The sequence below is a fragment of the Poecile atricapillus genome, chromosome 4 (assembly GCF_030490865.1).
Source record: "Poecile atricapillus isolate bPoeAtr1 chromosome 4, bPoeAtr1.hap1, whole genome shotgun sequence".
Taxonomy (NCBI): domain Eukaryota; kingdom Metazoa; phylum Chordata; class Aves; order Passeriformes; family Paridae; genus Poecile; species Poecile atricapillus.
In genome coordinates this window covers 51,458,053-51,530,141 of record NC_081252.1, presented here as the reverse complement: position 1 = coordinate 51,530,141, position 72,089 = coordinate 51,458,053, and the positions used below count along the sequence as shown (strand labels likewise).

The 72,089-nt window shown below is 37.4% G+C and overlaps 1 protein-coding gene across 1 annotated transcript; it reads right to left on the bottom strand.

The window, feature by feature from the left end:
• Positions 1 to 14,587: 14,587 nt before the first annotated feature.
• On the bottom strand, positions 14,588 to 68,478 carry GABRG1 (gamma-aminobutyric acid type A receptor subunit gamma1). Its single transcript, XM_058838038.1, has 9 exons — positions 68,387 to 68,478; positions 51,613 to 51,761; positions 44,312 to 44,379; positions 27,606 to 27,826; positions 24,747 to 24,829; positions 23,380 to 23,517; positions 23,106 to 23,258; positions 19,786 to 19,997; positions 14,588 to 14,866 (listed from the first exon to the last, which is right to left on the bottom strand). Exons 1-9 carry the CDS (start codon positions 68,476 to 68,478, stop codon positions 14,588 to 14,590), a joined length of 1,395 nt encoding a protein of 464 aa, XP_058694021.1.
• Between the last annotated feature and the right edge of the window lie 3,611 nt (positions 68,479 to 72,089).

Sequence of the window (72,089 nt, the reverse complement as noted above, 5' to 3'; positions counted from 1 at the left end):
TATTCTCTAAACAGTGCTTGTAACAGAATAAACATGTCTTTACTACAGAGTCATTGGGCAAATATGCATTCAACATTAGCAAACATATCTTCTAACCTGAAGGAGTTAGCTAAGGATATTTCTGTTGTGGGTTATCTCCACTACAATTAAATCCTAGAATCACAGGACAGTTAAGGGTAGAAGGGACCTTAAAGGTCCCTCTTGGTGATCAGAGAGGTTTCAGCCTTCTGCCACAGGCAGGAACTCTAACCAGACCAGGCTGCTCAGGGCCCCAGCCAGCTGCTTTTGCCCCTTCCATGGGGCATCCACAACCTCCCTGAGCAGCCTATTCCAGTACCTCATCACCCTCTGAACAAAGAATTTAATCCTAACATCCAATCTAAATCTGCCCTCTTTCAGTTTAAAACCATTGTCCCTTACCCTGTTACCATTTATCCATTCAAGAAACTGTTCTTCCTCTTTTCATTAAGCTCTTTTTAAGCACTGGGACGTTGCAATAAGTGGAAATTACACCAATGTTCTTCATCAAGTTCTTGCAAAGTGGCTCCTGCCCTGTTTCTTAAGGCAGCAATAGGTCGGTACTGCCTCTGCGCTAAACAGAGATATTAAGAGGTTTGTTCCTGGAGAGGAGAAAACTCAAAGGCTTCAGACTGAAGCAAACTGAACTGCAAACTAAAGCACATATAAACAACCTCACAGAGGGAAAAAAATAAAATGTGCAATTAAAGCAAATGCCCAAAACTAAGAAACACAGAGTGGGTCACCAACAGAGACACTGCAACGTAATTTAACAGGTCAGAGGTTTGGAGTACCCATCAGGGATATTGTTACCACATGGACAAGAACAATGACCCAAGACATGTGCACACACACACTCACACACACGCACAGAAGCCTCTCATTCCAGGGTTCCAGGAAGATCTGGTAGCTTTGCCCAAAGGGCTGAGGGATCACTCAGTTATATGCAGTAGAGAGCAGTGATTTGCTCAGGAAGGGGCACAGGAAGAAAGGGGTAGGGGAAGCCTCTGTGGGTGCCCAGAGTCACCTTCCCCTCACGGGGGTCCTCCTTTAAGGGACGTGACAGCACACGAGCTTGAGGTGGGACCCGTGGCCATACATGGCAATGGTCCAGGAACACAAGTTCTAACATCTGCACAGCTTCAAAGTTTTTGCAAGTTTCTAACTGCTGCCTTTGTTACAGGACACTGCTTCTGACAGTGAGGGCACCAGCCATGGCTGCCTGCACTCTTCTGGCCCTGCTGCCCAATTATTGACCACTAATCCCCGGCAGTCTGTAGGACACGTCAGCTTTGATGTATCACTTCCCTTAATGTGTTTTTTGGAATGCTGTGGCGATAACACACTCACATTTATCTTCATTGTTGCTGCTGGGAAATGTGAAGGTTGTCTCTAACAGGATTTTCCCATTTAGTTAAATAATTATGTTAGAATTTTAAAGCACTCTGGGTTATCAGAAGGCAGCAAAAAATCTCTAGCCTAACAAATGCTACATGGTGAAAAAATTTTAGTAAATTATATTTCAAAGCCCTTTTGCATGTTACTGTAGAAATTCCAAATATAGAGAATCAAAATAATTTCTCAGCAGAGATGACTCTGTTGTAAAGCCACAAATGTATGTACTCAGTGCAACTGACTGCATGGAATAAGTAGTTCTGATGGGAACAGTGCTGGATGCTCACCGATGAGTCTTAATGATGACCATGTGATCTCACTGTGACTTTACTATGTGCTGAGAAGGCTGTAATTCTAAACCAAATGCTTTGATGCAAAACACTGGTTATACTTCTCAGTCACATCAGAACACACAGATCTTATTTATAAAATAATTTTGGTCTCGCAGCTGCAGCTGTAAATCAGTTCTATTGATTGCAGAGGAGCAATGCTGTCTTACACTGAGACTCTGGTCCTGTCAACTTTTAAATAAAATTAGATCAGCAATCTCACTACAGCAACTAAACTTTGCTATTAACTTTATTTATTGGCTGACAGGATTTTTTTTTTCCCCACTCATTCAAATCTCAGGCAGTGATGAACTCTACTTGTGACTACAGCTTAATTTACTGCAACATGAAGGTTTTAGAGTCTTCCAATACTGCCTATAGGACAAACTACAAATAAGCCCATTATTAAGATAGCATGCTTTGTTATCAGCAACAAACCCAAAACAGGCAACAGATAAGCAGGATAAAATTGCTCTTGTATATTATCATTAATAACAGAAAGATATCAGAGTTCTTAGCTTCACACCTCTTTCCAAAGAGTCTTCAGATTCAGAATTTACTAGTTAGATAGTTGTGCTGCTCATTACTTCCTGAGGGGAACCCTGACTGAAAAATTCTGAGGCTTTTTCTTCATTAATTACTGATTTATTTACCTTAGGAAAATTCCAGGCACAGAAATATCATCCATCTGCTTAATCAGTATACTTCTGGCTAAGGGGATGCATCTTTCTCCAAATTTAAGTTCAAAAACATAATTTATTCTAGTTTTCTGACAAATCCCTTACAAAAAAACTGAGTACTTTACACTCATTAAGTCAGTGTTCATTTTAACAGCTTTATTATTAGCTTTATTGACAGCTTATAAACAGATATAAACTGAGAAACACCAACTTATTTATCTCAAATAAAACAGAAAATATTTGAGTCTTGAAGATTTAGTGTAAGTATAGGAAAAGGACAACTTTGAATTCCAGATTTTAAGGCTCATATCTAACCTTTGATTTATGCTCCGAGCACAGCCCCTAGGGCTTCTTCTAGGGATCTCTACGGAAAATAAGAGTTAGGAGCAGGGAAATAAGGTCACTGCTGATGTAATGGTGCTCCCTTTATTCAGGTACTGTTGGCAGGAAGCTTACAAAAGTATCTGAACTTCTGATAGGTTATCCACCCAAACATGTCCTAAGGAATCCCCAGCACTCAGGAACCCAACCACCTTTGAAGGCTCGGCTGCTGACACTGACTTCAACAGTAGGACCATGTAATAATCAACCTAAAAAAAATCATTCTTAAGTATGTTTGGTCCTTTTTGTCTTATGACATCCTTAGGATGGTGAATGTGAAGAAAGATCTACTGCTTATTTTCTATTTATCAGATGACTTATGCCAGACAAAAGTCTCTGAGGTGTTCTTCAAGCAGGAAGCTTATATACTGCATTGTCTGACTGCTGGTGGTGTGTGAAGAAATGTCTCGTTTCTTATGCCAGCATCGCTTTCACAGTGGTCATCTCTCACCCTCCACAATTCTCGCTGTGAATGTGTGAATTAACACAGCAATAACAGAAAATGAGAAAACAAAGGTGAAGAAAATGGTAAAAGGATGGACAGTACAGTGGGAGTTTAGAAAACACCAGTGATTTATAATGCAAGGAAAAGAACTGAGAACCAGATTTGCTGAGGAAAGTTATGAGAAGATGGTAGCCAAAGCTCCAAACGAGGAGAAGGGATGAAGAAACCTGAAGTGTTTCTCAGGGGATGGAACACATGAGAAAACAGAAGAGTAGTGCCTGACTTGACACAATCCATGTGGGACTGGCACTGATCAAGAAACGTTCAGTTGCCAGTATGTGCCTAACATTAGCTGGTCAGGTCTGAAAACTGTTACCATATTCTGCCTGCTCGCTGACCTGTGTGGAATGACTTCAATGCTCACAGTCCCCTTCCCAAAAGAGAAGTGAGAGCACAACAGATGTTACCCTTACCCTTAAGAGAAGCTCTGCTGGCAATCTCAGGGCATGCAGGCTGGGTTACTCCCTCACAAAAAAACACTGTTTAGGACCTTAGGGCATGAGAGGGAATGCAGAGGCACCTTTACCTACTACTTTGAAAAGCAGCAGTCATTTCTTTTGACTAGGACTTTTCAATATCCACAGGTTTCATTTACACACTTTGAGTTCCTAATATACACTTTAGAAGACATCTAATTTCTACTGCAGATATTATTAGCAAATAATAAAATTGGATATTGCTAAGAAATATTTATTTATTATGACATTTGTTTGGTAATTCTTCCAAATTTAAAGGTTATTTTAGAAATTAATAAGATGAAGTAGCTGCAAACTCTCAAAATTGACTTTGTTTTTCTGGCTCTACACTGATGTGTAGCAATTTCAGTCAGCAAGGCTTTTGTCACCCAAGCCACTAGCTGTCACCCAACTACTAGTCTCAGTTTGGTAGGAAATAATAAACTTCGGTTTTTTCCATGAGAAATTAAGTCATTTTAGCTCCTTACAGGCACCTCTAGCTGAAATTCACCAAAATAATACTGAAAAATGTTTACATTAGAAATACAGATGACAGATTTTGCTTTGAAGTCTGTACCTAACAGCTTTGCCTAATTCCTTCATTCATCAACAGTACTGTGGTTAGAAGCTAGAGGTTTGATTCTTTTGACCTAAAAAGCCATTCAAAACATTTTGCACTCAGAGGTTTGTTGTTACGAAATACCACAGTTCTTGTCACTGTATGTATGTACAATGGACAGGACATCAACAATCTTAAAGAAAAAGATATTAATAATTTAAGTAACAACTGTCAAGACATGATATTGGAGGTAGTTACCAGGGAAAAAAGAACATAAAATGCTAAAGGAAATGTAGGGATTCCTAAATTTAATCTGAAAAGAATATGTAAGAGGCTGCAGAAATCTGTGGCATTTTCCAGAGACTTGAAAAATCTTTGACCCCCTTCCCAGAGTTTTTACATTGACTGAATTCCTCTTTCATCACCTTTCCACAGTCACTTTAGAATGCGTTAAAAGTATTTTCTGGGACTGACTACATGAGGAAGATAACACTTACAGGCAAGTCTTCTGGCAGGACAGTCAGGTCAGAGAACAAAATGTATTTGAGGAAAATAAGGAGTGATTTTCCCCTGGATATTTGCTTCAGCATGAACCCTGCTCCTTGACCTGAAGCACATCTAATAGAGTATTACAACTTTTCCTAAAATGACAAAACAAAGAAGAGGGAGCCACACATCATGGCCATGAGTGATTCTGGAATGGGAAAGAGAATGGTATTAGCCACCAGTGCTGGAGGAAGTGAAAGGGTTGTGTGGGAGAGCAGGACCACTCCTCTTGGAAGTTACAAGCAGGACATACTCATTAGCTATAAAACTGGTCCCAAACAAAATGGCTCATAAAAGTGGAATTTTAGGTCCAGAGCTTTATTTCTTTTATGGCATAACTGGTATTGTTTTTACATTATTATCAAAGGAAGAAAAGAGGAGGGGAAAGGAAGGAGGGGAAGGAAAAAAATTAAAGAAAATAAAGGATTGATGTATATCAGAGCAGTGTATAAAATTAATTCCACCAGAATGGCCATTGTCAAGAAAAGACAGAGAAAGACATTGTCAGAGAAAAGAATGTATAGCACACAGAAAATAAATAGCATAAGAAAGGAAGTAGCCAGGCACTATTTATTTTTTCACAGTGTAACTAATCAACTTCACAGCAGATACAGTAAAAACAATGCATTACAACTGCTTTACAAAATTCAGTGTTGAATTGATTCTTATCAATTTAAGAGACATCAGTGCACAAACATCTAATCTATTCATTTTGCACAGAACACATGTTATTCAATGGTGGGGTATAAATTTAATTTTTTTAAGACTATGGCTTTCAGAGTTTTACATTTAGAAGATTACAGATTACATTTTAGTAACATCTGTATGAACCATGCACCAGGGTGCAAGCACATTTCCTTTCAATGCACGAGGACTAGTGCAACATTTATATGAAAATTCAATAGATGTTAATATTCACAGTAGAGTTATGAACTGTAAAACCTATCCTTCAAACCACTGTTAGTCTTCTGGCAAAAGGTTTCTGAGATTTTTTTCTCTAGAGGTCCTTATAATCCAACTCTTTCTCATAATCTCACTTCAGAATTTCTGTTTCCAAAGCTTTGTGACATCAAGTCCCTTCTCATAATGAGGGCCACATCTCCTTCCTGAGCCTGTTACTAGTATTCCTGTTACCAGTCTCCAGGTCTCATTTGCACTTCAACAAAATCAGCTTTTAGCAGCTGATATGCTATTCTGCATGAGCTATGCTGCTGAAAACAAAACAAAACCAACCAACCATAGGATGAAATCCCTCTCTTTGCTTTCACATCTCCCCAGATGTCAAGAAAATAAAAAAAAAAAAAAAAAAAAAAAAGAAAGAAAAAAGGAAAATTCCCCCAAAGGCTACAAAATTCTAGCCTTGAACCGTAATTGAACTTTCTGCACCATTCTATAGCAATCTTATTTAAAACACTCAGAGATGCCTAGTTACTTTTTTTACATACTTGACACTGAATGCTCAAGGGATAATTTTTAAAAAAGGCTAAACTTATGAAAAGCTGATTTTTGTTTTTCTTTCATGTCTTAAACTGCACATCAGAAAATGAGGCATCCAAAACTAAGAGTATACTAAAAAATGCAAAACTCTGAGTCAATCTTTTACCATCATACCAACAGTTCTGAAAATGGTGAGCATTTTCATCTATACTGCAAATACAGATGCACCTACAGATATATATGAAAATCTACTATTCACATAGATGGTATTTCCATATTTTTCTTTAGTGATATCATTGCCTATCTCTTGTCTCTTTTTTCTTCAGTAAAAAGGAGTAAAACTGAAAATTAATCCACAAGACCCATCAGACACAGCCATAATTACTTTAAGCTTTTGAACCACTCCTACATTCTAAATGTACAAATCTAAGTGGGTTTTTTAAAGACCTTTTTGGTCACATTTAGAACATAAGTTTTATTGGCAGAAGGAATCTTGTTAAAATGACAATCAGAAACTGATGTATAAGTTCTCATATCTTGCTTACCAGTCTACATATAGATTTATATATATGTTGTTGCCATTGCCATTATAATTTCTATAACATCCATAAAGTTGTAGCTGTACATGGGATTTAGCCAAGAGCATCATCTGTTTATCATCTCTGAAGTCTTCTGGTTCAGCCATGCTCATTAATAAGGTTGTCAAATATAAAAATGAGGATATCAGTGTTTCGTTATAACCCTACAGACAGACTTTTTCAAGCAAGTAAAACTCAATTTAATACCTGAAAATGCTTTAGTTTTGGCATTGCACACAAAAGATTATGGCATTTTACGAGATGCTGAAGTCATGGCTTAATCACATTAAAAGACTGTGAGGATACCTTGATGTTTCCAGGTGACTGAATATAATAATGGATGAATACATTCCAAGACTTTTGGAAAAGTACCAAATAACTAAGTAGAATTGTAAATATCAGAATAATATCAATATTAATAATAGTAACACAAGTGAGGATGTTTTTGGAAGGAAAACTGAAATGGAAGAATAAATTTGCTTCAGTATCATGAACTTTATATATAAACTTTAGAAGCAGCACAGAGAGTTACAACATTTATCTTATGTTCCATATTTCTTACAGTAAGTTATCCACAAGGGCATTAATAAATAACTTTAAAAGGATCACTGATGCATAATATTGCAACATTGTCCATTGGTGCCAAAATTCAATCAAATTAAATGCATAGTAGGTAAAAATATCATCATTTTTTTTAACAATTAATAAAAAACAAGGATGTACTAGTAAGGCGCCAAGTCTGAGTAACTGAAACATTATGTGAACTACAGATGCCAAGACAGACATTTGGATTAAGGGTGCATTTGAATACTGAACCCTCAATATAATAAATCCTGAGACACATAAATCAGCAAGTGTTATTTTATAAAGATATTTCTGTAAATTTACGGTTTAGACCATAAATTGCAATTGTCTACAAAACTTTAATGTAGGAAAATATAAATTATAGCGGTATTGCTTGCTTAAGTAAATCAAACAAAAAATATTTTATTTTTAAAATAAAGGAATCACTATGAGATTACCAGATTCTGAAGTATATCCTATAGTAATTTAAACAGTAATTAGAAGTATCATAACACAACTCTTCATGTTCAGACAAAGAGTCCAAGTGTTTGTAGTGAACAACAGCAGTAAATACAAAAGATACTGTGAAGGTGCACAAACCATTAAGATTTTCATCAGTGACTGAAGTATGAACACAGATGGTATATTAATACTGGGTCTATGAATATGCAAATTTCCACATTTATCTTGGAAAATCTGAACTATAGGCAAGAGCTTTCATTTCTACTGCTCTTAGGCCATCATTGGGCAGATGAACTAACATGACTTTACTGTTTAAAGTGACCATCACCTCTTATCTGAGTATTTCACAAGCCAAAAAACTCCTTTATACCATCCTCCTAAGGAAGAAAAACACTTCAAGGGGATATATATATATATATCTGTAGTAAATTGATGACTCATCCTCATTTTCCACACAGGGTAACATTTTTGGATTTTGTTTTTAAATATCAAATTGGCAAAAGTAATACATCCTCTGTGGAGGCAGTACTTGTCATTGCTTTTAACAGCCTTCAGCATTCTCAGGTCTGAACGACATAGGAATCCTAATGCCACCCTAGGGAGCCAGTCTGTCTCCTCAGCAGGATCAACTGAAAATCACTTTTCCATTTTTTGGCAGAAGACATGTCCACCTGCAATGCCTGGACAAGGAAACTTCAAGATGAAACCTTTCCTTTTTAATTTAATTTTAATTTAATTTTAATTTAATTTAAGGCTTAAACCCTGATGATAAAGACATTGCATGAAGCCAGAAATGCACAAAATAATTACTTCCAACCTGAAAAATATTTTTAATCTCAGGTAGGCCTGCAGTGATGTATGGAAAAGTAGCTACTACAAAGAATTAAAAAAGAAAAGCCTTATTACTGTGAGCAGAGTCCCATCCCTCTTGATCCTGTCAGTGGGACTCAGGCCATTGTCAGTATAAAAGTTGTCCTCATTTACACATGCCATACGCCTACCTTTTTGAACCTCTTTTCTTGACTAAGAAAAGAAACTAAGAACAGGGTAGAACAGTTTACAAGTCTTTTGTCTTACATCCCCCATGGCTCTCCTCACACAGCTTAAGTGAGGCTGATGTACCATAAGCAAAATCTGCAGACAAAGCAAGATTTGTCACTGGGAAGGGGAATAAGAATTTTACAGGGGTTTTTTTTCCCTTAAAATACCATGAGGCTTTCAAAGTTTTTTTTCAGAATCAATATATTACTAGTGAACAAGACTCATCTGTGGTAAAAAGGGCTTTATTATATGGTCCGCTTCAGTTTTAGCCAATCTCCTGTCTCCAAGGCCCATATTAGATTTCCACCAAAGCTTTCATTACCCCTCTGGCTTTCTCAGTGAGCTTTACTAGTAAGTAAAATCAAAAGTTTATTTACTGCCTTTTCACTAGCACCACAACATCCAAAACACAACTGTGACTGATCCCTGTGCCAGGATTTAAACATCTTGCCCAGGAGTGCCACCAAAACTCTTCCACACCACACAGGGAATAGCTCAGTACCTCATGGCAGGACAGTCAATTCAGTGAAACTGCTCTTGTGCAAAGATGAACACTAATGCAGGGATGCTTTTCCATCATCGTGGAAGTCACAGCACAGATCCATCTTCTGAGGGAAGAATGTTTCAAACTACAGTCTCAGGCAGAAATGGCCCTTTCTTTTAACCAGGAACTAACCTCCCTGGAGCACCCCAGCTACCCTAGTTCATGTCTGGCAAAATCACAATTAATCTTTCTCACTTTCTGATGGAAAGAGGGGATGATAACTGAGTCCAGTCTGAGTCAGGTTTCTCTTCCCAAATATTTTAGCCCTTGAGGGGACTAACAGCAGTTTAGACTGGGTACTAGGCCTTTTCCAGTGCCTACTGCACTTATTAATACTCAGTAATTTTAAAAATTATTTTATCTCTAATAATAAATGTAGATTTAAAAAATCATCTTTTTCTCAATCAATGTGATCTCTGTTTTCTGTATGACATTTCACCAGAATGTTTACTCAAGATAACTTTCTATTGCACATTCAGTCTGTAGTTAATGTATAGGAAATAGACAATTTCCTTTTTGTTTAAATCATTAAAAATATCTAATTATGTTACAGGGAAATCAAGGCATTATCACAAATACCAGTGAGAAACCTATGAACTAAATATAAGTCACTCAGATCCATGAAACTTGATTCTGGGATCACTGCCATTATCAATCTTTCCCTCATACCATTGTTTCCTTTCCTCCCACCAGTTTTCAGTGCAGATTCTTAACTGAATGAAAAATGCCCATCACAAGAAGCCATCCTTCAGCCTCCAGCTACAAACTCCCACCACCTGTCTTGGAGAAAAACTTGGTCATAATCTTGTGTGCTCAGTCAGATGATCCCACCCATCTGTGTGAAATACTAACTAAGAGTAAAATAAAGATAATTTTTCAAGTTCTGTTTCATCTGGCAACAGAGCATTAGAAATGCTGCTGCTGACAGAAATGAAGCAGAAACAAGAGATCACTGAAAAAGAGAGGACAGATCTATTCCTTTCTTCCATTTGAACCACTTGTGTAGCAAATCCAAGGCATGAACCAATGCAAAAGCCTTTTCTACAGTCTGGAGACTATTCTATCTCTCCCTGCGAGTCAGTCTCCCCCTCCAGCACATTCGTGAGGCATGTAGACATCCGCTGAGTTTTTTCAGGAGCAGAAGCACAGTAATTCTTTCTGATTCCTGGCTTTGTATTGTTCAGCTGTGGAATTCTACATTAGTTTCTACCTTCTGTATCTATTATAATGACTAAAAAATACAATAATATTTCGTAAACAGGAAAGATCACATTGAAGGTGTGAGAGAAATTACGATGAATTCTAAAAAATAATTATACTTACAGAAAAATGTATTTGCACTAGTTCTTATCTATTTGGAAACAGTAGACAGAAGTTACAACCGATACAATTAAATGAAACATATCTTACTTCAGGCAGATAGATATTTAAATCCAGACTCCTCCTGTTCACTTTCAATTGCAAGGTATTCACAAATTACAAAGCACAGTTCATATATTAATTTTAAACAAATGTTTTACTACCATACCAAATAAAGAACTGGAAATTATAAAAATACTGTTGGAGGTGATTCTCCTTCAAAGTCTTACACAATCCTATATCTCTGAATGACAGAAAAATGGATAAGGTTAAAGTCTTTGAAGCACATCAATGTGTGAATACAAAATACGTTACCCAGAGCTCATGCTTTGGTTGCACTGCCACTACATAAAACAGATTCATTCGGACACAAAAGACATGCACTGAAGATCAGTGAGGTACAATCATAGACAGAACCTTACCAAAAAATAACACACTGATCTCTACTCACTACTAAAACAGACAAGTGGTAAACATTAATACACAAATATCAAGGAAAAGTCTCTTTTTTGAAAAATACATTTCAAGAGATGCCAAAGATAGGTGCAGTATAAAACAATTTTCCTAGAATTTTTCCACTCTCTGTCTTTATAGCAATTTCTCCTCTTATGTCCCTCTCTTTCAATAAGAAAATCTCTTATTGAAAAGGCTCTGGCTCACATCCTTAATGTTCAATTATTTGAGCTACTGAACACTCATTATTGAAATTAGTGCAAATTAAGCATGTGTTAATGTCATCAATTCATGATAGCATCACTCTTTATGACAGTACATAAGCACTCTCTTTTCTGAATTCTGATCTAATAACAGTACTAGTTAGGAACATGTTTAAGTGTGTGCTTGTGCAGTGATGGTCAGAAAAATATGACTCCCAAAAAATGTCATCCCAACTAAGAGTAAACAAACTTTTTATCCAGGCAAGTTTTAAAAATGATTGCAACGTCTAACTCCAATTAATTATACTGTCTGTTTCTTGCTATTTTTTTAAAGTATCACTTTGATTTCTTGAAATCAAGTGTTTATATGCAGACTAGAAAGAAAATACATGGGACTAAAATAACATATTTATTACATGCCATGTTACAGTTCACTGCATTCTCATTCCTATTTGCGCTCACAGTACTATGAGAAACTAAAATTATTTCATCAGAAACAAATAAAGTACACAGAAAAGTTTGTCAACAGACAGAAGCAAGTGTATCCATAAGCCAAATACCCATAATATCCAATATTTTTAATACTCCATTACACTGTTCCATAGATACCAGAGATTAAAGACTTCTTATCCATCCCTTGCCAGTTCTGAATGTTTTCTGTTCTCCAATTCAGTCACTGGAGGCTGATTGGCAACTGACAACCACATGAACAGAAAAAGCTAACCAGATGAGCCAGAGAAGAGCAGGCTGTGAAATTGGTATTTCCTCCTGTGAAGTGTCAAGTTTCCTTTGTTTAAAAGTGAATTAATGTAACTCAGGAACTCACTAAATCTGGGCCTTGCATCATAGAGCAAGCTTTTCAAGCACATATCGTATTTTTTCTGCTCCTCAAGTACATATCCAACATACTGCTGAAGCTACCTTCACCCCTCCTACAGAGGAATGTGTTCAACGTGCTGTCAAAAAGCATCAACCTACATTATGGAATTAAAACTGACATATTTCTATTGGACTGAAGATTTTGTGAAAATGAGACTCCAAAAAACCAATAAATTATAGCAGATCACTGTTGTTAATGATACTGCACTTCTATGCTCAGTCCAACAGTCAGAAGAGCTTGGTACTCAGAAAGGTCACACCACAAATAATGCCAGCCATCCTCGTCATCTGGGCTTTCTCTCAACCACTCCTATATTTAATCAGCTAAACACTGAAATAAAGTTTACATTAAAATTGGATCTTCTGTCACACTTCCTTGCAGTACAACTGCACATTATCTCACATTCTCTATTAAACTTTGGGGCTGAACAGTGGAGTAACATTTCCTCTGAAATGTGTATTGTATATCATATATTACTATGCCTGTTACCAACTAGACTATAAATACAGTAATCCTTTATGAGAAATTCAGAGGAGGGAGCATATTCTACAGAAATATTGGGGGGAGTGGGGAGCCCTTCATGTAACATTTTCTATTCTTAGCTATTAATCATGTCTTTATCTTTAGTACTGAACATCCTTACCTACAGCCAAATGCTAATCCCATTAATCCTCTTTAAAGATCTGTAAGGTCTTCTGTGTAATGCTGACTTTTACTTAATGCATATCTTAATTTTACAGCAATTTTTGCAAGCTCACTTGAGACCAGTTTCTTTTAGAGAAAGGAGGAAAGACTGCACTTTTCCATAATGAAGACGATGGATTTAGAAATAGAAATGAAATATCAAATGCTGTCAGCCAGCAATAGTCAACACCAAAAAGACAGTCCAGAAAGACTACTACTGAAGGATTTCTGCCAAAGCTCTCACCACAGAAAGGATGGAGAACTGGTCCTACGGTTTTGGGGCGATGTAGCCCATCTTGGAGAAGGTTCTACAATGCATAAGGATTCTTTTAATTCCCCCTCCATAACACATCTTTTTCATTAGAAACAAACAAATTTCAAGAAGGTAATTACCCAGCAATCCGTACCACACATTCAATACATTAATACCACTTGGCTTTGGCTGACTGAGCAGCATTGTGCAGTAGCAAACCAAATCTACAAAACCAGGCTGTATGCAAAGTGGACCGGATCACACACTGCGCTTTTAGGACTGGGGATTTCACACAGTGATTTTGAGTACAGAGACTATAGCACTGTTACAGGCCTTCCAACTTCTGTTGATACAAATTCTTCCAAATGTAGGGTTATGACTTTTTCTCCAACACTGAGTATGTGGAGATCGTTATGCTTAATGGTCAGAACCTTGGCCAACACTAGTCTGTTTTCCATGAAATGAGCAAGCAATGGCAGCTGGATAAGAATTTCTGAAAGTTGTAGATCTCTTGGACAACTTCGGGGAACTCACAACAGTGAAGTAACAGGAAATGGAGAACAGATATAAATGTAATCTAAGATTGAAAGCCAAAAGTCTGTATCCATGGTCAGGATAAGACAAGCTCAGAATTATCCTTGGGTATTTTGCTATATCCATTCCTTGCTGCTCTAGTATCTGCATTCTGTATAAATCTGAATTGATTAATTATCATCTAATCACACTTTTTAACTTACTGGAGAGAACAAATGGCTGATTGAAAAGAGAAATGTTACATTTCAACTTTTTAAATTTAGGGATTAATAAAATCATCACCTTATGGATGAAATGGATGAGAGTAACTAATCCCATTTAATTAAGGCTTTCTTTGTAAAGGTGTAAGAGATGCTACAAAATCCTTCTGCATTATCATTTAGGATTAAAATTGAAAGCTTAGGTAGGATGGTCCAGTTAAATAGCATAGCCTGTGATTCTGCATTTTCTTAGAGCTGGAAAAAAAATGTGTGTTCAGGAAAGATAAATCTTAGGGATATTTATTTTAAAATACCAGTACAATACCTCTTCAAAATACCACTATCAGTTCTACAGTTGATCACAAGAGGGAGACTACATCATCATATTTCCTCTCTTTGTTTCAAATTTTTAAAGCACACAAACAAATTGAGTCATTTTGGACCAGCTCTAATCTTTGCTCAGTTAAATGTATTAATAACTATTCAATTAGTATTTTTCTTTTCTGAGTTTGTCAAACCTCTGAAATTTACAGATAAAGATAGCCAATCCAGTAAACAAGATTGAACAATGCAAAGGCAGTTGGAAAGAAGATTCGAGAATAGGAGTCAATTTTTGCTATACGGATGTGTATTCTTCCTTGTCGCCAAGATCCTGTGCGGCAGTCTTCAAAACAACAAAAGAAACTAGCACAGTCTTTTCCTTCTAGGCACTCATATCCATAATCATCATCACGTTCAGGAAGATGATTAATGCTATTAATTGGAATTAGTGTTGATCCAGGTCGAACAGCAATTGCAGATGGTTTCTTAAGGGAAAAAAAAAAAAGGGAAATATAGTTTTGTGTGGTTTTATTCTCACATTAAATAATTCCATAGGCTTTCCTAGCAATATAATTACCTTCAGTACAAAATACAGAAATTCTTATATTAAAGAAAACAGTTTGGGGAGCTTAGAAAATTATGAACTGCTGTATGTAATTAGCACATGCAGGCAAAAGATCATGAACGACTTTCACCTGCCACAGTGAAAATTGGGTTGTGCTGGGATTTGGGAATAGTAGATAATTAGTTACACAGACAGGGTTAGCTGATCCCATCTACACAACACAGACAAACATTTTGAAGTCAGTCACTTCTTGACAACTGGGTCACAACCAAGTCCATAAGCAGGCTATAATCATCACTAACAAAGGAATGATGGTCCTCCCATCTTTTGGAGTCTTTAGAAGGAGTCTGGATGTGTTTCTGGAAGCTACATTTTCACAAAAATAAAAAACCAAATGGGTTTAGCGCAGTATCACTGGTGAAGTTTAACAGACTGAGACATGTAAGGCCAGGCTACACCATCTAACCCTCAGATGTTAAACCCCTAAACAATACATCCCCCCTTTAAAATCCAAGACATGACTCCCTAGGAGAATGTCACTCAAGTCACTGATTAATTCAGCTCTTAATTCTTACTTTCACTTTCTGTGGGTATAAAAACCTTCTTGTATCTGATAAAAACAGAGTGTAATATAATTCTCATTGAAAAAATCTGGGTGGCTTATTGCCTAGTACATATAGTGTTTGCTATTCCCTTGTAACTTTTCTCTGTCCATCTTCCTTTTACTTACACTAACACAACCCACATTTCCCCCTTTTATTTCTTTTTTTCTCCACAGTTTTATACACATCAGCCTTGTTTTTCTAATTGTTTCAAAATATACTCTCTTTTTTTCATCTTCCTTTATCTTCTCTTTCTTAATCTCATGGCTGTTTTAAACTATTCTACAATTCTCTTTCAACTTACCCCACCTCAACCCACATTTGGCATCTCTTCTAAAATCTTCAGACCAAAGAGAAGGGTTACATTTACTATATTCTTATATTGTGTTCTCTCTCTTCTTCATATTTTGTCATATAAGGGCATAAACCAGCAGGAAAGGAAGCAGTGAGAAAATCTAACTGGATATTTAAGTTCTCTTAACCAATTATACACGATAGAAAATGAAAACACATGAAAAAAATATGGAAAGTGGGAAGCCATCACTTAGCTTCTTGTTATGCTTTAAACTACTTTTGTCCCTCTTCCTGGGAATTACTTTGGCCAGTACACAGACCTCTATACATTGTTAAGGTAACATTCTTTTGCTTCAGGGGCAGTTTACACAATATCCCAAGGGATGGTGTTAATGCAGTTCAGTATCCACCATGTTTTCAAATAGCTTTATTTAAGCAGTGTCTTTACCAGAGAAAGTTTCACACACACTGCTGTTTCAAAATTTATTATACATGTTGACCTAGGGAGCTAATTATCATCCTAACAGACCTCATTATTATTTTCAGCTATGATAAAATACTGACAATACTAAGAAACAGGAGTTGCATGCTTCTATCCTAATTTGAGGCATTGCAAAGAGGGCTTATTTTTATAAAACATGAAAAATAAGTTCAAATTTTTTGAACTTCAGAAAAAAAAAATCTTTATTCTGCTGAAGATAAACAGGGAAAGATTCCTATTTCTGATTCACACCTACTCTGGTTTTACAAACATTTTCTCACTTTCGGTTTTGCTGCCCATGTAAGATTTATGGCATGAGTTGTTTCTACTAGTGGGGTAAAACAGGAATCCTCAACACAGAAACACCATGGGAGAAGAAAAAATTACAGTACTGCTTTCCACTGTTCACATCACCAGCACAGACTGGAGGTGGCTACTGAATTACGAGTCTGAAGAGGTGGCTTGAGAGAGGCAGACACAGTCATCCTGTAGGCTTAACTACCTACAGGAAATATATAAATGTGTATAAGAGGCAATGTGAGGGAAAAGAGGAAAAAAGACCAACACCTCACAAGAAAATGTCTATATATAAATTGGCAGAAACTGAAAAAAAAACAAAAAACAAAAAACAAACCCAAACCAAAACAATGAAACACCCACAACATGTAGATATAGAAGTACATGCTGGTTTTTTTATGGATATGCCTACTGAAACTGTAGATAAAACTTCATGTATTCTGGTATCATTTATAATACACTCTGATAGGCTCAAACCCCAATTATTCTGCAATAACACTAATACAAGTACAAAAGAAAGCCATTGTCTGTGGAGATCATGGCACAGGTGATACATTCATTTCAGGTGAATTGATGATCAGAACAAGATCCACAACTAATTAAGTTTAATCTTTCTTGCCCAAACTCATTATCCTTACTAAAGCAGATTTGCATAAGCCAATTCATACTACCTTTCTTGAATGATGCCAGCACATATTTTCTAAGATAAAACTGCTGTAATCATTTGTACAATCTCACAATTTTTTTCACAAGACCATTTATTGTGGTTTATTGGCATCAGTTCCTGGAATAGTATCCATTTATTGCATTTTGCAGTAGAAATAGCAGATCTATGCAAGCCAAGATTCCCAAGGAAAAAATCACTTGTAAATGAGTTTTCAGAAGGAATTAAACTGACTTTTAAAATTAAACTGGTTTTTTGAGTTTCATATCCATAACTGCAAGACTAAAAGAATTAATAGAAGACTTAGACAAAAATAATAGGGGAAAAAGAAAAGGAAAAAAAATAAATGAAAGGATTTGTAATGGTATAACTCCCCATTAACTAATTAGATGCCTTCCTTATTTATTTGGAGCAAGAAAAGTCACGGCTTTTTATAAAACATTACCAGAAAAACTCAAATTAGAATCCTTGCATCTAAGTATATTAAATTATATATATATGTATATAATATATATAATATAAAAAATATAAAAATTATAATATGATATTATATTAAAGTATATATTAATTCTCCCTTTTTTTTTAGCATAATCTCTTATTTTTGTATGGTCTTATAGCCATAACATATATAAAGAATTTTGTGCAAAAAGATTTCTTTGTTCAACTTCTTAAAAATAAAAAGCATCATTTCAGAACACAGAAAAACACAACTGAACAGCATTTTTAGTATTATATTGCTAATTTTAATCTTTGTGCAAATTCCAGCTATTTATTCAGTAAGTTGCATAGTTTCTATCTCATCATTATTCTACATTTAAAATTTTCACATGCACTGAAAATCTCAAAGCACTTGGCAGATTATTGCACACATGGGTGACGTGTGAACAGATTCTGCAAAGTGTCATTATTTCATTCAATAGAGCATACTTGCAAACTACTTCAGTGTCTTTTGATTTGTCAGCAGCTGGTCTTTAATATCTGCCTGGTTTGAATAAAGAAGTACTTGCTGATATCTTTGCATTCTCTATGCTGTGACAAGAGTAGACCTACTCAGCTCCCTGTTCATCAAGCGTTGCTGAGACCTCGTTGCAGCAGCAACCTGAAATTGAATCTGCTGTGCTGGCGTGCGACAGCCCCACATCCTCTGTTACCTTCTACCCTCATAACTCAGCTGTGGCTCTTGCCAAAGCCTGCATCCTGCCCCTTCTGTTGTGCCCACATTTGTTTCTACCACTCCAACAGGAGACAGGTTTGAGGTTTCCATTTTCCAGTTTTCCTGGCTGTGATTCCCTGATCCTCAGGGATCCCTGAGGATTCCCTGAGGATCAGAGTGATGTCTGACCAAGGCAGCACAGGGAAGAATTAACACTTCACCACTAGCCTTGTCCTAAATACACAGCTGATCCCCTTGGACCAGCTCACCAAGTGAATCCTAAGGGATCTCATTTCTCTGGCATCAAGCCCCAGCAGCCTCAGAGTGCCCCCATAAGAGGGAGGCCCAGAGCAGTGCTGCTTAGAATGGGGGCACCAGTTCTTGCTGACGAGTTGCAGAATGGATATGGTTCAGAACACGATTTCCACACTCCATATCTGCAATTCTGTAATTTCGTATCAATTTCTGCTTCACCTCTTACAGAGCTGGTATTCAGCCTTCATCTAGAAAAGGCAACTGGTATTATGGTTCAGGTATGCTCCTGCTTCCTTTGATGAGATGATTTGGAAAGGGACTTTATAACATTTTCCTTTCTCTTATTCTCTCTCATGTTTTCTTACTTTAAATTTAACTTTAAATATTTGCAGTGACTTCCAACAATAATTTCTTCAGAAATTACAGTATTCTCACTACACAAAAAGAAAACCTCTTAAAACTGAATAATCTTGAACCTGAGATGTATGGAGGTTTACCATAAAGACATCAACTTGTAAAAGCAGAAGGTTTATTTAACCAGAAGGGAACGTAGAAGCCAATTTAGAAAAGAGTTAAGATAGAATTTCTGTAGTGGGATTCAGAATACTGGCAAATAATAAGCATTGTTTTTCCTTTGCGAAGTTTTGCAAGACTTAAATTAGGTGATGCAGACCCAAAGAAATCCTCACACCTTCATTCCATTCACATCATCTTTACTGCTACATTTCTAGCTGTGGCTCTCTGCCAGGTGCTGTTTTCAGAAGCACCATGCCCCTACAAAACCATCTCTGTGGGCACACACTTCATGGGCAGTTCTAGAAGCAGCAAGGGCATGGAATATAATATCAAACCACTCTGCACCTTAGGCTCATGTGTCCTCATTCACATATATGAAATCATCTAAACCCTTTGCTCACTAGTTGCATTTACACAATTAGTATAAGCCCCCAACGGCAAAAAAATGAAAAAAATAAATATCAGTGTTAATTATCTTTAAACATTAACTTTTCTACCTAAGAAGCAGTCTTTCAAAATTAATGCTACAATAAAACCACTCTGCATTTCTTTTTTTTCCTTGTTTGACTAAACTTACTGATGGCTTAGATTTTGCCTTCTTTTCTTTTCCTTTGTCCCCTTTTCTGTTGCTGGTAAAGTAATGTAAGGTGCCATATTCCATCAAGGCAGCAAACACAAAAATAAAGCAAACAGAAACAAAAAGGTCCATTGCTGTCACATAGGAAACCTTTGGGAGTGACTTCCTAGCAATTGTACTCAGCGTTGTCATGGTCAGCACCGTTGTGATCCCTGTTTGAGAAAGAAAGAAAGAAAAAAAGACAAAGAGGGAAATGTATAGGTAATCAATCATATTGTCACAGAAAAAAATCATCATATTAGCCCTTAATTCACTGATAAGAACTGACCCACAGGAGGGGTCAGTGGGTTCACCACTGATTACATCCACTGCACTGCTGCTAGAGCAAGAATCCACCCTTATGGATGCAGCAGCCTCCATGGGATCAAAGAGAAAGCAGCACATTTCACCCGCCCTTTAAATCCCTTCTATTTGCAACACACACCAAATAAACAATGACACTAATTTTGTGAAATTTTATAAATCTGACATATAATGTGCACATAAATACAGTAGAGAAACAGGTACAAATAAGCACAAAAATTTTATAAGCACAAGTCCCTTAGATCAAGAGATTAAAATGTTAAAAAGTATGCATTCAGAACTAAAAGGTGCATTATTTATCAATGATTTCAAACTTTTGGTAAACACAGCAAACTTGAATTATATTTCCAGTTTTCTGCTTCTGAAAAAGACATAGAAAATAAAATTTGGTGTCATTCACAGCTTTCTGGTCTCATTCTCTAAGTTACCAGACGTGCTTTCAACAGTCTTAAGTAATAGAAAATGTTTCCCTTGATTCAATTACATACAAGCTAATTAAAAGAACAAACTGGCCTTAATAGCTATGTGTTCAAAATCTCAACTATATCACCCTTCATTAGTTTAGCATTTATGAAGTGTTAACATTTTCTTCTTATATTTGATGTTTCAGGGAGATGCAAAACCTTTTACATAGTAGTCCAAAATTAAGGTGTGACCTTTCTTTTTGGATGCAGTACTTGAACACACAAATAATTTGTCATCTATATGCATAAGATTATTAAAAACAAAACAGACAAAAGCAAAAAAAAAAAATCCCAAAAACAAACAACCAAACAAAAAAAGAACTGCACCAGGCTAAAGCTGTCTATGGCTCATAAATCAAAACATGGAATCACTGGTTGATATGGACTGTTTCTGCAGCAGGAAGGCACTATTGTTTTTCCCAGAGATTTCCCAATGAAATTACATGCCTAAAAGGGCAACCATATAACCACAGAGTTCTTCAAAAATTCTTCACTCCTACCAGATACTTTTAAAGATAGATTTGGCATTTCTCTGTATAGATAAATATTTAAATATCTGAAATCACCTCAAAACTTTTGCTCTGGGAAACCACAATCTTCCAGGATCTTCCAGTACATATGAGAGAAAAAGGTCCAGCCTTTTCAGTGTACCAGACCCCACACACCCTCCGGGTGGGAAGTGGCACACACCATTCCCTGTATCGACTTCCATTCAGAGAGGACAAAAAGAGACACAAATTTTTCCAGCCTTGGAAAAATTCCTGCTATGTGAAAGGCATATGGGGCTGTCACAGGGAGCAAACCTTCAACAGCAAAACAGTTATCTGCCATAACAAACCTCACTTAGTTTTGGCTTTCTTGTATTAATTTCTCTTTCCATAAAATTGTGTCCATTTGACAGGTACTCTCTTTCTCCTTCTCCAGAACATCTGCATGCAAGAAAAGTCATCCTACAATCTGTCAAGTGATGGCTTTTGTGTGTTTACAAGAAAGGAGTTCAAAGTTACCTGCAGGGAGCTGTAAATAAGATATTACATATATTTGTATTTCATCTGGAGTAGATGAAGGCCAGTACTGCTGAAGTGAGAGCTAGGAACCTTTAGCTTAAACATGACATAAGAGTTCTAGGTTTCATGGCATATAAAAAGTACTTTGTAAAAAGAAAAAACTGGACAAAGAGCTAGAAGGATACCAACAGAACACTTTTTTCCTGTTATAACTATTGTATTGTAACTAGTCAGAATCCACAGTGATGCTCAATGATTAGTTAGTCAAAGAAATCTGGTGAGATTCATGCATCAAGCTCTAAAACTATCAAAAGTAATTTTCACTTATTTATTCAAGACTTAGACTCTCTTCACTAAATTTTTCAACGCTTTCAAATAATATAAAGTTACCATGACTTAGATTTTCTTCCCTTACCTTTTCATCAGGCTACTAAGCCATGCTCATTTTTACTTACTATCTCTGTTGTCTCATTAATGTGGCAGGCTTGCTGGTGGTCCAGTTTCAGTGGGAAAGGCAGGGAATCAAAGTGTAGACTCATGCTTCTGGTAGTAAATTATCTTGTAGGGTGGGAGTAGTGTGTTCACAGTTATCATCCATAACTGATGAGGAAAATTAACTCACATGTCTAATTTCCTAAGATACAACTCTCAGCTCTTGAGCTTTCCCCCAAAACAGATCAGGCTGCTGTCACTAGTTCTACTATGAACATCTGTCCCTGCTAGGCTCAAAGCTGTGTCCTGTGCACTCTGTGAACCTATTTATCAGGGTTTATGTGGGAACTACAACTTTTCTCCAAGGCAGCACATTAATCCTAAACATCAAACTCAGCAGACTGACACCATGCTAAACAGGTCAGCCAAGATGACACTAACACAGAATTATCTTTGTATTAGAACTTGCAACACACTTCAGTACTGTCTATAGTGAAAGCAAGTTGTTTTGTGAATTATGGGCTAAACTGCTTGAAGTGCAACTTTGGTTGCAAATTTTCTGTCCTATCCTGGGTCAAAAAGAATAATTGAATCATTCTGTTAAAAACAAACAAAAAAACCCCAAACACAACCAAACAAAAACCAACCAAAAAGCCAATGCCAACAACACAAAAACCCAACAAAAAAAAAACTAAACCAGATTTTCACCATTTTTGCTACTAATGACTTCATTTGTTCCATGATGCTAAGTGTCAGACTAATAATTGCCACATGACAGTCCCTGGAGATGATTAAAAAAACATAAAGAAGAAAAAATGTATTTATGTGAACAGAAGACCCACAAGACTTGGTTCAGGATCCCCATGCTCAGTATTGCTTCCTTAAACTCTGCAATGCAGCTACAGCAGGACTCTCCTACTCCCAATGATGCAGCTCAAGAGAGAGAATGATCATAATCTGAAGGGGAATAAATTGTGGTTAACTTCCTCCCTGCTGTACATCTGTATTCTTTGGGTGTACCAGATCCTTCAAGGATAAGAAAAGACATTCTTACCCAGGGAAGTCCTTGCAGGAACCGCATCCTTATTGATCCAAAATGACACCCATGAAAGAACAACTGTGAGTATACAAGGAATGTATGTCTGAATAGTAAAATATCCCATACGTCTGCTGAGATCAAAGAATATTGTCATAATAATATAATCACCTAAAAATTAAAAAAAATAAATATTTATTTGACATCTAATATGGCTCTCAATTGTATCTTCATTTGTTAGTCTTGATCTAAATAGATATTGCATAAAATAAAACTCAACACTTTGTCTTACCAGACAAGGTATGAGAAATTTCAGTTGTGTTTCGTAGACCTACAAATGCAAACTGATACAATCTCCAGTATTTTGGATCTGCCACTTCAACAGAGGTTTTCTTCCATTTGTATTCAATTTCATTTCTGGGATATCCATCTAGAATAAAACAAAACAAATAAAACATTCAGCCACAGAATGTACCAAAGCATGTTTTCTGATCTCTGAAGTTCCTTATACCTAAACCAGATGTGTAAATAAAGTGGATCTTAGACCATCTATAGTCTTCCTGACACTTAAAATTTAACCATAATTAAAAAAAATAAAATATATGGCCTCGATTTTAAGACTAGGTAAATATAAGATAAATCAAAAACCACATAAATACAAATGCTTAGAAGGTATCTACATGATATTCTTGAACTCCAGTAAAAAAAACTGGCTCAGAATCATCATTATTAAAATAAAGTGTCATTACATTATCATTAAATGATCAGAAAGAGCTTAAAAGTACAGACACTTATTAGTACATAATTTGATGGTTTAGCGAAGATCTCCTGAAATGAGGCTGTAAAAAGATGGGAGTTGGCCTCTTCCCCCATGCAGCCAGCAACAGGATGAGAGGACATGGCCTCATGTCTGCATCAGGGGAGGTTCAGGCTCAGTACCAGGAAGAATTTCATCACTGAAAGGTTGTGAAGCATTGGAATGGGCTGCCCAGGGAGATGGTGGAGTCATCATGCCTAGAGATGCTCAAGAACTGGACGTGGCACTTCATGCTGTGGTTTAGTTGAGAAACTGGTGTTCAGTCACAGGTTGGACTTGATGATCCTGGAGTTCTTCTCCAACCTTAATGATTCCATGATTACAATAGCACAGCTCCCTAGGATTTTTTTACTTCTTTCTAAACATAGTGTGCATCAAAAAAAAAACCAGAGCTTGAAGGTTGTGGCTTTGCTCATACAAAGTAAGTCCCACTGAAAGGAAAAGGACTTCTTATACTGATTCAGCATTTACAGAAGCAGGCTAAAGAAGACATATAGTATTTTTCCTTTTAAGTATACCATATGGAACTAATTCAAAGCTGTCAAGTCTTGCAGGCATAAGAAAACAAAGTTTATCCAGGACAATGCATTTCCATTAACTGGAGTAGGCACTGTATTAGACTCCTAAGCAATAAGACTATTTTAAAGTAGGAAAAAATGTATGCGATTCCACTTCTTCATTAGTGTGTTAAATAATGCAATAAATCTAGTCAAAACATGAATGGTCAGCTCTTTCTTTCACTGCAAGGCTTTAAAAAATAAACATTTGCTCTCCTGATGCCAAAATTTAGGTAAATTTAAAGCCTGAATGTAAAGAGGACAAAAAAGTGTTTTACCACGTACAGCTTGAAAACTCCAGAGGACAGGAGTGTTCATCCATAGGAAAATTATGAAGCTGAAGATAACATTCAGCATTAATTGTCAACCTAATTAGAAAAGGAAAGGAAAAAAAAAAAAAAAAAAGAGAAGAAAATAGGTTATACTCAAGAATTCAGACACTTTAAACTACAGAGTAAAGAACATGCACAGAAATAAATTTTGCCAATTAATGGATATTATGAATAGCCTCCTGTGTATCAGAAAAACAACATCCAGCATTAGCACCAAAGAACAAAACAAGAAATATTATTTCATGCAACTTGAGGATCTGTATTGTTTCAATTGGTATCTCAAGCCATTTCAAAGATTTCAATTGATTTGGGGGCACCTCTCAGCTCTACAAGAAATAGGGGATAAAAAGTAGGGTCTGAAGAGAGGGGAAGGAGAGGAGCTTATGATAGCACATAAAGGAAGTTTTTGTAGAACACATTAATCAAGTCAAATTGCATTTGGCATTGTATCTTGTGGCTTTACATAAGATAAAAATTGTTGGGGACATTGGACTTGCTCTATACTCATGGAAGCAGTTCTGGTGAAGACAGTATTTGGATAGAAAAAAGCAGGCAATGTTCCTACTTATTTAATGTCTAAGGCATTCAACAGTTCTCAATTTATAAACATTTAAAACTGGTTTAGGACTCATAATTGTCTGAATTAAATCACTTCCTGCTTTTAAAAATGCTATCACAGATTTCCACAGGACTTCAAAGCAGTAAGTGCAAAACCTGGTTCTGCTACCTTTCACTAGTAAGCCAAGTAAGGAGCTAGACTCCAAACTGCCTTCTTTGCATTTAAAATACCTCCTCCTTTCTTGGCAACACTGTTAGAAAGTCAGAATGTCTTCAAAAATCAACTTTAAGAATTGCCAGAATGTTCACATACTTGATTATGTACAGTACTTATATATTAGACAAGAAGGGACGGGAAAAGACTCTCAGACATGCTGCCAGATAGTCTCAGATCAAAAGTCTCTGAACAAAGTATTTATGCTACACAAACTGCTGCTACGACCTGACCAAAGGTTTATAAGGAAAAGTGTATTTCTTAGCATACACTGTGGGAGAGAGGAAAGAAGAGTCCCCACACTTTTAAGCAGAATACTTGCATCAATATGGAGATGCTTTTCAAATTTGTCAACTATGATTTATACATTTATTGCCTTTCCACTTTCAATTTTTGGATAGTTAACCACTCAAAGAAAAAGAAAAGAAGCTGTGCCTTGTGCTAAAAGCACCACAAGTAGATCTGAAATCACTGATGGTGCAATGGACAGACCATGGGCTACACTCAGAGGAGATTCAGTAAGGCTGTTGAAAATTTTCACCATGTCTTCCCCCTGAAATACCAACAAGAGTGGTGATACAGAGGAACCCACGAACCTGGAGCACTGTCAGATCATATTATTGTTCCTTTGATAAGCAAGATATGAACCTCTCAATGTTGTTTTCCCTTAGGACAAATTCAGGCCTTATCCTCGCCCATACAGATGTTTGCACGTTGCAGCGCTGGGTGAAAGCCTGTTCTGCTGTTCTGTTACCAGCTCAATGCACTTTATTTCTCATACTCTGACTCAGTAATTCTAACCTATTGCTCTGTGAGGGCTCACAGGATTGTTTTTTGCTCGTATTTATTTCCTTCTGTTACTTTGAATCTCTTTAGAAGAAATTTTGCATTGAAAATGAATGGACGATGGAAGGGTAAAGTCCAAGTACGACTCTACAATTGCTAATCAGAATAAGAAAAAAACCAACTTGGTATGTCAACAGAAGGGGGTCTCTAGAGGCTTTTATAAACAACTGGCATAATAAACCATTTAAAAAGTGCTCTTCAGAGATGTCTGTATGCTCTCAAATGATGCATACTAAGAAAAAAATTCAGTGAAGAGAATCCTTGTAAAGCATTCTAATTCTTCTTACATTCGATACAGGAGAAATTTATAAATTGTTCATCTAACATAGACTGCATATGAACATAGCATAAATGATTGATGAGAAAGCAATTAAAAGTGCCATTTTTTGTTTTAAATAGATAAATTAATAAGCTCTTAAGAGTAAAATCATATTTATGGCAACCTCTGCATAGACTACTTCTTGATCAGCTCCTGACTTATTTCAAGATCTTTTTGGTATATTTAAAAAATATGACAGAGACGACCCTAAAATACTTTCTGTAGACTATAGCCTTTCAAGAACTGTTTGAAAAGTGACTCAAAAGTCAGTACAGATAGCCTTAAGCTTAAAAGCAGCACAGGCATCTCCCATTTGCCAAGTAGAATTATCACCAATATGTTTATTTATGCCTACTTTGGATGAACAGCTCTGTCGATTTTAATAGCTTGCAAGCCTAAATACATTGTGAAGTACATGCAGGACTGGGGCCTTAGATTTAATCAAACTTCTTATAATTTTGATTATTTGAAGAATTTAATATTTTACTTACAGAATATTAGTTGGTGGAAATTAGATTATGAAGTATTTAGACCAAAAATTATTTATCTGGATATATTAGGGAGAGACCACCATGATGCTATATACTATTTAACACCCCTTTCTAAATCTTGCCTGTACCTAAATGAGATGAAAATTTGCTATCCCCTTCAGTTGTCCTTAGGCAATCATCTTTGAATTATATTTCAGTACTAGGAATTTCATCTTTTTCATGATCAAATTATCTTTTTTATTTTCTTCGTTGATCAGCTCCTTGAAAATTCCTGTAGTTTATAACAAAAGAGATACCAGGAATTTGATTTGTATTCATTATTTTCATATTCCTGGTCATAACAGGGTTTTGGTTTTTTTTTCTACCCAAATAATAAAAACCCACCTTAGAGTGTACAATACTCTTCCATCACTCCAGATTCGAAGCAAACGATTTGGAGTTGTAATCCAGTGAGCATCAGATTTCCTTGAGTTCCGGAAGAAAGTGTCTGGAATCCAAATTTTTCCAACCATATTGCTATTAAGCATAAGCACCTTCATTGAGCTGTTAAATTTTAGACGACTGTCATACCAAGTCTGGGCAAAAATTATATCTATAGTGTATTCCTAAAAACAGAGAAACAACCATATCTATGTTTACATTTACCAAAGTCTGCAAGCCAACTGTTTTTTGATTCATATATAAATCCGAAGCCACTTTCTCTATTTTCTTTGGTGTTACCATTTGCACAGCAGACAGCAGCCAGTGAACCCAGAAAGAGAGACAGAAGATGCACACGGCCTTACCTCCTCTCCCCTGACACCTGATTACTTCAGGAAGAAGATTGCACAGTGCAGTCTCCTTGGGGCGCCCTGGACAGAAACTTAAGGGCAACCTTATTAATTCAGGGTTAAACTATTTGTTTGTTAAGGGAGATATTCTACATCTTCCAAGAATCAAATAAAGCAAGCTTTCTATGTTTTCACCCACACTTTTCAACACACAATTTAACATTTTTCAAGAATTTTCAGATTATGAAGAATTCACGAATATGTGGAAATTAAACATGACAGTTTGCAGAACTATCTCTTACCATCTGCCTTGTATGCCTACCAACATACACACAAAAGTATACATAATCACAGACAGGAGGGAAATTTCCCTAAAGAAGTTCCACTTTATTATTAAAGCCTCAAGGAAACTCCTTCTGTAATAGAAATCAAATTCGTCTGTAGACTTCTGGCCAGAAGAAAGGTGAAAAACAAAATAAATAAATAAAAGGAAATCCCTATTTATTAAATAATTCTTGACACAATAGAACTTGAGAGAGATAAGCAATACAGATGCATAAAAGAATTCTGATTTTTGAAGAATCAGTCAGTTGTTTCTGCCCTTCAGACAATGAGGTAAAGCAGCAGCTCTCCATGTTGTCAGACCACACGCTGACCTTAATGGCGTTGGCCTCAGCACCCAATGGCAGACGTGATCTTTCCTGCACAGCTGCCCCATGAGGGCTTCCATGAGAAACTCAGCAGCTCCCCTGCAGGGAAAGAGCTGGAGACCAGACTGAAACACTCAGTGCTGGTTGTTCACCTCTCAGCTGTTGAATGGACTGGCAAAAGTGAGGAAGAGACAGCGTTCACACTCTTGCTTGAGCCAAAGGGGTTAGTACTAGTTTACTCGATCAATAAAAATGCATTGTGCAGTCAATCTATTCTGTTTTAAAATAAAAGCTGAAGGCTTCATTGATTGGAGTGGATTTTTTTTTCATTTTCCTTTAAAGCAACCACAGCAGCCAACTGTAAATGTTACAGATTCTTCACTAATTTCAGCAACTGATACCACCCATCTCTCAGCAAAGTTTGAGAAATTTGGCATTTCATCCTTGAGAATTACAAGGCAGATATTCTGGGACTATCTTAATCTCTCTTAATTTTCTCACCTCTCCAGATGGGAGAAGTGCAAGTTCAGGAAACAGATATACTAGAGGGAGGTTTCCTCTTGCGCTGTGATGTATGGCAGAATTATCACCTGAACTGTGGTAACTCAGTGTTTTTCAAATGTTTTGAACAACTAATGCATGAGGCAAACAGTGGAGAGACAGAGAGAACAAAAAGGACTACAAAAAATGCATTTTTAAGATGACTTTGTTCTAAAATTCTGCATATTTCTTGAGAGTCACTGCCATTAGAAAAAGATTCTGCAGGTCAAAATGAGTCCTTGATTTTTTTTTTATTTATTTTTTTTTCTGTAAACAGAATTCCAGATACCTGTGAAAACCTTGGAACTATTTAATCTTGAAATTCAGCTTTCTGTGGTCATTTGTAGTGATTACAACTGAAAATGAAACTTGCCTTGCTGTAGCATAAAGGAGAGCCCAAGGCAATGCACCAGAGAAGTGTTTTAATGGGCTTTAATGGAACAGAATGAACAAAGATTTATGCATTGCTTTTACAGTACAAATAGGAAGAAAAATAAAGAAGTGAGCGAAATCAACAGACATGACAAAATGTACAAAAAGTGAAGATTGAGTTTGAAGGTGCAACTCCAAGCAGCTACTTCGCAGTAGCAATGCCTGGTTTGAGAAGAAAAATTATCAGTTATTATAGTCAAATCCACACAAGCAAGAAAACAGAGTTTGTCATAGAATACCAACCACCCTAATAAATTAGAATAAAAAAGGAAGATTATTTTGAACACAAAAAACAAGAGAATGGCCTCAGCAGACTCAGTATTGTAGACTTGTATTCTTTTACCTTTCAGTATTAAATATGTAAGTTTGTATCCTGTTAAATCCAAACAGCAGCATTGTGCCAGCTACTAAGGAGAAAATTAGTTCTATCCCAGATGAAAGCAGCATGCCATATATTAGAGGTCCTGTTTAGAAAACTTTAGGAAAAAAAAAAAACGAAACAAAACACAAAAAAAACCTCAAGAACAATTCTTCATGGTATATTTATAACTGTTCAGTATACAATAATTTAATTATTAACCCAGTACACAAAAATTTAACACGAGAAAATTAGTAACTGCTTGTTTCCAAGTGGCTTGCTGAATATCAAATAAGATCCAAGTTCTAGCCTCTTGTAACACACCGAAGTGAGCTGTCCTCCATTTATAAGCTCACACCTCTGCACTCAGACATATCCCTCTCCCTCTCCCTCAGGAATCAGCCAACTACAGGCAAAATCCTACCATTCATCCCACCTGAAAGACATGGACTTGCAGCCTCATGGTGAGCGGCAGCAGCAGCAGCTCACCCTGCTCTTCAGCAGGGACTCAGAGACAGTGCTCTGACTTCACCCAAGAACACTTTTTCCACTTCTCCCATCAGCCTTGGTGACACTACTGCCTATTTCTTCAGCATATCTATTTATCCTACGCCTCCCTGAGACCTCTCTGTCTTTGAGGGTCCATAATACATCCTGCGGTGCCACATATCCTTCACAAAATGCATCTTACATGCGACCACATTTTTAGTTCAAAATATTTTCTACTTCCTTTTAAGAAGGGGAAATCTGGATCCCTAAAATTTGTTAAAAATTTGGTAGGAAAATCACCATATTGTCTTTTCTGAGAGTACTTTATTTCTAAAACAAGATGAATAAAAGCTCGTTCGTTTTTTCAGAGACTGTGGAAGCAAGCACAACAGCAACAAAATTCATATATTTATAAGATTATTTATAATATTCTTTTAGTGCAACAAATCTTTCTAGTCAACTATTTTGCTTTCCTTGTTTCCTTAGAAAATTTAAAATTAATACTCCTATCACTTCTACAAGTCTTTCATGAAACTCACCATTTAATGCCACTGTGCAACCATAAAAATTGGTTTACTACTCTCTCTTTCAAATTAAACTAATGACAAAACAGCCATGTAGAATAAAGTGAATCCATCTATGGCTGCATTAGTCACAGCCATAGCAGAATGCATGGTTACTCATATTTAGCCTCAGAGGGTTCAAGAACAATGGCACATATCGGCTCATATTTGGCATTTGATTTAATCGCTGAGCACTTTTTTTTCACAGCTGGCATGAAGAGCCCACCTGCCTAATTATTTACAGATAACTTCAATCCTCCTGCATCTCTTTCCTCTCTAAAAGACCTTAACAAATTCCAAAGGGTGGGAACAGTGTGACTAATCAGAGATTACCATTAAAGGGCCAGGCAAGGCACAAATTGTGACTATTGACAAACAGATTCATAGCCTGAGTGAGAGTGAAAGTCATTTAATATATAAATAAAAATATTCATATCTAATATAATATTATATATATATATTTAATAAAAATATTCAAACAAAGCAGGAACAGCAACTGAAGGGGGTTAAATAGAATCCTCAATATTTTGTCATGAAATTTTGTCATTTGTTTCATTGTTTGTCATTTTGTTTTATTGTCATGAAGAGTTCAATTACAGTCAGACTTGAAAATAGGTCAGTGGATTGCTTTTTTTTTTTTTTTACTGGAAAGCTGTGAAAGAAAGAGAGGCAGATACCTAACAAAACTGTTTCTCATTATAAACTGCATCGCACAAATTCCAATATAATATCAATAAGGACAGGAAAAAATCTAGCAAAGAAGAAAAAAAGAATTCTTGGATATTTTTCCTGACAGTCCAACAACTGATTTGATATTCCACAATAAAAAAATTGTGGAGAAGGCAAGTAACAAGTAGCTGAATTGTTGGCTAGATTACATTAAATGTGACACATTTTATTTGAGAACAGGAGAAAGTGTCCTAGTTTCATGAGGCCAAACAGAAAATCAAGGGAGAGTCCCAAAACCAAACTCAGCACTAAAAAATTGATGCAAACTACAGACCTACAATGCAGCTAATGACCAGTGAAATTCATAGAAAAATGAATAAAAACATATTCCTATCATTTCATCTTTGTTCAGAAACTCACCCCAACTGTTCTTCCAGATTCAAAATTTTGTGTGAAGGGCACCTCAAGGTTTCTGTAATGGCACATTCTGAAATCTGTTTCATATGGAGCCCCTCAAAGCAGTTCAGCTAACAAGCTGATATGACTTCACTTTTTTCAGTTATTTTATCATTCTATTCAGCATTCTAATTCCTTAAACTGGAATTGGATGTCAGTGAGGCAGGGAATTTTTCAGGAAAAAAATTAAGAAGGGGAAACTATAGAAAGCATTTCATTAGTCTATATGTTTCCACAATAAGAGATATGATTTAAAACCAAATGTCAATTTAGTATTCTGATGAATAGATTTTAAAAACAAAAAATGTAATAGACAAAATCAGTAGCCACACGCTTTCCTAAGAGGTAAGCACAAAATAAAGCATCGAACATTAGCCAATTTATCTTCATCTTCCCAGGGTGCTGCCAATAAACACTCGTAACCTTTACCTTTTCCCTCACCCAAATTTCTTTGAACATCAATAAGGGGTTATAAAGTAATTTATTAAAATACTTAACCTATCCTTGATGTATAACCTCTCTTAACAAAATGTTGAAAATGTGGTTACTCTCCCTGGTAGGTTACTTTAAAAGCCCTTTATAGAGATTTTTTTTGAGCTGCTTCAGGGCCAACGATGGTTTCAGAACTTAATCCACATGACTGAGACCAAAGCAAAAGTAAAATTTCTTGGTTTAGTAAACCATTTTAGTTTACTCTGTAAAGCAATCTGAACTTACTGACCTTAGGGTAAAACCTAATAGATCCAACAAACCACAGTGCTGATACATACCTGTAATATTACATTAATGATACTGCAGCCACAGAGGAGCTGAGGGCTACAGGAAATGCAGTGAACAGAAGTGCATAGTGTCTGCTTCCATAGTCTTTTAATCAGTCAGATTGCTATAATTGTACAGATAATCACACTGGAGAATGCTATGAGAACATACGCACAGGGTAAGTGGAAATATAAAAATCATATCTACAGAAGGTGAGGGAGTACAACATAGTCACAATTCAGAAAAAAAAATCTCACTCTTCACATCATAATTTGGCATCTGTGCTAATCTAGTCCTTATTTTGAACATGCAAATTGGCAGATGCAAACAACAATATGAATAAAAGGCAAGACTTATTTCAATGTTTTGTAGATTACAAACTATCATTAAAATCTTGCCAACAGCAAAAAGATTAGCTAGAAAAGTAACTGAAGCACTTCAAAAAAATCTATGCTTTTGTCCCATCAGCTTAGATTTTGGTCATTTGAAGAGAGCACAAGGAGAGAAAGCAGGTAAGTTATACATAAACAGGTAAGATTATACATAATCTATATACATTCTCATGGTAAAAATTATATAACAATTTTGATTTATTTTACAATAGAAAATTGAATATTTCAGCCAGTAGATCTCATGGACAAACATTAAACTCTAGAAAGAGCTAGAGAAGAGAACTCAGAACAAAACCTGAAACAAAACCCCACAACAACAGCAACCAAAAAATCCCAAAAACCTGAAACAAAAAAACCCAAGCAAACAAAAAAAACAAAAAAAACCCCCAACCACCCAACATATGTAAATGCCTATATATCAAAAACCCAGGAATAAATGGATTAAGTATTTGGCTTAGAGATTGTCAGTAGTGATTTATCAGCTCCATTGACTGTACTTTCTAAATTAAGCAGCTACATTTACCTTCCTGTAATTAGAGACACTCTAGCCGAAATTGGACTCACAGGCAACTTTAACAACAAAGCCGTACATTACTCAAGCATACACAGTTTTATAGCTTCCCTTGATTAGTGAAGGTAATACTTTGCTGTTCAGTATGGTGCAACTGTTCTCAAAGCAAGACTAACTACAGAGCTACTCTTTGGTCTTTAATGTACATGGTTCAAAATCCCAACACTGATGGCAGACAGACTTGTCTAGTTTGTACTCTGCAACTCCTGTAAAATACATCATCCTCCATGAAATACAGCATACCTATTTGGTTTTCTGGTTGATGAGGCAGAAATCAGCTCCGAACATCAATCATCTGCTATACTGTACAAGATACAGAATATATAAGAGCATGTACAGCCATCAAGAACTTCCTAAAAGGAGCCTCTACTTACTGGTCTCAAGAGCATAACCTGTTATGGGGATAAACCTCTGCAATAGAGACACTACTGTTATTCAAAAAGGCAACATCTCAATCAGCATGTACTGTATGCTGGTGAATGTCACACTTCAAAACAGCCCAAGAAAAAGTGTTTTAAACAGGCATTCTCCATGGTGGTCTAAATAAGCACCCAGACGTAAAAGACTTGGCAAAATTTAAAATAGTGCAAAGTCACAATAAAATGGAAGCCAAGATAAACAGGCAGTGAAGTTGCATTCACTTATTAGCAAAAGCATATTCCATTTCTTAACAGCTACATGGTCAGTGCAGCCACCCCTACTGCCAAGGGAGCGAGGCAACACTCTTTCCAGGGGTGGGGTTACTCTCCTGGTAAACAGCTTGGAGGTGCTGCTGCAGGACAAAGCTTTCCAGACTGTTCCCCTCTCAGCAAAGTGAAATTCTTGTAGCATGCACCAGGAGGAGAAAAACCCAGCTGTGGATGCCTGGCTTGTAAGAGAGAATGAGTTTTTGTAGTGTCAGCACAGACCCTGACGGCAGCACTTGTAGGGGCCAGTGAATTACAGCACGTTTTGTTGGTGCACAGTGGCAGAGGTGACCATGAAAGCCTCTGTGGTAAGAGCCATTGCTGAGGTCAACCTCTGTTGCAAGTTAAAGCCACCCTGTGCCTCTCTTCTCAAAAACCCAGTTCAAATCCAGGCCAGCAGAATTATTCAACAAGTATGAAGCACGATGTTATGTCCATATAAACAGACAGATAAAGAATTAATAACAAAGAACAGGTGTGTAATGTTCTTCAAAATATTTATCTTATAGCTGACACAGAGATAAGAGGTACAGACAAAAAATTAAATGGATCTTCTCTTAGCTGCAGACACAAGGGACACAACACAGATGAAGAAGACAAAGTATTTGGACAGGATATAAGGGCACAGGAAGTAATGATAAACTATACATCAGAACAGACAAGTAGTCTGTGCAGCTTTGGGGTGAGAAGAGAGAGAAAAGTGTTGTTTGGGTTAGCTTTAATACTAGTCAATACCTTTACCTACTCAATGAAATGCTATGTAATACTTACATCAATGTTAGTCTTGGTTTAGATCATCTCAGATCCCGACTGAACTATGCAGTCACTCAAAATTGCTTATAGAGGATACATAACCTCTGCAAGGAGCTCATGGCTTGAATTTAACATAAAAAGAAAGATTTGGAAAGCCAACAGGGGCATAATTACATATAGCAACTTTAGCACAACACCAGCTTAATTCTTTGTGATATTTCGTAACCTTCACAGAGGGGGAAAAAAATGGTAAATGAGTGAAAGGAAAAGTAAGTTTAAACAGAAACAGAAAAACAATGAAGTGGCTTTGCAGACATTTGTAGGAAGTTTCTTTCTAGCATAAAGGGCATCTTGGTAGAAACTGATATAAAAAGTTGAAAGTATGGGAGCAGAAACCAGCAAGATCTGAGGCAGGAAATGGCCTCTTGAGGAAAAAAAAAACCAACTAAAAATCGCTGAGGACAGGTTTTGAAGTACCTTGAAAGTGAAAGGGAACAGTTTATGTGTGAGATCCAATGAAAGAGAAGACAAAAGAAGAACTTGAGCAAGAAATAAGTCAGTAGAAAAAGTGGAAAATTCTACCTACAGGACATCTCTAGATAATATGAGTGGAGCCAAACGGCAACTGGAAAGGTTACAGACATAAATTAGCGTAACAGTGGGAATTCAGACAAGAGTTTTAATGTGATGGATTAAAAAATAAAGAAATACAAAATCCCTTTGTGTTCAGAATTTGCAAGACTAAAACCGAGACCCTACTCCTGGTTCTAAGATCCATCACATCATAGAAAATTTTTAGATTTCAGTCCTCAATGGCATAGAATAATGATTATTCACAGCAACTGAGAGTGTGTAAGAGGTGAAAAGTTGTAAGCTTCAAAGCTGTGATTCTGCCATATTGAGCTAACAAAACAACTGTGAACACATATGAGTGACACAAGACAGAATTTAGAAATTCAATTGTCAAATCTGGACAAAAGGAGACACAGAATAGCAGGCAACTGACACAGAAAGGTGGCTAATTTTGTGCATGAAACTTCCAAGAAGGAACCGAGCACAGGAGAAGAGAATGTGACCATGGAAGACATACTGTGCAGAAGCAATAAAGGAAAAGCTTTAAGAAATACATTCACATCAATACTTAAATAGATCAATTGTTAGGAATACAAGAAACTAAGAGACTTTACCACAACACACTGACAGACTGACCACAGATAAAAAGGAAGCTTTTTCAGAATTGTTGTCTAGCCCTATTCACATCCACAGCTCATCACACCTGCCATTTCTTTAACAAATTAAAGAATCACAGATTAGCCCTGTGCAAATACAGAGCACTTGCATCTGAAATCTCAGGTGCTTCAGAGACAGTTTGATTATTGCTCTGGTTGTGAATGCTATGAATCTGAGACAAAACAAATAGGATTTCTGATCAGTATGCTGGCACACTCTACTGAAATCAGGGGAGTGAAGTAAAAATAAACAGTACTTGTAGTAGTAGTACTATTACTATATTAGTTATTATCATTACTGTAGCCATGCCAACTGTGACTAAAGTGATGCAATGGTACAATTCAAAACCAGTATTTCCAAAAGCATGAACTAATCTAAAATTTTAGAACCAACCACAGCACAAAAAGACTGCAGCCTTACATAATAGCACTGATATTATATTACACATGGAAATAAGACCGTCCTATACAGCAAAGAGCATAGATTTTCCTAGTGACTTGTGTGGAACTTCAGTACCTCTCCTGGCTTCATACCTATTAAGGGACAATTGGTAAACTGCAGCTGAAAACATTAAAAAAATACTGAATGCCCTTTAAAGTCAGGACTGCAAAGATGTCTGTTCTCTGCTTTGGTTTCAGAAGGCTACAGCAACATTTGTCACTTGTACAGTAACTGCATTTTCCCTCACGCTTCACCATTCCCTTCAAATTGTTCACAGGAATTGGGACCAACAAAGGAACTGCAAACAACAAAGGAATTGCTGTCCCAGTATGGGCAGAATATTGAACATATTTGGCCAAATCTCTCTGAACAAGACAAGCTTAGAGCTATTTTCCAATAGCAGCAATGAAACTGCGAGACCCAGATTGATCAATTAAAGCTAATCTTTTTGGGCAATAAAAAAAGATCATGAAGCTGTACTAGTGAAGTATTACTCAGTTACTAGAGATGGTAACAAGAAATACAGCAGAAATATGGGGTTTGACTTTTTTAAGTATATTCCATAATAAAAACCACAATGCTCAAGGCTACTGAAAAAATATTTACTCAGCTGCTGTACATGAACAGTGTCCATCAATCTCAAACAGTCATCTGAGTAAGCCAATTAACCATGATCACTTGCAGTGCTGACAGACACCACAATGATTGGAATCTCTCTTCCCTAATTGAAATAAAAGTGTACATTGGGAAACAAAATGTAATTCTAACTTCTTTCAAAGAAGATACTGTACAATAAGGAACATAATAATATTCAAAGACCCATTGGTACTTTTTTCCTGTATTATGAATGATTTGATCACAGAATTCCTGCCATTTGAAAGAGAATTAAGCCAATTTGCACAAAGTGCATAAACTTGACTTTCAAAAATCTCCATTGCTTGCACACTGAATCCACATAACCTTTAGGAAACCTCATAAATTCTTAAATATGGGCCAAAGTGTATGCCTCACGATCTTCCTATCATCAGTCTGCATAAAGCTCATAGAGACAGTGGTTCACCTCAAAACAGTCTTCAAAAATGAAAGCAACCTCCAGGATAAGCTTCAGGTGCATTTCACAAACCATGACAAGCAGTGCTCACCCAGTCCTGAAATGCTACTATTACTGCAGCATTTGCATAGCACTGATTTATTATGTTTAGATTTCTTGTGTGGAACTGTGCTCCTTTAGACACACAGCTCTGTAACAGACAGACAAGGAGGGGGAGAGAAAGAGTTAATTTCTTTCCTTTAGACAACTCCTACTTTAGATTTTCTTCTATAGTGTTTTTTAAATCCTTAAGTCAATGTGACATGTGATGACAATGTTCACACATGTAAACTAACTAGGTATCTGCAGGAACAGGGCCTTGCTAAATACAGTGTCATTGAGTAACACAACATTTAATGTAATTCAAAACCAGAGTTTAAACTGTGTTGTTTTACAGAATAATTCACAGAAAGAGTGTGAATCTTTGTATTGTATCTCAGGGTACATTCAGATAATATATCCTCAGGTCATGATTACTTATATTCTTGTGTACTTTGTGTAAATTATATTGCATTGTAAAGTATGAGTACGGACCTTCAAACCCTTACTACAAATTTAGTGACCAGAAGAATAAGTGCAGTGACATGCCTGGCCACAAAGTATCCTCCACAAGTGCAATAATGTTGGGCAATCTGTAATAGGACACTGATCCCATTGATACGTGGATACCATGAAAAAATAAAAATAAAATAAAAAACCTGCAGCTGGTTACTGCAACTAGAGAATGAATTGGAATTTAGAAGTCAAAGGATACTTAAAATTCACCACCAGCACATTCTACATAAAGTCAGAAATAGTACAATATGACAAGAAAAATTGTATCCTACCAATATCCAGGCCATGCCATCTGCCTACCAAAGTAGCATATTGTATACTCTGTGAAGATCTGATTTGCTAAGTGCTTTAGCTCTCCTGTTAAAAATATGAGTGGTAGGCTTCAAAGTATGGCTTCAACCTGTGATCAGAGTAGCCTTCAATGGTTAATAAGCAAAGATCATGTGACAAAAGCTGAATTATCCACAGAAGAGAAATTTTGGAAAATAACAAAGAGATTGCACTGCTGTAGCAAAGTGTAGTCTCAAAAATTCATCATGGAATTTTCAGATTGGGCCTTCTAACTGCAAATTCCAATAATAAATACAAAAAGGGAATACAGAGCATCATCTTATCCACAGGAAGGGAAATAAAAATTAGTAGCACTCAAACACGCTAAAATGGCAATGACATCACAATGCTTCAAAGTGTTAAATCATGATTTAGAAACTCGTTAAAAAGCAAAGAAATTTTAAAACATAATTTTGTTTCTGTAAACCTATATATTTATATGTGTATTTAGTTTTATACAGACAGATATAGTCAGTCTGGTAGAGAACTTTCTTTTAGTATTTAGTCTATCAGTCATGATGTCTCTGCATCTTTATAGAAACAATCTGTTTCTTTCTAACTGTTTACTACATGACACTTGAGTAAATGTACATCAAATACAGGGGAAGTATGAACTTTTCGCTCGTCATTTTTGACGGAATGAACTGATTCTGCTTCTTATCACTTAAGGAGCTGCACCTGCATTCCTTCTCAAAAAATTCCTCTCATTTTATTGTCATAAGAGTTTTGATCAAACATAAATGATAAGAAAAGGTCATCTCTTAGTTAAAGGCAGGCAGAAATGTCCTGGAGGGGTGCCACACCTCTCCCAGCCAACTGATTTATGCACTTGAACAGCCTTGTCAAGCCACAAAAGCTGTGGTGCTGATGTGGTTCTCCCCTGGACAGCTTGGGGCATCAGTAGCAAAAACTTTGCATATTTATGAATATATAGTGTTTGGAGGATGAACACAGGTCTGAGAAAGCTAATGAGGCTAACAGGCAGCATGGATCAACATGCATTTTTGCACTGAGACCATATATCAGACTCTACTACTTGTATCACCACCAAACAATGGTTGCTTTTTATCTTGGCCCTAGTTTGGAAGGAAAAAGGCAGTAAAAGCCTAATATTCTATTTATAGTGTTCAACATATAGTAAGAATAGGTTCTAAATATCCACTGCTTATCTAAACTCTGTAAAGAAATCCCAAGACAACTGCAGAGCTACTGAGGATCAAGATTTTGCTCATAAAAATGCACTTGGAATCATCAAATCGTCAAGGCTGGAAGAGAGCTATAAGATCATCAAGTCTGACCACCAGCCCAGAACTGTAGCCCCTAAACCAGTAAACCACATCACTGAGCATATGATCCAGACACCTTCTAAACACCTCCAGGTGACTGCTGAAGCTGACTCCACCACCTCCCCAGGCAACTTATTCCAATGCTTGACCATCCAAATAGTGAAAAATTTTTTTCAATATCCAATCTGAATGTTAACTGTCTCAGCTTGAGGCCAGTTTCTCTTGTCCTCCCACTGTAGGCACTGTAGAACCTCACTACAACCTCCTTTCAGGGAGTTTTACAGTGATGAGACTTCCCCCTGAACCTCTCAAGAGTAAACAAAGCCAGCTCCCTCAGCTGTTCTTCCTAAGACATGTTTTCTAGATCTTCCATAAGCCTCACTGCCATTTGCTGGACATGCCCCAGCACCTCAATGTCCTTTGGAAAGTGAGGGACCCAGAACTGAAGCACGCAAGTTGTGGCCCCACCAGTGCCGAGTACAGGGGGTAAACCACTGTCCTGGTCCTTCTGGCCACACTATTGCTGATACAGGCCAGGATGGCACCTGGGCACACACCCTGGCTCATGTTCAGCTGCTGATAACCAGCACCTCCAAGTCCTTTTCTGCTGAACAGCTCTCAAGCCACTCTTCCCCCAGCCTGCAGCACTGCATGGAGTTGCTGTAACCCAAGTGCAGGACCCAGAACTTTGTCTTGCTGAACTTTCTTCAGCTGTCCTTGGCCAACTGATCAAGTTTGTCCAAGTCTCTCTGCAGGCCCTTCCTACCCTCAAGCAGATGAACACGCCCACTCAGCTTAGTGTCATCTGCAATTCACCTGATTCCCTCATCCAGATCATAAATAAAGACAGAACTTGTCCCAGTATTGAGTCCTGGGGAACACTCCTGGTAACTGGCTTCCAACTGAGCTCCATGCACCACAACTTTCCGGTTCCAGCCAGCTGTTCTGGAGTCCACCCATGGAAGCTATGAGCTGCCAGTTTTTCCAGGAGGATGCTGTGGGAGAGGGTATCAAATATTCAACCAAAGTCTAGATAGAACACAGCCTTTCCCTCGTCTACTAAGCTGGTAATATTATCATAGAAGGAGATCAGGTTAGTCAAGCTGGACTTTACTTTCACAAGTCCATGTTGGCTGGGCTTGATACCCTGCTAGTCCTGAATGTGCCATGTAAAGGCACTTAGCTTCATTTTACATGGTTGTTGCACAATGCCTAGCACAGATTAGCTCTAAGATTCAAAAATCTTTAGATGTAGTCTTATAAGGCTAAATACTCTACTGATCCAGACACCTGTTTAAAGTGTTTACTCAGGATTCAGATTCATGAAGAGATCACAAGTTCTAGGAAAATGTATCTTAATCGTGGGGTGAATTAAGAATATAGAATCTAAAATCTAAAGTTGTGTAGATCTGGGTAAATAGTAAAAGCCAAAATACAACAGCCTTCAAAAACAAGCTCCAGTGACTGTCATGCATAGACCTCAATTACGAAAGTGGGAGTTTATCAAATAGCAAGAGAAAAATAGACAATTAAAAAACCAAATGCTTCCTCTCATAGTACGTGTTCTCTAAAGCTTTCAGACAAACATACTCCTTTGATATACTATTTCAGCGTCGCTGTCAGAAAAAATACTCTCTACATCACGCCATATTGTATCCAAACTTAATAGTTAAAGGACATCATTTGCCAGAGTGAATTAATGTATGTGGCAATTTAGTAATCAAATGGGGACTGGAAATCACAGAAAATGTATTCTATTATTAAATGATCAAATTAGGGGCTAAGGACAGCCCTTGAAATGGAAGCAAATTTGGGATTATTGGTTAAAAATCTCAAACAACATTGACTCCAGGGAATGTGCCTTCTTAATGAAATCAACGGCTCACATAAAAGGAACTTACAGGGGAAAAATTGTTATTATTTATCTTGCTGAGATTGTAGTTTCCCAGAATAAAAACATTTCTTTTTTGTTTGAAAACCTTAATCAAATTATTTTCAAGTATATGGTTTTACTTATTTTTACAAAGGTTTGATCTCTGTACTGAGGTTAGATGCTCATAAAAGTCATGTTCTTGAAGTGCAAGCCCAGTGGAAGCAATTGCCCTTTCATGAAGGCCACAGTAGTTTTAGACTGTAATTTAAATTGCTAAGTAGTTTTCTGTCAATTTTTAAAAAGTATAGGATAGTTTTTAAAGTTCTATATCTTAGTAACTTTTACCTTATTACCCTTTACTGTGCTTCATCATTCTTTTTTTTTAAAGAGAAATCAGAAGGTTGGAGAGAAACATCCTTTATTAACTGTTAGGATCCTACTCTCTAGTGAAGTAATTCACCTTTTCAGTAGGATGCCAGTCCTTACCTTGGACTTTAAGCTATTATGACTGGGTTTTACTAGCAGCATGGCAAGGACATCACCACCCAGCTCTAGCACAGCTCCAGCAGAAGTGGAGAGACCTCTAAACAACTGACATGCAATAGTTCCATTGCTGATACTCCCAGACCCTGGGCTGAGTGAGCAGAAGGAAGCTGTGTGCACACAAGAGATCGTGCTTCATAGCTGAACCACAGCTGGAAGTCTTCCCAGTGGCTGCAGAGGAAAGAGGAGGGCATGGGAGATGGGGCAGGGCTATTCTGCAAAGCCAGCCATGTGCTGGCTCTTTAAAACTAGAAAACTGAAGCTGTAAGCATTTCTCATGTTCAGTTCCAGTCTGTGCAATACTGGCCACAGGCTGAAGAGCTTATGTAGGTTACTGGGAAAAGAAGTCTCTACCACTTCCTAGATCCTCCTTACACATCGTCACAGTTTGCTTCCACAGTGAGTTCCTTCAGAAGAGGATTAAACAGAGAGAAGCAAAAGAGAAAGACTGCAGAAGGGAGACAGACAAAAACAAAGACATCACTTACACTGGACATAGAAGCTGGAAAATGTTCCCTGCTCCGTCACTCTTATGCTCTATCACACATTTCATTACATACAGTCCTGGTCTTCCCTGCCACAGCCCCAGGTAATGACAACTCTAAGCTGGATAGATCACTATGCTAGAATGAGTATCTTTCTCCACAGATCTGCATCTTTTTCCATAGTATCTAAGCACCACTGTTTTTTCTTGCTTGGCTTCCGATCACTGAAGATCACCGTTCTCCATCCCACATGATGCCGTACATCTAAACCGCAAGATCCTTAATAGTAATTGAGAATTACCACACTGACAGAAAATGCTCAGAGGCCCCCTGCACTGGCATGCTCCAGCCTCTGAACAGAACTCTTCTCTGCCATGCAAATTCAATACTGCCAGCAAATCTGTAGGGAGGAAGTAGAGGAGGTAAACCCAAAGTCACCTGAGGGCAAGTCCCCATCTTAGTCCTGGGAAGAAGTCATGCCAAAAGGCCTTTCTAAAGCCTCCACCATTTCATACAACACACAGTCTAAGAGAACTAAGAAACTACCACACACCCAATTTCCTCATAAGTGCTGTTACTTCAGTGTTGGTACCAAACAGAAAGGTCAGATCTCAGCAGGTGTATCACAAACAAGGTCAGATGCATTTCTTAGCTTCTAAGAAACCAGTCATGTACACACGCACACACTGAAAAGGACACAGAAAACTAAATGGAAAAAGGGCAAAAGAGTTCATTTCAAATTTTGCTTTCTACGAATTTGAAGAAAAAACAAACAAACAATAGATCACTTCACTGAAAATAGTCTTGTTCACAACTGCTTTGTCAATTGTTATTTTTCTTAGGCTCTGAAGAGTAGCTCCAGGAAACCAGGCCAGAGATAAACCAGGTATATACAAAGATTGTGGAAACGTTTAATGCAAACTAAAACATGGACTTGATACAATGTACTCAGTGTGACCTCACTTTTTTAAAAGAAAGACTGTATTTTTAAAATTACAACAATTTCAGAGAGACTAAATGTACCTCTGCAATAACTACAATCATATACAGTAGCATAACAATACACAGTAAGAAATAAAGAAACTCATTTGAATGAGATTAGAATTATTTCATAATATTAACCCATAGAAACATGCAGATTATGTTTTCTGTCAATAATCAGAACTTACCATATTGATTGGGTCAACTGGACCGATGCTGTTAACATAGACATCTGTTTCAATTACCGTAGTTCTCACTAAACAGAACAATAACCATAATAATTACATATTTAATTATCTGCATACATTGTTGGTGCAATTTAATTTATTTAACTAAAAAAACAGCATATATGGTATTCTTTTATTAGATTCATAATAATTAAATTTCTGGTTTGTTCATTTTGTGAAGGATCATATATGACGGCTCTCTTATTGCATGACTTTTTAGAATGATCAACTTGAACTTTTTAGTTCATAATGCAATCTCCACCTGTGTTTTTTGATCAAATATAACATAGATAAAAAAGGTAAAGGAAGGAAAAACAAATAAAACCAGACCAAACCAAACCTGTCTTCCAACACAAAAATACAATCCTAAACAGAAAACAAGTTTGGAACATTTTTTCGTGCAACAAACCATGAGGTCTGGGACAAATGTGTTTATCAGCTGCAAGGGATCAATATGAAGTGTCTTCTATCAATTTCTACTGAGAATGTGTAACAGATACAAAATAACTTTTCACCACAGGTTTCTTCAATTCATGAAGCTATAGCACACCTAGAGAATACTAATATTCTCTCATCAGCTTGATTAATACACTGGTTAAAACACCAAACTGAAAGCTCTTCAATGAAAGTAATTTAAAAGCTAAACATTAACAAACTTATTTTATTGAAAAACAGGGAAAACTATGAAAAACAGGGAAACTCACTGTGAAGACACGAGACCAAAAACTTTTAAAAATATATTCCATTACAGAATATACTCTCTACTTTGTGCATTTATAGAAGGATGCAAAGTCGAACAGTGTCCAGGAAAAGCACACCTGAAGTACAGGAGGCTCTGATAGTTCTTTTTTTTCTCCTAACTGGTTCATACAGCAAAAGAAAGAGTACAAATGAAAGAGGAAAGTATGCATTTTTATTTCATAATTTTAACAAGAATTTTCTTCTAGTTTGTGCTGGAGAACCAGAATGTGGGTATAAGAGGACGTAAGTCCTTGTACCCAATGGAAAGAAGAGGGATAATAATAATAATAATAGAGCTCTGCTAGTCCTTTTATGACATGCCACAATCAAATAAACATCTCTTTTAATCTGCAGATATAAAAGTGGGAAGGTATAAACAAAAAGAGTTTTTGATTTCATAGGAGAAGGACCCTAGGTCATCAGATTTATTTTTTTATACAGCAAAGCTTCAGAGATTGCCCAAGTGTTCAACAACAAACCTAAAATCTTGAGTAAGAAGATTTTTCAAATTTCTGAAAACTCGAACAGACATACAGAAAGAAACACTGTAACACTGACATCCTTGCCAGCCACAATGACAGGCAAGATGCATTTCCTAAATATCTCAAGATACCTTTTTCCTGTCAAGCTCACCTGGGACAAAATTAGCCCTGATTCCAAATCTGGTTAACAGTGTGAACCTAAGCCTGACAGAAAGACACACTAGTGAGGCTGCACAAAGGATTTTCTGTATGACCATAGAGGACAGAGTCATTTGATCACCATCCTGTCCCCAGCATGCTTCACAGAAAGTTTCAACAAATTCTGGAAACCAATTTATTTCCTGGGGGATAAATAAGTACTTCCTGCAATGATCCTTATGGGTCTTTCCAACTCAAAATATTCTGTAATTCTGTTATTCTTTGATTCTGAGCTGCAAATGTCTCCAATTTCTGCAGAGCTCATAAAGGAATGGAGACAGCACAAGAACTCATACACACAGACTAAAACATCAGAGTGAGAAAAAAGATTATAATGTGTGTATATTGTCATATGTATAATGTAATCCTTTTAACATACATCACATTCTGCAAACAGATGTCCTCTTCCTTTAATTTGCAATCCTGTTTTTTATAACAGCAGCCCCACTGCTAGACCAGAACACAAGGAGATGGATCAAAGTATATCCTGCCTTATTCCTCAAGTAATGTTGGATACTTCATTATGAAGAATCTCTCACCTTGAAATGCTCACAGGATTCTTCCCCCTCCACCTCCTTTTTTTCCCCTCTCAAGTCCAGTTATACTGAAGGGTTACCTTAGTTCTTCTGTATGGTACAGAGAAATGTACTTCTGAATTAGAAAGATTAATTAATTAATACTTCTTGTGTTCTTGAACTAGAAGTGATTAGAGTTCATGAAAATGACAAATGCTGGAGGAAAATTCCTTCTTGATACTTTGAGAAGAACAAATTGAGAAGATTTTCCTACATTGACTACTTCTTACTTTAATTTAAAACTTGGTATTAGCCCTCAAAACACTACATGTAGGAAGAAGGCTATTTAACACATTCTGCATGAAGTGCAGAACAGCAGTGTTTTAAACAAGGGGAGAAAGGGCTTGAACACTTTAAATATTTACACTGAAAGACAGTATGATGCAGGCTAGAGTAAAGCAAGAAGGTGAGAGGACACAGAGTGCATATTCAAGTGGGAGGGGGAGACAGAGAAAGAAGAGCACAAAGGAGCAGCTGACCACAAGGTCAGCTTCTAATGTAGCTGAAGCACACAGGGAACCTGTTTGGTAAGCCCAGTCTAGAGAGATATACTCACTTTCTGATTTCCTGCTTTGACTTTTTTTCACTAGACTAAACTTATTCCAGTTCTAAAAATTTTGAAAATTGTTTATCCCTCATAAGACAAATCATAGTAATAAAAATCTATCTCAATCATTGATAAATTATTTTAGTAATTGCCCCTGACATTCAAAGTGCCTGTTTTTTAGCCTATATTTTTGTGGGCTTAGTTTTCAGCTTTTGATATTTGATATATCTCTTCTTTCTACACTTAAGAGCTCTTCTTATCAGCTATTCTCATTCTATAAATACCTATCTCCTGACAGAAGTAATTATCATTATTGTAGAAGTCCAGAACATTGCACATTTTGTTTCTTAATACTGCTATTTTCATTCCTCCAATCCATTTTTTTAATACATAAAACAGGAGCATGGCAGTCCACTTAAATTCACTTACCAGTCCCCATAGTTTACCACAATGCCCTGATTTTCTAATGAAGATTTAAGTCACATCACCTTTATTTTAATTAGTACTTATTATGCTCTTTAACTAAGACCACTTTTGTAACTTCATCCAGGCTTATTTTCTTTGAGCATGTTCTCTATAACTCCTCATTACTTGCCTAAAGAAGCATCACCTATAGCAATAAAGCAGTTATTCAGCAAATAAATGAGGTGACTACCACATTCAGAAATAAGAGTCCTTCAATTTGTAACAACTTTTAATGGAATAATACAATTCTCACAATCAGCTATCTAAGATTATTGCTTACATGGCTACTTATATTGAAAATTCAGCCCCAAGTGTCTACATCATTTTTCCAGGTCAACCTCTGAAGAATTTTTTCAAAGTGATTTTGATGAAAGCAGAACCCTGTTCTCCAAACTTTTTACCCTTTTATTTAAAAGAAATCCATCTTTGGCAGATACTCCTATCCCACCACTTTTTTTATTTCCATGATTAAATATGCAGTACACACACACAATACCTTCAACATTCCCTGAATATGTGCTTCTACATCTTGCTCTTGTATTTTGATTTTCTTCAGTTCTTGGAAAATATTCTTAAATTCAAAATACATCTCTCTCTATCTTTCCTTAGTATTTTTCTAGTTGTTTCATTACCTGGAATAAACCTCAAAACCTTTCCAAAGAATGTTAAAATGATAATGTAAATGCAAGCCTTTAATGGAAAGCTTTCATGTTGGCACGATATGGTGATATATGCACACGTGATACAGTATTTCTACAATTTTTATAAAGTTATTTAACTAGTACATATAACAAATACTGCCCAATTGGAAGAACAGTTTGCTAGGTAATTCCCTGGGGTTCTGCCCCATTGGAGCCTCCCCCCTACCCTTGATCTTTCATCCCTCCACGTTGTTGTGTCTACAACACATGGTACAAAACAAAGTGTCCTTGTCAGACTAATAAACAGAATTTCAAGAATGTATTAGTAAGAGTTTCTTAAACTATGGGAGAGGTCAGAAGTACTAGAAGTTAAAACTATGTATTCGTCCTCTGCAAAGTTACAAATATATGAAAAATATATTAAAATCTAAAAATCCTTAGGCCTCAGTTTGAGCTTATTACTTTTCTGCCTATATTTTATTTTCATTGCTGCTACACTAAAAGCACCTGTTCAGCAGAATACCTTCTGATACCTGTATTTTTTGAGAAATAGCACTTCTATTTGAAAGTCCTGTATTTTCCATGTATTCTTTATGTCTCTTAGAACATGACTATTCACATTAGTGCACTTGAGAGATGTAATTATTTACCCATGCCCTGGTTATAGGGCAATAACAACTACCCAAATTTCCCTAGGTATCCAAGTTTTCTACATCCGTGAGCAATTATCCTTAAATTCCCACCATTCTTAAAATTTTCATCAATGATTACTTGTCTTAAACTGAAGTTTACAACCAAAGTTGTAGATACTTGATGAGTGTTACCTATCTTTAATTACATTTTCAGACAGAGCAGTTGTGTTTCACCCACACACACATCACTCCTGGAAAAAATGATCCATACATTGATAGGATAATATTAATAAAACAGTGTCCCTGAGATGAGAGAGTTGAAAAATGAGCAGCCAATTCTTTCCTTTGAAAAGGAAAGTTCAAAAATAATAGCTACTTTGATGCAGGAATAGAGCTGAAACAGTGTGGTTATAAAAATCATGCAGCCAAAAGGTAATGTTACAGTGAGAGTAATACTGCTTTATCAGTATATCAACACTCCGAGGTTGTATCTCTAATTAAAGGTATTTATACCACAGATAGGAGATTTTATCTGATAACTATATTACTTCATACTGAGTAGAAGAATGCTAGAACATTTATGCTCCACACACCTCAAGCCTACTACATAAATTGAGTTAAAGACTAGTAAGATTACTGAACATAGCAAAGGGTAGAAGTTAAGTAATTATTACAACTCATGGATATGAGACAAACAGAAAATAACAGAGTGGTTTTCCCCTATTAAATTTCAGTGTTGCCTCCAAAGTTTCAATTTTCATTTGGCTCTCCTTTAGCATCTCCCTCAACTAACTGCATGTTTAACAATTAAACTCTTATCTCACTCTGAGATGCTGAAATTCTGTGTCAGCACCAGGAAGAAAACAAAATTCTTCTCTGGGATTCAAATCCAAAAAGTTCAAGTTCAAAACAAAAAATGTTGCTATTGTAAATAAGCTTTGTAATCCTATCATAAGAATGTTCTGTGGGATACTAATGGTTTGAAAGATAATGAAAATTGCAGTTCAATAACCTTGTTGTCCAAGAACTGCCATGCACTCTGAAGAAAGGAATCTGACACCAGATTTTATCCACATATTTGAACCAGACTAAGATGAATAAAATATAGACTGATTTTGTTTTTCTGTCTGTCAAATATCTGCTGCAGCTCTCAAACAAATGGACATCATGCAGTGCCTTCACCTGAAGTCAGAAATTTCATCCTATGTTGCCCAAAATTTCTTCCTTGTGGCACAATCATACTTAACATTTGCTCTCCTCAAAATGAAGTGAAAAGTTTCTTTTTTTCATTACCCTGGCTGATTATTCATGAACTTTATGTTCTAGTATAGTGGAAGGAGGCAGGCCACAGATAGCAAAGGTCAGATTGATACAGAACTTTTGAGAAGAGAAAGGGTACATTTATGTGAGGGAAGGTAGAACTAAGTCTCTTCTTTTGGGAACTGATATTTTGAATCCAAAAAGCTGTACATTGAATTACTCTCAAAAAAATGACAGTTTTTGTCCTATCAAGACTCAGAATATAATCAAAAAAATAAAGGTAAGAATTACATCAAAATTCTTCCATGCCCATCTAAATGCCTTTGACATGTCAGAATAAATTCCTCCTCTGTATTTTCCCCACTTACTTGTAAGTTTTATGGGGAGAGAAGAGAAAAAGAATTCTCTTTCCTGTCATCCCCACCTACAAGCTAATCATCAGAAGGAATCCTAGAAGAGACAATTTATTTCCACATAATCACTTTTCTGTCTGTTGCATCAAACAGGGGGCAAAACCAACAGTAAGCTATACATTTGCCACATGTTGAGAATTTAAGGAAAAACATGCTGGAGGACTTTTTGCGTTGTCTAAATATTTTTAGTAATTCAGTTAAATGAACATGAAGAAAAGACAAACCAAACTTTGTGAGATTCACATGTGATTATACTGTGACAGGGAGAAAATTATTGCTTTTTAGCATCTCCAAGGTAACAGTCATCAATAAAACAGAACTAAGAAGTTTGGGAAAGAAAACAATTTGTCAGAAGCTTTCAAAGGAAAGTGTACAGTTTGAAATTGAGTCTTTTTCTTCCCCTACATAAATAAAAGAGGTCTAGATTGTTGTTTTGTTTAACATATAAGCAGCTTACAGACTTACATGGAATTTCTTTGATAGGGAATACCAGGTACATCACAAATACTTACGTCCTCCACCTCTTCCTTCACATTTCAGGAAACAAACTCAAAGAAAACATATTGTTTTCTTTATGTGATCCTGCATGCAAGTGGTAGACAGGAGCTGGCAAGTTTTCATGTACTACATGTTTTCAAAACAAGATTCTTCCAAATATATACGCTTAATAGTTATATGCAAATTAATGCTTTACCACTGAAAGACAAAACTGCCTTCCTACTAGCTGCAAAGTTTGATCTATAGCAATGCAGTTTTTCTTCCTATATTCCACTAGAAAAAATGGGTCCTAAGTTATATTTTTAGACTCCTGAATTTTTTTCCAAAATCTAAGCTAAGGGAAAAAGACAATTGACTTGAGTTATATTTTCTCAAAACAGACACAATGCATTTCCTACAGTAAGAATAAAATGTCTAGGGATAATTCTTTAATGAAGTCCTACAGACTTAAGATCAATTTTTGAAATGACCATGGCTGGTTTATAGCTACAATTCTTTCTGACAGAAGATCTTTGTTAAACAAAGTGAATTATAATTGCCTTTTAGTGATTTATTACAGATTGCTCACTGTCCCCCAAAACCAGTACTTTCCGTAAGAAGAAAAAAGATTATAAATAGGACATGAAGCCTAATCTTGCATAGAACATTTTTTTACTAGTTCCAGAAAATTACTCCATTTTGTAACTCTTCTTTTAGCTTGCTATACTGAGTTTTAAATATTGCAATAAGCATAGTTCTGCCATCTTTGACAAAATGCACACCATCTCTAGCTCACATTTTCTATTACACTGAATCATTTTATGAACTTACCCCCAATATCTGGTCGAAGCTTATTGTCATATCCTTGAAGTAAGGAGTCCAGTATGTGAGTTACATCACCACCATGAATCTTTGGTGCAAGGACCCATGTTTTATTCACCATTAGATCTTCATCATCCTCATCATCTGCTTTATCAGCTCTATGTTGTGTGATTAAAAAGAAACACAAACAAAAAAGATTGGGAAAAACACAAAACATGGTGAAACTGAATTACACAAGAGTTGGAGAGGAAAGAGATAAAATATTGAACACTATTTAGAATAGTTTATGAAAACACAAATGCATTCTGGTGCCAAAAGAAAGAAGCAGGCCTTTATGTGCAATATATACATATTTACCTACATTTTTTAAGTAGTGGTGGGGAGTGTAAGTGTCAATAGAAGCATTTACACATCACCCATATAGAAAATATCAAGCCATGAGTCAAACCCATAAAAGCAGCAGCAAGCATCATCTTATCATCAGCCTTTTCCAGTTTTGAAACAAACTTGTAATTCCAAAGCTTTTCCCTACAAGCATTTCTCTTTCAAGTGATGCTGCTAATATTTCTAAGAGATGCTTATTCTTCATAATAGCATACCTATTGTATGTTACTTAAAAGAGCATCAACAGAATCTCCTTCCTAGTAGCCTCTGTTTTATGCTGTAAAAAAAATAAGATTTTCCTACTTACTCAACTCCATTCACATTTAAGAAAGCAAACATTGCATCCATGTGCTACAACTAAGCATTAGCATTAGCAGAAGCTGCAGACATATGTCAGTTATGTATCTGTATGTATACATGGTACAGTTAACTGAAAGGAATGGTACACCATTTTCAGACCATTGGTTAGCTAGCTATTTTATCAAGATGAAACAATTGTAAAAGGAAAATAATTACACATTCATTTATTACCTATCTTTTAATTAGATAAGCAGAAATAGATAGTTAAACAAAATCATTAAACAAAATTGCAATACCTGCATTGCATCCACAAATTCACTTTCACCAAATGGTCAGAGAATGCCTGAAAGTAGTTTTCTTTCCATTTCAATCAAATGAGTATGGACTTCAGTATTCCTCCAGTGCTAAAAACTGCAATCTATATTACTCATCCAGTTTATTTCAAGGAACTGCTATGGGTCTGAGGTCAAGCAAAGTGCATGAGACTGATAGCAGTAACTAAGAGTCACACAACCTACCTTCACAAATGGGCACTGGCTAGCAATTACAGAAAATATGAAGCCCCTATAAATCAGATCCAATGTTAACACAAGTACAATATTCCAGTAAAAGAAAAGAATTAAATTACTATCCTTGTGCCAATTCTCATTGTACACCGAAACTAAAAGTGTTACTGCTTTATTAAGGGCTTCTAAATTACACAGACATATGCTGCCCTCAAAACTAAGAGTGGAAATTTTCAGCAAATTTACTACAGGAAAGAAGACCACCCACCCGTATGTTACACGTGAAGAAAGGACAGAAAAAGTGAGGGAAGGACAGAGTAAGAGAAGGCATGAAAAAAGAGAAGCCTCTTTTTTCAGTCCTTTGTGGAAATATCTCAAACCAGTCAGTAATAGAAAGGCCTTGCACCACCTCTTGGATAACACTAGCAAGTCTCACTGAAAATCAAAACTGTCATGGCTGTGGAAACTCTCAGTGGTTTTGGCATGCCTGCTTAATTTGGGAAGTGTGACAGAAACCTTGCCACAGCTCAATGGGTTCCCAGAGGATGAACAAAAGGCACTGTTCAGATATCAGAGCTTTCATACCTAGCTTGCTGCAAACAGGTTGAAAGAGTCTATTATAGCAGAAAGTAATACACAGTCTAAATACAAGGCTCACTGACAGCTTCCCCTGTCAGCAACAGCCTGAAAAGCTCTTTCATTCTTTTAAATTGAAATGCACCATAAAATACTTAATCTTTACTGCACTACATAGACATTAGAGAAATGTCAGTTATTAAATATTTAACATTTCCCATTAGCAGGATCCCACTAATGGGAGCACTAAAACTAGGAAGATAAGTTTTGTAAATGTACACTCTTTTTCCCTCAGAGCTACCTATTGCCATCTCTTTCATGTTTTGTTGCCACACAGCTTTGCATTTTTTTAATATATCTATTTATGGCCTGGTTGCACTTTTTGGCATCTAATTACTTTATAACTTAGCTTACAGTTGCTCAGAGTGCAGAGGCAATCCCAGCCTTTTCCCAGAGGCATTAAAATGGTGAGGAGTTAAAAGTCAATTTATAAGTAGCTCTCTAAGCAACGATACATAACCACCATAAAACTGACCTTCTTTTTGTCTTCCACCCCATAAACAGCAGAAAGCACAGTGAAATTAACAGAGTTCCTTACAAATACCGAACACCTGATTATCTCGATCACCCCAGTTACTTGCAGAGAATTTGAAGTGATTGTGACACTATTTTGTTCTGCTTTTAATGTATTTCTCCACAATGCTATTAAGAACATCTAAGATTTAGCCAAAATGTAAAGTACAAGGGGTCATGCTATCACCACCTAAACCAAACAAGAGTTACAACTACAGCACCTCAACTCACAGTCACTGAATATCTTGACATTTCAAAGAGTCCTTAATTTTATTTACAGATTCACAGGACAAATCCTGTTGGAAAGAGATCATGAGAAGTCTCTCTACTCCAGCCTCCTGCTCAAAGCAGGGCTTAATCTGAGGTCACAGCACGTTGCTCATGGCTTGATCAGGTTGGGTATTGCAGACATCCAAAAATGGAAGCTTCACAACCTCTCTGAGCAACCTGATCTCCACTTGGCTATTTCCTACTATTTACTGTATTTAAATAATCTTGAAATTAACAAGAAGAAAAATGCAAAAAAAAAACACATTTAAAATTTTCTTTTTTTTTTTCACTTTCCGTCTTATTTTATTGGAGGACCTCTGCTCCTCCTCCAATTTTAAAACCCTGAACTACAAATAGGTATACAATGACAGGTTACAGAAAGCTATTAATGCAATTCCAGGTAGAGAGGCAAAAATTCCATCCCAACAACAGAGCAATTTTCCAGACACTAGTAAATAAATCCATTTAAGAAGGCAGTTTCATTAGAGGCAACATTTCTTTACTTAGTGTCTCACAAGTCTTGGTTTAAAATGTGCATTTCTGACCATTTACACGGAACTATTTGATTTTAGCTAGGAAATACTGTACACTGACGAAAGTGCCAACTGCTAGAAAAGAAACACAATTGATTTCTATACTAGTACACAAGGCCAACAAGAACTTGTGACTCACTAACCCTTTTGCTAAACTGGCAAACAAACCAACATGAATCAGATAATAATGCAACCAAGTGCAGAAGACCTGAATTATCGCTGTTCTACATGGTGAAAACAGCTATTCTTACTCTATTCCTATCTTACTGGCCTTTTCAGAAGCGATTGACTGAGATTAAGCCATCTAACTACCTGAATACCATCTTTTTAATTCATCTTTAAAATGTGCCCAAGATGACCAAATGTGTAAAAAAGACTATAATATCTCTGAAATGCTGATGGCACTCAGTTCTACAGATTTGATTTCTAAGTCACAGCCACTGATGTGCAGCAACAAGACTGTGATAAGAAAGAATGATGCTGGATGGAAGAAGGAAGTGACCAGAATATATAGGAAGCTTTTTGTACACTCTCCAGTGAAGCAGAGCACACCACCTGCCAACTTGAATTGTCAGTCCAGTTGGTTTGGGGGAAGCTGCACAAAGGTCTCTCAAAAGAGCACCTAGTCATGTGGAGGCAACAGGACAGGTACTGTGTACATATTCACTTCTAGGAATCTGAATTACCAATATTTGTCATGCTAAACAGATTTGGTTTGTTTTAAAGATAGAGATCCCTTGAGATGTACAAAGTCAGCAGAATCAGTTGAGATGGCATTATCGTGATCTAATCTAGCTCACTAGACCATGTTCTATTAAGAAACACTCTAGAAAACAAGATGGGTGAAAACTGTTAATCTTTTATCATGTTTCTGTGTATCTCCAGCATTTTCTCCATGGTTTAGAATGGGATAGAAGGAAAGACAGAAGGCAGAAAACTTCATTCCAAACCAGAAAATAAAATGTTAAATTCAAGTATGTCATTCAATTATTTAGTGACTGTTACCTTGGGTTGAGGGCCTTTTTACTTCTTTGCCATTAAAATAAATCTAAGAAACCTATGAAGATTAATGTCAATTAACTCCACTCCCACTTTAACGGTGGCACTTTCCCGTCTCCTTCACAACCCCAAGAAGAAAGGCAAACTTAATTAAAGAGGAATTCTTTTCCTTTCCAAGTTCATATAAAGGTTATTTCACTATATACAGAACATAATACTTGATCATCTCTCCATTTACTGTAAAATATATTTGTTCCAGCTAGGTTCACTCACTGTCTATTTCAGAATGTCTGGAGAGATTATGATTTAGAACAAGAAGACATCATCAAACATTAAGACATTTCTGTTCCATCACACAGTGCTACTTTATTAATGCAGGTGCTAATTCTGATCTTGATGATTTTATAAATAAGAAACCTCACTTCTTAAGATGCTTGTTGTAACACTTCAGCTACCCTCATAAACTCAACAGTAAACTGCATGTACACAGCTAACAGCAACTAGGTGAAAAGTGCCTCCGTTTTGCTCTCTGTTCTTCAAGTAATTGAAGACTTCACCATGGCTAATAAATCTCTGGGCACAAGTGACTAAGGACTAAGAAAGTCTTTTTAACATCAGGCAACATGTTCCTCTTTAGATATTCATATGATAGGTTTTTGTTCTCCTTTAAATATGAGAAAAATCAGTTAGGTGAGCTTTGTGTTGCCAATTAACAGCTGTCAAGTTATGCAATTAACTGGAAGAAAAATTAATATAGTGAAAGTGTTCTGACTGCTATTTGCATCATGCTTGTCAAAGTAATAACAGAGAAGTACATGTATAGTGAGAATATCTAAACATAGCTAAGCACCAATTTAGTTGTCCATTCCCAGGCTCCTATTCCTATCCAACACACAAAAGGATATCCAGCCTTCCAAGATGGGTTGATTTATAGGGAACCTGTGGACCTCTGGAAAAGTACAGACTTGTCAGGGAACCTGAGTTATCTGTGCTGAAGTTTCATGTCTGTGCACAAACAACTCAATCAAGCTCTTGGTATGCGTGAGTTTTAGACAACCTTCATAGTGGCCCTGTCTGTTTAGAGATAGTGATCCTCTGCACAAGGAATACTCTGATGATTATTTAATACATAAGCAAAAAAGGAGGACAGTGAGTGTTTCTATGCTGAAAGAGCTAAAACAAACACACTTATTTCCTTGTTGCCTTACATATGCGAATGAAAACAGTAAGGCTAGTTGTGCTACTTCATTTACCTGAAGATCTTCAGTTGCTTCAGGAGTTTTACCAACAAAGGGGTAGGGCACAGTGACACTTACCTAAATGATGAAAAATGTCATAAAACAGCTGTTATGTACTGGCTGTGCCCCCCAGGATATGTCCCTTGCCTAAATATAATACAATTGAACCTTTATTTTCTATTACTTTAAAAAAAATTAAAAAAAAAAAAAAAAACCTAACAAAAAACCCAGAAACCACAAACCAAACTATTTCTCTCAACTTTCAGAAAAATGGTAATGTTTCTTGAAGTGTAAATATGACAGATTACTTTGTTAGCAACAACCCTGCTTCACAGGTTTGTCAAAATAGTGCATTTAACCAGTCTGGCCTTCATAGCAAGTCAGTCAAAACAGGTAATGTTCCCACAAAGTTTTCCAACAGATCATCTAACCAGACACTAGCTTGCTCCAGAATACCAAGCACTATATGCTTGTATGTGATAAAGTATATTCCATGGCCCCATCAGTGAGAGGTCAGAGCTCACCTGACCTAGCCAAATTCCACACATGAAAAAAGACCTAAAGCTCTGCTGAAAACTAAACATGGTCACTGACACAGTCAGACATTTGTACAGAGGCTGGTGAAGATTCTAGTTCAGAAGATAAAAATGCAAGTATTTAGTCATGTGTCATGTGAATGAGAAAAGGCATAGGACACCAGGTCTAGAAGAAAATCTGAACTCTGTAGGGATGATAAGTTTAAGAAATGCATGGAACAGTGCAAAATTCCTTAAATATGGAGAAAAAATGCAACTTCAACATGGAAGCAATGAGTAATTACTCTCATGTCAGCAATTTAAATTACATAATTGCATATGTTCTTGAATCTTTTTAAGATAAAACATGGATATCAGATAGATTTGTAGTATCCACAGAAGCTGAGAAATTACTGGGACTTCTTCATGGATGCAAATACTACTCTCAAGTAGCAAAAATAAGCAGGACCACATAGTCATGACTGCTGAAATACAACTCAATTTCATTTTTCTACAAAAGACTTCCTTGAAAGCTCACTATCACTGATAGCTGTCAGTAGTGAACGTTTTAAACATCTCTCAAGACTTATCTTTCAGACTTTATGGCTGAGTTCACAGTCATCAGTTCCATTACGATTCTGTGGAAGTAAACTCTTTTGCATTTCACCATCACTATCTTCACTGATATGCTTTATGTGTTGCAGAAAATTTCTGGGAAAATAAACATAACTGCAAGCAAAAAATACAGCTACTGAAAATACATCTCCAAAAAGCATTACTTACTCCTCTCAATCCTGTGGGATATAGAGCCACTGATGTTGTAGTCCTTCCTCTTTATCCTTCCTAAACTGGTTTAGACAGTCTCTTGACAAAAATCTCTTTTCTCCCCATCCATTCCATCTCCAGCCTTCTCATCAATTTCTCACCCTTTCTGCCTTGCCAGACTTGGGCATATTTTTTTGTGTGTCAAAACGTATTTGTCTCTCCCACTGAAGTATGTTTTACTTATTCCCTATATCTTTTTTCCTGTACACCGACCACTTACTGTTAGGTTGATTCTTCTAATGACTACACACAGTGCTTTGTGCTCTTTGTCTTATTTCATATTTGTCTGGCTGCTTATAATTTCCTGCCCTGCATCTCCTTTCCCTTCTTCTTACTTAGTGTCTAGTGAAGGGATTAATTTGGACATTAATTATCAGGGAAAAGTGTGGAAAAAATATTACGAATTCCTATGCAGAAACATTTGAACATTAGATTAGAAGTATAAGCTACACAGCTTACATTAAACAAGCTTTGTTCTAAAAAAAATTATCATATTAGTAACAGAATAAAAACATGTACCTCTGGTGTTCACTCCCGGTAAAAAATGTGTTGCCTATGGATCTGAGTGCTTAGACTATTAATCTTGTGATATCTTAATTCGTATCACAAGTATCAGGTGATTAAGATCTTTCGAGTCATTACATCTTTGAAGCACATCCCTGAAAGATATGAAACATTTTCTCCAACAAACAACAACTTCAGTCCAACTAATTTTAATCCCAGTAATGCATGCACTTAAAAGCATTATCACATTTCTCATAAAATCTTCAACATCTTTGTGACACTTATATACTAAAAACTAATCCAAAACTGCTGAACAGTACAACCAGACTTATCTCTGAGCACTTAATAAAGACACAATCTGACTGCAAAGAATATTTATAGAAATGTGAATTTTCAACAATAAGAACAACAGATACTATTAAAGCTATCTTCCAGGAGAACAATTTTGTTCTGAGATCGACACAAATTGTTCTTCTCCAAGTCAATTTTCACATAATGCTGCATACTGTTTGAAATTACACTGGTCAAATGCTATTAATTCAAATGGATTTTACAGCTCTCACAAACTTATCATAAAGACTCAAAGCATCTCAGATATTTTTTATCCATCAGTCTTCTCTCATAATACAAGGTTTATCTTCTCCCCTTGAAAGTTCATCCAGACACTGATAGGCTCAGCCCAGTATAACTACTCCTATCAAGCCGCAGTCCAGAAATCAATTGACAATTTTTCTCACATCTGTCTAGCCAAGTACAGGTAATTCTCCACATCACTTCAGAGCTGCTGGATTCTCAAACATATTCAGCTTGATTAGTATACCAATCATACTTTGACCATCTCTTTACCACCATATGTGATGAAAAAATATTCAGTTTTGTAGTCCTGAGGCAGAAAACTACCTGTTTCTACAACCCCCTACACAATAGAGAGCAAGCACTTTGCACAAGCAACAAAACAAAACAGAAAGTATAAGCTGATTTCTGCAATTTTCCAGAGAAATTTTTCGTTTTTACATAAAATTTAGAAGGGATCTTGAGAAGTTTACTTCTAGTCAAAGAAGAGCCGATACTGAATTTAGACCAGGGTGCTTGCCTAATCCAGCTGGTATATAAGATTCCATGGGAAAACATCCAAAAACTTCACTGGGCATCTTGTTCTGTTGTTTAATTATCCTCCTAGCTGATATTTCCCTGTTGCAATTCATCACCATTGTTTCTCATTCTCTTACCATGCACCACTAGGAAGTGCCTACCTCTGTTTTCTGGATTGTCTTCCTGTAAATGAAGCTGAACCCACACAAAATCATCTTTTCTCCATTTAGATCAGCCCTTGCCCCTTAGGGCAGGTCCAGGCTCCTGCTTGACAGGCTTGGTAGTCCACTCCTGAGCTCCCTCCAGTTTAAACTCCAAACTGGATGCAGTATCTACATGCAGTTCCACAAGTGTTGAGCAGAGGGAGACAGACACTTTCCTCAACTTCTAGGATGTGTACCTGATCCCACAGCCCAGGAATCTGCTGGCCCTCTCGCTGCCAAGGTGTCATGCTCACCAGCAGCAACTCCAGGTCCTCTTAGAACAGCTCCTCCCAAAACAGCTGGCTCCAGTCCTGCTGAGGAAGACCTTCCATTCAGGTGCAGGACTTCAGCACTCATCTTTGATGAATTTTGTAATGTTCCTGTCAACCCATTACCCCAGGCTCTCCTGCTCCCTCAGAACAGCAGTCCTGTCTGCAAACATATGAACTTGGTAAAAAAAGTAATATTTCAAGATGGAAAAAAATTGTCTTCAAGAAACATTATGTTAAAATCATTATTCCTGATGCTCTGAGCAGTTCTTGTTCCACCCCAGAAAAAGGAAGAAAGAGGATACACTTCTCACTTTTCTTCTCTTGCAGCAATTATTTCATCTTCTGATTACACACTTGCAGAACATGTTGTATGATGTCTTTTCACAGAATCATGGAATTGTTTAGTTTGGAAAAGACCTCTGAGATCATCAAGTCCAACTTTAACTGATCACCGCCTTGTCAACTAGATCATAGCACTAAGTGCCACAGAGTGGTTTCTTCAACACCTCCAGGGATAGTGACTCTACCACCTCCCAGCACAGCCCCTTCCAATGCTTAACAACCCCTTCTGGGAACAAATTCACAGAATTTACAGGATTCTGTCACAAAATTCATCCCAATGTCCAGCCTGAACCTCCCCTGGCACAGTTTGAGGCAATTTCCTCTTGTCTTGTCTCTAGCTGCCTGAGAAAAGAGGAAGACCCCCACCTTTACAATCTCCTTTCAGGTATTTGTAGAGAATGATGAGAGCCCCCCTGAGCCTCCTTTTCTCCAGCCTAAACAGCCCCAGCTCCCTCAGCCACTCCTCCTAGGACTTAACCTCTAGACCTTTCACCAGCTCCACTGCCCTTCTTTGGACACACTCCAACAACACCTCAATGCTTTTCTTGTAATGAGTGGCTCAGAAATGAACATGGGACCTGAGGTGCAATCTTATTTTCTTCATTGGTGTGTGTTTTGGCCGTACCATGCAATCAAATAATTAAAATGTAAACAGCCATAGTCCACTGTTCATCTCGATCAAACAGCAGGAACCAAATGAAGACTTTAACAGAAGGTAAGAGGATAATCAAAGCAAACTCTAGAACCCAAGTAGGTAACTGAAGAGAGACAACAGGTATTAAATAAAGGTCAAAATATCCCCAAGCTGCTAAGGAAGGACACAGTATTGCTAACTTCTCTGGGTATGTGAAACATGTACTAACCTTAGCAGTAACAGATTTCCTGGCAGTTTCAGACTGATCATCACACAAAGACACAAAGACAGGCACACATAAATCCATGTGCCACAGACCATCACACCATTCACACACTATCTACACTTGGCTGATGAAAGGTTAATTGCCATCAAGTTCAAAATGAACAGATACACTGTTGATGGGCTAAGTGCTTTGATCAAAGATACACTTTACATAGTGAAACTAGGCTTAAAACAAACCTTTGATAAATGAATGCTAAGAACCATAACCTCAATAAAAAGCAGTTAACCTAATTAAATGCCATCCCACACTAACTATAAAATGCACCAAATTGCAGTCAATTTTCCACCTTAAAATATCACCAGCATCTCAAAGGATATATCAAATGAACAATCCTTTATAAGGCATTTTCAGTCATTTAAGATGATGCTATTTCAACACATCCATTTGAACATTTATTCTAACACAATTCATCACATATTTCCTTCAAAATCTTCAGGTGACAAGAAATCTACTGCAACCCTTCACAAAACCAAACCTATTTGAAATAGTCCCAAATTCCAGTACACATGTGAGCAGGTACCATCCTCCTCCCACAAGAGCATGCAGTCCCACGGACTGAAGCAGCAACAGAATCAGAGACTTACATTGAATTGCACACTGAATTCGCTGCATATAAGTAAATCTGGCTTGAAATTACAGAAAAAGCCATACAACTACAATAATTAGGCAATGACAACATGTCCCCAGTAGAAATACAATGAATAGGTTTACTGAAATTTTAGTGTAAAATTAGGCAATTATGGACTAAACCAAAGGTCAATTAAGTTAATGAATAATTGTACAAAAAGGTAAATATGTTCTGTAAGGACTAATGGAAATACCTAAACCATGTAACCAAAAGCTTGCTCTCTATTGTGTATTACACATCACACCTATCATTAAAACAGGAGAATTACACCTCTTGTTAGATGGCAACTTAAATTTATGGTAGTCAGAGTTGTCCCCTGCTGGACACAACCCACAGGCCATCAGCTGGATGGCTCTCCCTGGCCAAGCAAGAACCTAAGGTACAGGTCAATAGGTCACCTGCAGCCTGTCTGGCACAACACAATACATATCCAATGGCTGTATAGTGATGATATCAAGAACTGTTCTCCTCCAGAGAAAACACTGAAGACACTTTATTTTTAAAAAAATCTGCATAATTTATTCTGTCACACAAATTTAACATTGGACAATGAAATTAAAAAAAAAATGTAATGACTTACATTGACAGTTTACCACCTAAGAAATGGGCACTTGATGATACAAAACTTTACTAATAGAAATTCTATCCAGCTGAACTTTATTCAGAAATAAAAACTGGACAATACTACTACATTACTAATAATAAAAATACTTTATCCCTCATGTTATACTGCCTTAAACAAGAAGAAAACCATATTAAAGCAAAATATTAACAATTTGTGACATCAAATAATTTAATCCAAAGGGGATGTATCTCATTCTACCTCAGATTTTTCCTATCCACTATGTCTGTCTGTCTTCCCAAAAACAAAGAAAAATTGCTGCATATAAATTTAGAAACACAGAATCAGCAATTCACACCTTACCAGAAATTAGTGTAGTGACACAGAAAGGGATTTGACAACCAAAGCAGAAAGCAAAAAGAACATGAGTTACACCTGAACAGTATTGGAGCTAATCCTGTGAGAGAGTATCTGAGCAGTATGAAGTAGTAGTGAAGCAATATTCTGTGTGTATCTCTTTTTCAGACTAAAAAAAATAGAAAGGGCTTAAACTGATTAAGCAAATAATTAATTTTTGGAAGAAAAGTAGATATCTCAGTTTACTTATGTGAGAGGAAAATGTAAGAGACTACCAAGTTGTCTCTTAAACTACATATACCAGGGATGTGATTCAAAGATTAGTTCATGTGACTGTAGCATGAGTAAATCCAATTCTGTGGAAATTTCCACTCTGCATAGAGTGTCTCCAATTGTGACAAATTTCTATAGAACTTTCATTTTTTGGACTAGATCATTCATCCTGCTACAACTATTTGGAATTTAACCGCACTGGAGCTTCCTGTCACCCAGAGGTGAGGAGGTTTCTACAACATATCATGAAAGATTAGGCTGGAAAGGGAAAGGCACCAGGATGTCTTCTGACCATAATGATGATTCCTTTAAGAATTTTCAAGATTCACTTGAGATGCTCTGTGTTCTTGTCGGGGCAAAACTTGGCAGAGGCAATGAGAGCAAGGAAGAGCTTTGATGACTGGTTTTCCTGTTGAAGAGCAGACGGATGCAGACCACACTCTGTTCCTGTAGAGCAGCTGCAGCCATTGGTCTATACCTTGAGGCTACCCTGCAGAACCAGAGTATCAAAGAAGACCTGCATTTCCCCTTCAAAGAGATGGACATGGGAATCCAGTGGCTGAGCCAGGTGTAGCAGGTTACACTGGGAACAGGAGATCCACTGGCTGGAAACCAGAGAAACCTCAGACTAGAGATACTGTACAATATTTCATCAGATTCCTACTCATCAAGTCTGTATGCAGGGAATTAGTTAAACTGAAGGAGCAAACCTGATAGGGAAGCCAGGGTAAATTCTCCAGTTTTGTTTAGCCTCTTATATATTCTTATACAAGAGCAGATTATCTCAACAGATCCTACTGACTGTAAAATCTCTAATTAAAGCATATTTTACAAACTATTTATTTCCATCATATCCGTATCACTGAAATTGCCCTCTCCTTTGAAATAAGTTCTGTTCTGATGAACTCCTGATGACCTTCCTAGTCTCTGTAATTATCTCTATTAGTTCAATGTTGCTCCATTACTTACCATTTTGGGTTTATATATATATATATATATATACTTAGAGAATCAATTTTTTACATAGGCCTGTAGGCCACTGAATTCATCACACTATTTTCAGTCTTAAAATATCTCTGCATGTGCAAAAATGTAAAATCAGGACTTCTGTGTCATCTTCAGATTAATTCAATTGCATCTGAATTACTCTGTACAAATTATTACTGTTCAGAGAAATTGTTAAGAAATAAAAGTTAGAGTCACTGTCATCGACCAGCCTTTGAAAGGCTCCTGTCAGTGTGTTACAGTCATTTATAATTAGTACTTGTCTCTGCTGCTCTTTACCTAGTAAGTTATGATATCATTATTTTGCTCATGCACATGATCAATTTAAGATGCAGTGCAAGAAAGAGTTATGCAGGTAATTCAAAAAGTGCTGCTCTCTTCTATCATAAATGGTACTACAAAAATGGGATTTGAGATGATCACTTTTGGGTTTCTGTGAATTCAACATACGTGACTCTTTTAGTTTACATATATGATAGCCCAAACCAAACTTTTAAACAGTGCTTCTACTTAGTCCATTTAAGTGGTCCTACCTACTAGGTGTTCTGTTCAACCCAGATTAACACAATTCTTCAAGAGCTTCAAAGAAAAATCACCTATTCCCCTCATCCCCTAGTAATCTACTCTGTAGACAGACTTCATGTATTTAGAAAAGGAAGTTGAAGAAGCTCAACAAGTGCTCACCTGTAACCTTTTCTGTCCAGCTCAAAAAGGCTTGAATTTGTGCCAAAGGTGCATTTTTTAATATCAGACATATTTTACAAACAGAAAGTTAAAAGTAAATGAAAATTTGTTCCAATTTCCTGGGAGCCTTTTTTTATTTAACAGACTGGCAGAGTTTGAAGGTTTCCTTGAAATCACTGTAAGAAGATTATGTGCGAAGAATATAAGTATTTCTTGATATTTATGTCTCTTTAAACTTTATACCAACAAAAGAAAATACTAACAAACTTTCAATAAAATAAAAATGTATCTTAAACCACTGGGACTGCTGAATAACAAGCTCTTTGTTGTCACATCATGAACAAAGCCCACAAGAGTTAGGATAATAATGAATAAACATCACAGATATTCAAATGAAATAGTAAATCACTATTATCAAGCACTAAGAAACCAACATTGTTATGACAGGCTTAACTCTGATCCAGGAGTTTATATGAGAAGAAAATGTAGGCTGTATTATATATTTTCCTAACAGATACTTTGAAAAGAAAATATTAGTTGGCATTTGTACCTGCTGACAGTTGCATTTCAATAGAGCATTTATAATTGCTTTTAAAACATCAGATTACAAAACGAAAAGGAAGATATGGCCAAAATTAAGTTAAGCTTACAATATACTTTAAGGCATGCTGACCAGCACATACCATTTAAAGAAGCATAAATTAGAAGAAATGTTACTGTTATGGTGCACCTCTACAGCTGGAACTAAGAAAATAACATTAATTACATTGTCAGTTCTTATGCTCTGCCTATCAATTATCTGTTTATTTGAATTCAACAAGAATAATGGGTTTGCCAAATATTTAGGGCTGCAGTGACTGCTGGACAAGTACTCTTTCTCTGCACACATCTTATAGAAAGGCTCACAGCCCAATTTCTGCTACAAAAGAGGTATCTGCTATTGACAAAAGTAGTCCTTCAAAATTCTGACCCATGAAATTAAATCAAGTGCATTGGACATTCTGATCTGTTAGTGCTGAAGATGATGAACTGGGAGTAAACAACTGCTTTATGGGAGAGATTTCCCACACTTTGGTGTGGAAAGTTTGGTGTAATGTCATGGAACAGCTTTTGGGGCAGTATCTTAAAAGAATAAACTCTTGGTTGGGCTCAACCTCCAGTGCCCTTGCATAAACTTAAGCTCCATTCGTTACAGCTGAAGCAACTTTACTCACACTCAGCACAAAGTACTTTGTGTATACATGCATACTAAAAATGATGCCATTTGCATCCTTTTAAAAGTATGTGTTGAAAAGGCAGACTGGCTCCTGCAAGACAGTTTTAGAAAAGCTGGCAGAGTTGGTGCAGCCTGGTCTATTCTTGAGAAAAAACATTACTCCTGTGTTTTAGTTCAAGGAAAATCTTGGGCTGAAAATATAGAGAGGCATCCAAAGAACCAGAAAAACAGTATTTCCATCATACTTTGTGGCAGTCTGTTAAAGAGCACCAGACTGAGCTCCCCACAAACACCCATGAATTGCAATGCACTACATACCAGAGAATCATGATCTGCAACACATGTCCATTTCAGGTCACTTTAAGAAAGAGAGAAAAAGGGGGGGGGGGGAATGGAAATCTTTCAAACCATTTTTCCATGTAGCCTCTGAAAAAAAGTCAAGGCTGAAAATAGTTGATTCAGATACATGGATATTCATACCAAAGGTTCTCTTTTATCTGAGATGTCCTGGAACACAGAACAAAACAATGCATGTAAGTTACCTCTTTCTCTCACATCTTATCAACTTATTTATAAATAGTAATGTTAATGAGATGCATACATAATAATCTACATCTAATTTTATAATCCTAACCACAATCTGAAAAGCAAGCAAAATAAATTGGTTTTTTTAGCTAGTCCTCCTCCTTTGTAACTAAGTCTTTGAACTGATAAATTAGCATGCATATTCTTTTCTCTCAAACCACTTGATAATTTCTTTCACACCTGAGGTACACTATGATCATTAAGAAACATTCTGAAGATGCACAGCTGCACTGGTATCATTTTCATCAATGCCTTTGAAAAATATTTCCATAATTTATCAAGGTTTTAAAAGATGCAGGTTAAGAAAAGTATAATCAGTGGTGTTTCTACTAGGATAACACAGCAGCCTTCTGAAGATGAGAGATGTGATGAGAACATACCTCACAGAGACAGATAAATCATCATTCAGTATGGGGAAGGGGACTAGAGTATGACAGACTTGAAAAAAGTGTTTAATAGCTTTTTTCCCTCTTTTTTTTTTTTTTTTGCCAGCCTATACTCTTTACATTTTTATATCTTCTAGAATGATAACTTCGTCTTCCATTTAAAAGAAACACATACTGAGCAACAGTCAAATACCCTTTACTTATACCTAAAGCTCTGCTTTGTGAATTTCATGAGTGTAACCTGTGGAATGGTGCACATTAGCTCTGCGTTATTAATGGAGTTGAATTATCACACTGCTTTTCGTTGTTATGGGTACTAACAACATACGTACACAGCTGTACCAAACTGTTGTTTCTTCAGAGGTCTGCAGCTCAATTTTCCAACTCTCCCTTAAAACGCGCGTTTCCAACTTCTGGGACTCGAGCAGCTGCCCGGCTCCATCCCACTCGTGAGCCCGATCCCCCTCCCGAGCGCCGCAGGGGCCGGAGCGGGATCCGGGGCGGTGCGGGCGGCCGGGCTCAGGTCCCGCTGTGGCGGAGGGGCCCCGCAGCACCGGCTGCACAGCGGCAGCGCCAGCCGCGCTCCTGCCCCTCTCTCTCCCCGCAGCCGCCGCCGGGGACGGGCGGCACGGCGCGGGGAGCTCCGTGCGCCGGGCCGCCCTCGGCACGGGGGAACCTTTCCCAGCACCGAGCCGAGCCTGGACTCAACAACCCGCCCAGCGAACAAGTGGGATGCGGCTCAAGTTTTACTTTGCCGGCGCCGGCTCCCGCCGCAGCCGCCCGCGGGAGCCACAGCGGCAACACCGACACCTATTTTGGTTGAAGTTTGGCGGCGCAACACGCCGCCTCCCCTGCCCCTGCCCCCTGCCCCCTGCCCCCTGCCCCTGCCCCTGCCCCTGCCCCCTGCCCCCTGCCCCTGCTCCCTGCCCCTGCCCCCTGCCCCTGCCCCCGGCCGGAGCGCCCAGCCCAGGCTGGGGAGCGATGCGCAGGTAGCGAGTGGCGGCGGGGGCAGTGCGGGGTCCCCGCCGTACTCACCCGCTCCCCAGCCGCACGGTCAGCAGCAGCAGCAGCAGCCGGGCCCCGCGGCGGCGGATCCAGCGGGGCGCGGGGCCCCCCCATGCATCCATGAGCGTGAAGGCGCTCTCCCTTGCCCGAGTTTTCTCTGGAGAGGCTGGGAAATAGCGACCCTACCAATCCCACCACCCCCCGGCACACGGCAGGGAGAGGGAGGGGAGGGGAAGGGGGGAAAAAAATAAAATAAAACACCCAAACAGGTAGAAACCCACTCCGCAAGGACGGAGCAACTCGCCCAATAGGCTCATCAGGTTGCTTCATAAATTATCCTAAAAACTGCTGGACGAATCAATCCCTAGCAGAGGTGGAGCCTCCTTTACTAGAAGGGAAACATGCCTGGGAGAAAGGGTGGCATTGATTTGGTGTTTTTCTCCAAAGAGGGAAATGAAATAGACCTTATATATGCATACATATAAATATAAATAGGCGAAATGTATAAAATGTTAAATATATGTTTAAAGGTACACATATGCATTTAAATATCTCTATTTTTGAAGCTACTCAGAGGGCGACTCTCCGAGAGGCAGCCGGTCCGCCCTGCCGAGCGGAGAGCCGCAGCCGGGAGCAGGAGCGCCGGGGGATGTGCGCGGACACCCGCGGGCACTGCGCGTCTCTACGTCTGGCAGGATGGAGATTTTGAGGGGAGCGGCCTAGCCGCGGGGAAGGGGGCATCCGCCATCCCCTCGTTCGTCCCCCGGAGAGGGAGCACACCCCTCCAGCCGCAGTCCCCAGAGCCGTGCTGGAGGCAGGCAGGCGGACGCGCAAGGGCAGCCGCGGGAACTGCGCGGCGCAGGCTGGGCGGCTGCAGGCGGCTCTGCGCGGCCGCGGAGCGCCCCGGGGGCGGCGGGGAGAGGCGGCCGATGCGCGGTGCTGCGCCGGGAAATGCGCCAGGGCGTGCGAAACGCCAGGGTATGGGTGTTTTTTTCTTATTTTTTCCTTCTTGTCTCCTCTCGGCTGCTCCCTCCTCCTGGTCTCTCTCGGGAGACGTAGGCGGGAAAGTAGCCAGCCATGCCCCCCAGCAACCCCGCACACACATACACACACACTCACACAGACACACCCAGACACACACTCACACACATTCACACGCACACACACAACCCGAGGCAGCAAAAGCACCGCGGCAGCGGCGGGGACCAGAGTTCCACCCTCGCAGCCTTTGACCGGCCCTGGGGAACGCTGGGCACGTCCCGGAGGGACCGGCGCTAAGATAACGCGTATTTCTTCTCTCGGCTTCAGGCTGTCACCAACCCAAATCCCTGGCCCCGGAGATGCCCTTGTTTGCAGCTCTCTGTAGGGCAGTTACGGAGTAACCTGTGCACAGAGTTCTCGGTGGAAGTAGCAAACCGTTTTACAGTCACCATCATCACCCTCCTTCGAGTCAAGTTGTCACTGTACGGAAATGTAAATAATCTCCCATCCAGTGGTTATTCCTATGAAAGGCAATGTTTTGTCTTCTTTACACATCATCATCATCATCTGGTTATTATTTTATATATACAGCTTACTGCTTTAATGGTTAAAGAAGCTCACCATGCTTCAGAGAGCTGCAGTACATTAAATGAAAATTCAACGACTTGAAAATTAATAGCCAGACCTGGGGGTACTGGCAGACGGTAAAGGCACGTATTACTGTGTGACCTGAGGTCTCTTCACTGGTGGATTAACACAGCAGGCAGCATCCTAGCGTGGTGGCAAAGGCATGAGCTCAGAGGAGAGCATATGCATTCATTACAAAGTGCACAAGCAGCTCCTCTGCTGCAGCTGGTGGCACTAGCTCCAAGAAGCAGGATTGCTGTCCCCCTCAGCAAGGTAATGAGCACAGCCCACCCCCAAGTCCCTTTCTCTCTGGGAAGTCCCTCTGCCCTGAAAATGGCCATGGTCCTTAGGTTTATTATAAATTGATCTGTCAAATTGACGTGTTTTACAAAATATGCAATGAATGCCTATGTCTTTGCATTCTGATGTTTATGGGATCATTAAAGCTCTTTACCAGTCTATAAAATTCCACCCTGACACTAAAAGATATGCAATTAAAGTGACTACTGTGAAAATTTGACATAAGAAGTTTAAATATACTTACAGGATTCCAAGACATCTTCTTTCTACATGAGCAGTTTGGAGCATCTACCCAAAATCTTAATTTCACCCCTGTGTTGATCCAGAAGCTTGCTAGCAGTGAAAGAGTGAAGATTACAGCTAAAATAACATGTAGCATGAATAGTAAGAAATAGAAATTTTCATTTGATTTCAGGGTTGAGAACACTAAGGTACATAGAAGTACTACTTTAAAAAAATAAAATTAAATTAAAATTTAAATTCTTTTTAAATTTAAAATAAAAAGCAGCACCAATGATGTTTCTCAAATGACATGAAACTAAGGATGACATCAGGACAAGCTGCTTTCAGATAGTCCCAAATCTGAATTTTTCTTGTACTTTCATGTAAACAATAGAAATCCATCCCTCTAAAAACTAGAGAAGAAATCATTCCATTATTAAGTAAAATACTACATGAGAAACAGGTATAAAAGTTTAGAAAAGCAAACAGGGAACAGAACATAACAAAAACATCTTTACCATCAGAAGAAAACATGAAGGGAAAGAAATTAACTCAGATGGTCTGTATTCCCAACAAAAATAAAAGAAGCAATAAATGGAAATTGCAAAATAAAAAAGAGAATATCAAGGAAAACCTGGGGAAATTGCCTAGCTGTGTGTCAAAAGAAGGAGATAATGATACAGGACAATACACTAAAAGATAGTGAGTTAGTTACTAAGGCCTGTAGATATTTCTCTTCTGCTTGGTACTGGCAGAGCTAACCTAAAAACAGTATTTAAATTCTCAGTTAAAAACACCTTCTGATGCTGGAAGTAAGAAGATCATCTTTTAAAAAAACCCACCAAGGTGAAGAAAGGAGTTAATCATAACACTTCAGACCTGCTAGACATCATTTCAGAAACATCAAATTGACCAAAGTTAAGCAAAACTGTAGGATTCAAATCACTGCTATTATTAAGGATGAACAAGCCAGAATGGCTTCTGCAAAAACATGTCTGTATCTTCTTCAGTCATATTTAATGAGTCTATCAATAGAAGAACAGAGCTTCATAATTCACTGTCTTTCAAAACCATTTTAAGTCTATCAGGAATTTGTTAAAGTAGCTGAATAGTTCTGGAGTCAGTAGGAAAGTAAGGCCATCTTTCAGAAACTGCTTGAGACTACTGTCAGCAATTAAATTTCCACGTTAAAAAGTTGAGTTCTTACAGGTCTATTTTTGAGATTATTTCATTTAACTGATTACTTACTGCACTAATGGTTTCAAAGAGAAGAAATATAAAAATTTGCAGATGAAAGTTTCAGATTGGTGAAGTCTGTAGAAAAAAAGTGAATATATAGTTAAATCACCACAGTGTAGAATATAAATTATAAAATGGGAAGTGATAACATACTGACAAATGAAAAAAAGAAAAATAATTCATGGGTTGAATTTGGTAAAGATTGTAAGTACCTAAATGTAAAATCACATCTCAGTTGTCAGCTCTGCTACTGCCTAGCAGTGGAAAATCCGGAGAAGACAGGTATTCAGACTTAAATGAAATTTCTCCAGGACTGTAGAGGAGTTCCAATACAAACAGGAGGAACACTAATTTGAGCAGCTCA

Excerpts from the sequence above, each read along its gene's own strand:
- GABRG1 (XM_058838038.1), bottom strand. The coding sequence starts at position 68,478 with ATGGATGCATGGGGGGGCCCCGCGCCCCGCTGGATCCGCCGCCGCGGG. Across the intron at positions 51,762-68,386 it reads ACCGTGCGGCTGGGGAGCGG|AGCTGATAAAGCAGATGATG; the intron begins GTGAGTACGGCG and ends CACACAACATAG. Across the intron at positions 44,380-51,612 it reads GCTTCGACCAGATATTGGGG|TGAGAACTACGGTAATTGAA; the intron begins GTAAGTTCATAA and ends TGTTCTGTTTAG.